This window comes from Mesocricetus auratus, unplaced genomic scaffold, assembly GCF_017639785.1.
Source record: "Mesocricetus auratus isolate SY011 unplaced genomic scaffold, BCM_Maur_2.0 Super-Scaffold_100007, whole genome shotgun sequence".
Taxonomy (NCBI): domain Eukaryota; kingdom Metazoa; phylum Chordata; class Mammalia; order Rodentia; family Cricetidae; genus Mesocricetus; species Mesocricetus auratus.
In genome coordinates, this window is record NW_024429191.1 from 79914845 (window position 1) to 79986191 (window position 71347).

Here is a 71347-nt window from a genome sequence, read left to right on the forward strand (position 1 = left end):
AAAAAACGTGGGTTCTATTACAGGGTAATATAAGGGTAGTTTTTAAAATTAAAATTAAAAGAGAAAAAACGGCCACCACCCGTTTCCCCAGCTTTCTGACGCCGGCCGAGCTCTTTCGGCTCGCTCGCTCGCTGGCTGGGGAGTGGGAGCGGGGAGGGGCGGGACGCTGCGGAGGGGAGGGAGGGGGCCGGGGGCGCCTCTGTCAACGGACCTGCGATTTGTAGCAGTCATAGAAGGACGTGGAGCCGGTCAGCATCATGCTGTTGAACACGTCGGATAACCTACTGCTGGTGTCCACACTCAGGTTCCAGCAACGATTCGCGCTTCCCCGGAACGCCACCTTCGGCTGCTCGGGACAAGGAGACGCGGGGTGACCGTGGAGCGCGGCCCCGGGGGGGGCCACCACCTCGGGGTCCCCGCTTCCCTCCGCCCCGCCGCGCTCCGGCTCCGAGGGGCGGCCGCTCGACGCCCGCGCGCTCCACGGCCCCGACAGACGCCACAGCGGCCGCGCCGCCGCGCCTCGACAGGCCGACGACGGCGGCGGCGGCGGCGCCATCAGGCAGCCCTCGGTCGGCCCGGCCCGTCAGGCCTCGCCCCCACCCGCCGCTCGGCCCCGCGACCTGTCGGGGCTCCCCCCCCCACCCCCGCGCCGCCCTGCCGCCTCCAGGAAGCGTGCGGCCCGACGCGCCCGCTCCGCAGCGCCTCTCCCGGGCCGCCATCCTCGCAGCCCCGCCGGTTACCTCAGGTCCCTCCCTCAGGCTTTGGGGGTGACGGGGCCGGCAGGTGTCTCCGCCGCTCACCTCCATGGGGGCCCCCCCAGCTCCTCCTGGACTAGCTACAGCTGCCGGGGTACGGGGGTGAGGGAGGACGTCGAGGCCCAGCTCCCTCAGCCCGCACCCCACCGCTGCCGCAGCCGCCCTCGGCGCTGCCTGGAGCCCGTCTGCGGGTGGGGGGCCGAGCCGAGAGGGTGCGACACCGGAGAAGCCGTTACATTGCTACCCGTGGCTCGCGACTAGGCACCGGCCGCCGGCGCCCCGCCCAGCCCACGCCTAGGAGACCCGTCACCCCTCATCTCGCACCCCTCATTGGCCCGCCGCCCAGCCAATGGGCGACCGCGCCGGGGCCTGTTACCCCCCTGCGACAAGGCCACGAAGGAGCAGTTGGCCCACTTCGCTCTAGGCTGGCTCAGGCCACCTCGGAGATTTTTCCCGCCCAAAGTAAGCTCGTTCGGGATTGGTCGGAGTGGACGAGCGCCGGCGCGCTGATTGGCTGAGAGGAGGCGCGAGCCTACTGGCTTCGTAGCTGTGGCGCTTGGAAGATTAGGGAAATTGCACAGCAACCGGCCGAAGACCCTGGAGCCCTCGCCCAGCGCCCTGCGCCTACATCTTCATTTTGTATCGTGCTTTCCCCCACCCCTCCCCGAGTTCCCAGAATTCTGCGGAGCTGCCAGCCCGATAGACTGCTGTAACCTTTTTCAGAGGCCAAAGAAACAAAACCCAAGTAGAGTTAGATGGTTGAAAGAAACCTGCCTGCTGTCCTAGGTCCAGGTTTCCTTAGGGCGAAGGTATTTTTAGTGTTAAAATGTGAGTGTGATTTTTGGAGAAACTTCACCCTGTATTTTTTTCTTTTGTGTTTTATTATTATTTTATTATTATTTTGATGTTGCTGTTGTTTTAAAGCTATTCCGGGAATAAATAGGCAGTCTGATTAGGGGTATCATTGTCATGGAAAATGCAAGATCTGTCCCAAGGCAAGTCTCAAAATGTGTGTACGTGAGCATGGGCACACACTAAAATATTAAAGAAGTAAATACAGGCGATTTAGGGTGTTTTTGCTTAAAATCAAAATTTGAAACGCGAGCCGAGCGTTGGTGGTGCACGCCTTTCAACCCAGCACTCGGGAGGCAGAAGCAGGCGGATCTCTGTGAATTTGAGGCCAGCATGGTCTACAGAGCGAGTTCCAGGACAGCCTCCAAAACAATACAGAGAAACCCTGTCTCGAGAAAAAAAAAAAAAAAGTGACAACCTGAGTTCCATCCCCAGAGTCTATGTCAAAAAAGCAGGATGATAACTCAAATTTGTAATCCCAGCACTGGGGAGGTACATACAGGTGGATTATTAGACAGCCAACCAGCCAGCCTACCTGCTTCACAAATTCCAGTGAAGTAAGGCCTTATCTCAAAACGCAAGATGGAGGCCAGTGTGAAGGTTCAATAGGTAAAAGTACTTGTCACCAAGACTCATGGCCTGAGTTTCATCCATTATGGAAGGGGAGAATCAACTCTGTTAAATTGTCCTCTGGCCTTCACATGTGTTTTGTCATACATGCATATCCATACACATACATGCACACACAATAAAATAAATTTTTTTTGACGCCGAGTCATTCTGCATAACCCTGGATATCCTGGAACTCACTATATAGAGCAGGCTGGTCTTGAACTCACAGAGATCTGCCTGCCTCTGCCTCCCCAGTGCTAGAATTTTAGACGTGCACCTCCATGCCTGAATGATTTAATTTTTAATTTATTTTATTTTATGTGTATTGGCGTTTCACCTGAATGTATGTGTGTTGGTGTTGGGTCCCCTGGAACTGGAGTTACAGGCAGTTGTGAGCTGGTCTGTGGGTACTGGGAATTGAACCCTGGTTCTCTGGAAGAGCAGTCAATGATCTTAACTGCTGAGCCATCTCTCCAGTCCCCTGATTTAATTTTTTAATTTAAAAAATGTTACATGGGCAAGGACGGTTCTCTGAGTTCAAGGCCAGACTGCCCTATAGAACAAGTCCCAGGACAGCCAGGGCTACATAGAGAAGCTGAGTCTCAAAAACAACAACAACAAAAATCTTTTAAGAAGGTGGATGGCACCTGCATTTTGATACCTGACATGGGTGTCAGGCCTCCACATGCCTGCTGTTATGTATCAGTTTCCTCAGAGGTTGAAACAGTCTCTGCAGTGAGGCTCCTTAAGCAGGAAGGCAAGCAATACAGAAGAGCTTTGAGAAGTTCGGGAAACTAGGCCACTCCCAGCAGAGTAAGCAATGAAAGTCGAGCATCCCTCTCGAAAGAACAGCCAAAGCTGCCAAAAACAACCAAAACCAAAACCAAAAGAAAACACCAAAACATAACAAAACCCTCTCATATCAGACTGGCTGTCTGGAGGAGCAGAAACCAGCCAAGCTGCCTGGAATTAATTGGTTTAGACCAACTGAAGTACCTGAAGGGACACTCTCCAACCAATAGAGCTGCCTGCAGGCTGTGCAGTGTGCCCCAGATTCCCAGCTTTGTGAGCTGTCATCCATGCTGTCATGGTGATACAGCTAGCTGTAAGTCATTTCTCTCCTCTAGGTAATCCCTTACCCACATTCCTGTAAGTAACCCCAATAAAACCCATTGGTTCACCAGGTTGGACTTTGGTCTGCCATGAGTTTCCTATCTGGGTGTTGTGTCTGGGGGGGTGGGCATTTTATCACACAACATATGCACACATACGTGCATGTACACCTGTAAAGGGAAGCCTTCCCGCCAGCCTGATTCCAGAGCTGCATGAGTCCCAAATAAACACATAGGAAACTATATTAATTATGAAGCTGTTGGCCTTGCTTGTTTCTAACTGGCTAGCTCTGACTTAAGTAATTACCCCATAATTGTTAATCTAAGTATGTCTCTTACCGGAGAAGTTTCCGGGCTTCCTACTCCATGGCGTTACATCTTGACTCCCTGTGTTTCTCCTACCCAGAGTCCTCCTGGACTCCTAGTCCCACCTATCTTGGTTCCCTATTGGCCAACAGTGCTTTATTGACATATACACAGGACTTCCCCAACATACACCTACATACAAACATGCACACACATTATATTTAGTGTTGTAAGACACTACCAAAGTGATACCTTTTTACTTTCTCTCCATCATTTAGCAAGAATCGCAGCTGTTCTAGAGCCTCGCCAAGATTTGGTATTGCCAGTACTGTGGTTTTTAGTCATTCAATTAAACAAATAGCAGCAGCTCATGATTGTTCAATGGTCTTTTACCGTGTTGGGACTCAGGGCCTCACACATGTTAAGCAAGGGTAAAAGAACACTAGTCTTGAAACCCAGCGACCTGAGTTTGATCCCTGGGGCCCACATAGCATAAGGAGAGAGCAAGCTCCCGCTAGCTGCCTCTGGTGCTCATCTTGTACCGTGGCACACATCCGCGCCCTCACCCCACATACGTAATACGTAATAATCTTTTTAAACACAGGCACTCCAGCACTGAGCTCCACACCCAGCCACCATGCTCATTTTAAAGACAGTTGTGAGCTGCCATGTGAACGCTAGGATTTGAACTGGGGTCCTCTTGAAGAGCAGCCAGTGCTCTTAACCACTGAGTCACCCCTCCAGCACCCTGAAACAAGAAACAAGAAACAGCCTTCCTGTTGGTGCAAACTGAAGTTTGGAAGCAGTTTTTCTGGGCCAGCATTGTTGCTATGGAAGCTGCCAACCATCTGTAGCTACTGTAATCTTGTAATATGGCTAAAATAAATAGACATTATACTGTAAATGTTAAGTATACTCTGGGATACCAAAGACTTATCTGAAGAAGGTGAAATATCTCATTTATGCTGTTTTGTTTTGTTTGAGACAGGTTTCACTCAAACAGATCCACCTACCTCTGCCTCCCAAGTGCTGGGATTAAATGACTGCTCTATCACCATCTGGTAAATAATCTCATTAATACTTTTTGAATTGAAAAAATAATATTTTCTCTATATGGAATTAAATAAAGCAATGTCGAAGGTAATTTTACCTGTTTCTTTCCAGTTTTCTTTTTCAAAACACAGAGTAGAAGCTGGGTGTTGGCAGTACACACCTTTAATCCCAACACTTGGGAGGCAGAGTCAGGTAGATCTCTGAGTTCAAAGCCAGTCTGGTTTACAGAGTTCCAGGACAGCCAGAGCTACAGAGAAGCCCTGTGCCTTAGAGTTTGGATTGCTGTGAAGAGACACCATGACCACAGCAACTCTTATAAAGGAATTAATTGGGGCTGACTTACATTTCAAAAGTTCAGTCCATTATCCTCATGGTGGGACATGGTGACATGCAGGCAGACATGGTGTTGGAGAAGGAGCTGAGAGTTCATACATCTTGTGCAGGCAACAGGAAGTGAACTGTCTCACTGGGTGTGGCTTGAGCATATAAGAAGCCTCAAAGCCCACCCCGACAGTGACACACTTACTACATCAAGGCCATCACTATTGCAACAAAGCTCCACTTCTAATAGTACCACTTCCTTTGAGCTTATGGGGGCCAATCACATTCAAACTACCACAGCCTGTCTTGAAAAGCCAAAAAAATTAAAAATTAAAAGATAAAACATGGAGTAGGGTCTGAAGAGAGGCTTCAGCAGTTGAGATCTTACAGGGTTCTGCAGCTGGCTTGATTCTGGAGTGTTAGCGCCTGGCTTTGATCTGTCTTTTGTGACTGCTGCCTTTTGTGTCTGGTACCTTCTGTTTGAAGTATGTAAATCTTACCTGAGAGTTTCCTAAAGGTTCAAATCCTATACAAAACCTGGTTACAGGAGGACTCAGTAAACTGAGATGTCCTGTGGCTTTGGAATTGCTCTGGCATTTGTCTCTTTGGGGAGATGGGTAAGAGGTTTTAGTACACAAAAGTGACATGTTAAAAGATGTAAATTGAGCCAACCCTTTAATCCCAGCACTCAGGAGGCAGAGGCAGGCTGATCTTTGTGAGTTCGAGGCCAACCTGGTTTACAGAACTAGGTCCAGGACAGCCTGTCTCAAAAGAAAGCAAAACAAAACAAGATGAAAATTGAATAACAATAAGGTAGCCCTTGGCTGAGCTACAGGCAGTCAGTTCACCAGAGGCTGACTCCCCTGCAGCCGCAGAAGGCTAAATTCATCCTAGAGTGCCTCTGTTTCTTCTTTTCAACACCTGACACAACAGAGAGCAGTTATTCCTCTTCCAGATTGTAACAGGACCCAGACCTTAGCAGTTACTCAAAACCATAGCACAACTGACTCCATGATGGAAGTACCAGTTAGGCTGTAAAACTCAGTGCATAGACAGCACCACATGCCAAAAATGAAAACAAAGACCTAATCCATCATAGTTCATAGATTTGGGAAAGTCTCTAAATGTATTAACCTTGATTTTGGCTTCTGTAGTTCTGCTTTTGGATAACTGTTCTTGTTAACTAAAATATGTCAACCCAGGACATGGTTTGGTGCTTAAAAGCTCACACTGAGAAAGGTTCAGGGTTATACTAGTATCTTGAACACGCAATGTGGTCGCTGACCAACTAATAAAGTCTTTCTACTGCCCGAGCAATCTTCTCTGGCAAATGCCTCACAACATCAAGGATCCATGTTCAGTTCCCATCACCCACATGGCAGCTCCCAACTAATTCCAGTTTCAGGGGATGGCACACCCTCTTCTGGCATTCTTGGACACCAGGTATTTAGTACACTGACATACAGACAGGCAAACCAACCAAATATGAAATAAGGCAATTTAAACAAACCAAAATAAAGTAAATAAAAATAAAACATGGAGAAGCTGCAGAGTTGACTCAGGGGGTAAAGCGCTTGCTACCTGAGCACGAGCATCTGTGTTGGGTCCTTAGCACCCATATGAAAGCCAAGCATGCTTACCCCTTTCTCAAGAAATAACACAATGTGATTAAAGAAGACATCGACTATCCCTCACACAGGCACATAGGCTTGCACATGCACTCCCAAAGAACAATCTTTTATAAATAATACAGTTTCCAGAAGGTTTCTCTTTTTCTTTTTTGCTGGTGCTAGAACTCAGGTCAACATGAATGAAATGATAGGAAAGTACTCTATTGCTGAGCTATACCCTCAGTCCTAGAAAACTTGAATTAGGTAACCCAGGCTTGCCTGGAGCACCTGCCTCTGCCTACCAAATTCTGGAATTAAAGGCATCGTATTCAGCGTTCTCGTGTTTCTAAATTCATTATCATTATTAGAAGGAGGGGAGAGAGGGGAGAGAGAGAGCAGACACATGTGTGGAGGTCAGAGGACAGCTTTCAAGGTCAAATCTCGCCTAACCCCAGCACTTAAAGGGGGCAACATGCAGAGGTAGACAGATCTCTGTGATGTCCAGGCCAGTCTTGTCTAAACAGCAAGTTACAGGATGTCCAGGGCTATATCATAGTGAGACATCTATCTCAAAAAGAGTTGGGAGAGAAGACAAAGAGGAACTTGTCTTACAAGGAATAAACTTTTTCACACACACACACACAGAGAGAGAGAGAGACAGAGACAGAGAGAGAGAGACAGAGAGAGACAGAGAGAGAGAGAGAGAGAGAGAGAGAGAGAGAGAGAGAGAGAGAGAGAGAGAGAGAACATGGACGCAAACAGGCCCAGGAGGTTAAGCCATCCCCCAAGGGTCTTCCGCCAACAAACGGCAGTCTTGACTTTCTCTTTGGTGTACAGCCTGGCACACAGGAGCTCAGTACATCCTTGGACTGTTCATCCTCCGGTACCACATTGCCTTCTCTAAGCAACACATGTTTTTACGCAGAGGATGGGTAATCACCTCCTAAGATCTCATCTGAAAACCCCCATCCTTAAGCCTCTCATCTATTTCTCCCAGAGCTCACAAACCCTGCTTCTCACTCCGTTTCCTATCAGCAGCATACAGACCCTGCTGCGGGTTGCCCTGGGTTCTCCTGGGTTGGATGCCCTGGTTTCTCCTGGGTTGGATGCCCTGGTTTCTCCTGGGTTGGATGCCCTGGGTTCTCCTGGCTTCTCCTGGGTTCTCCTGGCTTCTCCTGGGTTCTCTGCCCCTCTGGATTGTCTCCCACCGAAGTCATGCCTCCAGGTCTGCATCTTCTGTCGATCCCTGCTTCAATTTGTGCTGTGGCAATTAAGAAACGTATTAATGGCAGCACTTTGAGGCAGAGGCAGGTGGATCTCTGTGAGTACAAAGGCAGCCTGGTCTACAGAGTGAGGACAGCCAAGGCTACACCCTGAAACCCTGTCTTGAAAAACAAAACCAAAAAAAGGAAAGAAATATATTTTCAGGGGCTCAGCAGGTAACAGGTAATTGCTGCCACACTTGAGTTTAATCCCTGGAACCCACATACTAGGAGGAGAGAACCAAATCCACAAAGTTGTCCTCTGTCCTTCATATGTGTGCTATGGCATGTGCACACTCAAAGGAAGGAAGGGAATGAGGAAAGGTGGGAAGGAGGGAGGGAGGGAGGGGAGAGGGGGGAGGGGGAGGGGAGGGAGGGGAAGAGGGGGAGGGGGAGGGAGGGAGGGAGGGTGGGAGGCAGACCGTAGAGATGCTCTGCTTTAAAAGCATGTGTGTCTTTTACAGAGGCCCTGAATTCGGCTCACAGGAACCGTATCAGGTGACTCACAACGCTCTGTAAGTGCAGCTTCTAAGGCATCCAACACCTGGCCTCCATGGGCACCTGCACTCACATGTACACCCCTCACACTCATACACACACCTTTAATTAAAACAATAAAAAATAAATCCTTTAGAACGAAAGGAATGAAGGAAGACACATCTTGAGGACTCTCCGTTCTAGAGCACTTAGACTAGAACCTCAGGAAGGTTCTTCAGAAAGAAAAGATAATTATTCCTTTTGTTTTCTTCAGGTTTTTTTTTTTTTGAGACAGGGCCTCAGGTCGCCAAGACTGGCCTTAAACATCCCATCCTCCTGCCTGTGCCTCCTCAGTGCTGGGGTTGCCGGTCTGCACCCCACTCAGGGCTTAGAAGAGTTATTACTACTCACTGGTCGGCTGATTTGGGCCAAACCATGTCTTTTCTCCAGGTTTCAGTTTCTTTACCCGTGAGATGATCGTGTATGCTAGCACCTAGCCAACACCTATATACAAAGTACGTGGTCACTGCGTGTTGAGAACGCAGCAATGAGACACGCTTACATAGCATGCAGTGAGGGTCAGCTTCAGTGCAGGTGTTTTACACGCTTACATAGCATGCAGTGAGGGTCAGCTTCAGTGCAGGTGTTTTACACGCTTACATAGCATGCAGTGAGGGTCAGCTTCAGTGCAGGTGTTTTACACGCTTGCATATCATGTAGTGAGGGTCAGCTTCAGTGCAGGTGTTTTACACGTTTGCATATCATGCAGTGTGGGCTCATACAGGTGTTTTATTCGCTTATATAGCGTGCAGCGTGGACCAGCTTCATACAGGTGTTTTATAGATCCCTGTTCACTTAATCCCCACCGAAGTCCTATTAAAATGTTATTATTGTCAGCCCTAGTTTCACATATGTAAAATAGGAGTCACCAAATTAAGTAATCTACCTGGATCCCTCCAGATGGTGGGTGGTGGAGCTGACCCCTGAGTCCTCACTTTATAGCCGCCCTGTACTACCTCTTATTAGCTCATAAAATGAGAAGGGATAGTTAAAAATAATCCATTAGCATTTTAATGGCATTTTTCTCATTCTGAAGCACTGTTCGTGTTCATGTCTTATTTGATCTTCACAGTAACCCTAAGGGTAGGTATTAGTAACCCAATTTATGGGGCAAGAACAGAGACTTATTAAGAGGGCCACGTGTCCCAAGGCATGCAGCTGGCGAAGGAATCCGCTCTCTCCCCAGGATGCCACGTTCCCAGTGTGTCCTGTGTGTCCCATCCATCCGTTCCTGGCTAAGTCTCCTCTAGCTCCAGCATAGGCCACTGTTCTTTTCTCTACGTCTTCCTTTAAGGGGCCCTGGGATCCCCTCCGCACTCCTTGCTCTGTCTGCCGTGAACCCGGCTCTGCACAGCGTATGTTCAGGAGCAGCCGCGCTCCACAAGCAGGGGGCGCTGTGGACTAACGCACTAGCCAGTGTCCTCCCCACATTGCCCTTTCTGTTTTATTACGTTTTAATGTTTGTAAGTATTACTTGTGCATCCTGTGCGTTCTTAAAGGCATAAATGAGCACACACCGTGCCTGCTCCCCAGCACCCCAGTTCCTTTACCATTGTATTCCAGAAGTAGTGTAAACTCATAGAAGCTCATTTTTCCCACCCAGATGGTAACACACAAGCACCCACACGTTATCTTTTATTTTTCATACAAATCATATTATGCAATAACCATTATTCTTACTCCAGACACTTCAAGATCGTTTATCTTTTATGCTTTTATTCTTGTTAGTGAGACAGCATCTCATGTAGCCCGGGTTGTCCTCAAATTCACTATGTAGCTGAGGATGACCTAGAAATTCTAGCCAGGAGGTGGTTGCACACACCTTTGATCCCAGGACTCGGGAGGCAGAAGAAGCGGGTTTCTGAGTTCGAGTCCAGCCTGTTCTGAAGAGTGAGTTTCAGGACAGCCAGGGCTACACTAAGAAACCTTGTCTCAGGAAAAAAAAAAAAAAGGAAAATAAATCCTAACCCTTTCACCCAGTTTCTGTGATCCTGGGCATCACAGAGTGCTAGGCAAGCACTCTTCCAAACGAGCTACACCTCCAGCCCAAGGTAACTTATCATGCAGACCAGCCCACATCACAATTCACAATACCCAATCAAATGGGCCAGCCTGAAGCCTTGACCAGCTCCTCTTGTGCAGATACAGCTGGAGCTGCAATAAATGCATGGATGTCTCATTGTGTGTGTTTCTGAAGGGTGGCTTCTCAGAAGTGAGGTTGTCTCCCTGCAATTTGTAAGTACTGTACACTGCTAAGTACTATACACAAATGGTACTCGCAGCTGTATCCGTAGCCACTTGGGGATGCTTCTTACACCCTCACAGAACCAGGGATTTATCACAGTGGTTTCTGACCTTTCTTTATCCCACAGGTGGGAAGATGGCTTCTCACTGTGATTATGTTTGTTTGTTTTGTTGTTTTTCGAGACAGGCTGTCCTGGAGGCTGGCCTTGAACTCACAGAGATCTCCCTACCTCTGTCTCCCAAATCCTGTGGTTTTTCATCGAACGGCTGATAATGAGTGAGTGCTCTCTGACCTCTGAAATTCATACACACATAATAGTCAGCAAGTGCCTCTGCATGCTAGGTTATGTGTGGCTTCTCCTCCCCAGGTATCCCTAGACCAACTTCCTTCCTTCCTTCCTTTCTTTCTTTCATTCAGTACATCTATCTATCTATCTGGGTTGAGGGGAGGTACATGTGTGGAGGTCAAAGGTCAGTTCTCACTCTCTACCACGTGGGTCCCAGGGATTGAACTGAGGTCCTCGAGCTTGGCTGCAAACACCTTCACCCACTTTCCCATCTCGCTGACCCCTTCATAGCCCAACATTCATTTCGTATCTTGCCAATGCCCATCCTCCTACTTTATTGTGCCAGCTAAGAAGCCATTTTCATGGCCTGACCACCCTCACTAGGTCAAGCAGGGGTGACCATGCCTTTAGAGGGTGAAATGGGAGGGTAGTGTGGTGGGTTTTGTATGCTTGTTGTCTTTTCCCTGTTTCTCAAGGTTAATTCCTATAACCCAATGAAGCAGAGCTCAGAGGCGTTGGATGGTTAGGGTTGGCCCTGAGTCCTTATGTTTCCAAGACCACAGTCCAAGCAGTCTCCGCACCACAGTCTGCGTGGAATATTTGGAAGGTAGACATGTTGCAGATACTGTTACCTCATCTATGGTCAAGAGACTCTGTTTCCTTCATGACTGGCTATTTGGAACTCCATCCCTAAAAATTTAGGAGCCAGGTAAACATAAAATATACCTGGGGCTTATATCACAAGCCCAGGACCCCGGTATTTTGACAGCTAAGATAAACAGATCATAAATTCAAGGATAGCCTGTGAACTTAGACCCTGTCCTCAAAATAAAAAAAAATTTAAAAGAGGACAGGCTCCCACTCAATAGGAGAGTACTTTCCTAGTGTGCATAGGACCCTAGGTTCTGTTCCTTGTACTGCCTAAAACAGACAAGGGCCATGAAACATAAAATGTATTTACCTGCAATACTATTTTGATCGGTTGGTAGGCTAGGGTATTTAGTTTTCTTTGGTTTGAAGCAAGATCGCAATATACGGCTCTGACTTTCATGGAATTTACTATGTACTTAATATGTATACCAGGTGAGTATTGAACTCACAGAGTTCTGCCTGCTTCTGCATCCTGAGCACTAGGATTAAAAGTACATCCAACCATGACCTATTCTTCTTCTTTTTTTTTAACATGGGTAAACATGTCCACATGTATGCAGGTGCCCGTGTGTGAGCATGCACGTGGAGAGCATGAGGGTTGTCCTTCTGCATATTTGTCTCTCTTACTGGTTGATGACTAAAACGCTATTTGGCTAATAGAAGCAGGAAGATAGGCAGGACTAGGAGACAAAAATTCTGGGAAAGGTAGGCAGAGAGAGAGCCTGAGGGACGCCATGTAACAGAGGAAGAAGTAATAGGTCTGGACCCTTCTCCAGTGACCCCAGACTACGTGGAAATACATGGATTTATAGAAATGGGTTAATAATTAAGGCAGAGATAGGCAATAAGAAGCCCTAGCCATTGGTCAGCAGTTTTATAATTAATATAAGTCTTTGTGTGTTTATTTGGAGCTAAATGGCTGTGGGACCTGGCAGGGAAAGAAACCACCAGCAACAGAGACCAGAGGTTGAGCGTATTCCTTGATCACACCCCACCTAATACATTGGTTAGTCTAGTTAGTCATCCTGCCCCTGCTCCATCTCTTGAGCCCTCTGGGGTTACAGGCAGGCCATCTGCCAGCATCACTTTCAGGGGACCTGAGTTTAGGTCCCAGCATCCGCATGTAACTCCACTTCCAGAGGATCTGACACCATCTTCTGGCCTTTGGGGGCACCAGGCACACATGACACACACACACACACACACACACACAAACACACACATATATGACATCAAAATACTCATACACAGGAAGTAAAATAAACCTAAGAGAAACATATTCTAAATATTTACCTATTTTTATTTGCATTGGTGTTTTGCCTGCATGTGTGTCTGTATGAGGGTGCCAGACCCCCTGGAACTGGCATTATAGACAGTTGTGAGCTGCCGTGTAAGTGCTGGGAATTGAACCCTGATCCTCTGGAAGAGCAGCCAGTGTTCTTAACTGTTGAGCCATCTCTCAAACCCCTAAAAGAAAAAAGAATTAAGTAGAGCTTATTTAAAGAACAGGTTAGGAATGGTGGTGGTGCACTCCTTTACTCCCAGCACTCAGAAGGCAGAGGCAGGGGGATCTCTGTGAGTTTGAGACCAGCCTGATCTACAAGAGCAAGTTCCAAGACAGCCTCCAAAGCCACAGAGAAACCTTGTCTCAAAAGCACCAAAAAAAAGCTAAACAAAAAAAAACAGAGAGAGAGAGAGAGAGAGAGAGAGAGAGAGAGAGAGAGAAAGGGGGGAAGAGTTGGGATTCCAATGCCCTTCTCCATGTGAAAGCTCTGAGCCATTTCTCAAATCTCTTTCTTTGTGGCCCCAGAACACTTCACCCCACAAGTGAGGCCTGACCTACTGTTGCAGACTGATGCTCCTCCATTCACTTGTGATGCACCCAAAGGCTTGCCTTTTGTCCCTGTCTCCTCAGACCAAAGTAGGAATCATCATACAGACGTTTGTCTTTGTTTTATTACTTATTTAGATAACACCTTCTGTAGCCCAGGTTACCCAAACTCACTGAGTAACTGAGGATTACCTTGTGCTTGTCATGCTCCTGCCTCCACCTCCTGAATGCTGGGGTGACAGGCATGTACCACCATGCCTGGTCCTTGAGTCCTGAGAGTTGAAATTGAGGTTTCGTAAAAGCCAGGCAAGCATCTACCGACCGAGACACATCACTGGTCCCACACGGGACTTTCAAGTGGGTTTCCCTCTGCCTTCCAGGTACTGAGAACCCATCCTTTAGGAAGCCCATCTCCTCCTGAGGTCGCTTGACTAACCAGGCCTCCTAGTCACACCGCTGATGCTGCCCTGCCGTGTTCTAAAGCACGCATCTAATCCAGTCATCTGGGGAGGTTCCCCAAGGTCCACTAAATGAAGTGAAAATTCTTCAGTCTGGAATTTTAGGGGCTTGTGATAGGGCTCCGCTTTCTGCTACCTCGTAGTCGAACCACACCGACTTACCCACAGGTCTCTTGTACCCACACCCGTGCTTTGCTGGCACTGGGTCGCCTCATCCGCTATGCTCAAGCTCTAGCTTGCTTTTCCCGTCAGGCCCTCGTTTGGAAAGGACAGGTGATGGGGGATGTCCTTTTGTGTATATGTTTCTCTTATTGGTTGATGCATGAAACACTGTTTGGCCAGTAGCCAGAGGAGGAGAATTCTGGAGAGAGGAGGCAGAGAGGAACGGTGGATAGACACCATGAAGAGACTGGGAAGATAGGACACACCAGGCATTCTCTGGTAAAGTAAGGCCATACAGAAATACATAGATTAGTAGTTATGGGTTAATAATTAGGAGAGAGCTAGCCAGTAAGAAGCCCTAGACATCGGCCAATAGTTTATAAATTAATATAAGTTTGTGTGTGTTTATTTGGGCAAATTGGCTGCAGGAGCAGGCTGGAAAGAAACTCCAGCTATAGAGAGATAACACTTTGTCTTAGGGTTTCCTGTGACTTTGATGGAACACCCTCACTTAAGGATCATAGTCCATCATTGGAGAAAGTCGGGACAGGAACTCAAGCAGGACAGGATCCTGGAGGCAGGAGCTGATGCGGAGACCGTGGAGGGGAGCTGCTCACTGGTTTGCTTCCCTTGGCTTGCTCAGCCTGCTTCCTTATAGGACCCAGGACCACCGGTTCAGGGATGGCACCCACCACATGGGCTGGACCCTCCCCTGTTGATCACCAACTGAGAAAATGCCTTACAGTTGGATCTCATGGAGGCATTTCCTCAATTGAGGCTCTTTCCTCTCTGATGACTCTAGCTTATGTCAAATTGACACACAGAACCAGCCAGTACACACAATTTATTTTGTTTTTGGGGGGGGTTAATGAGATGGAATCTTATGTAGCCCAGGCTGGTCTCAGACTAGCTATGTAGCAGAAGATGACCTTGAATTCCTGAACTCCTTCACCCTCCAGGTGCTGGGATTGCAGGTAATATGCGCAAAGGACAGAGACATCAGATTCCCCCTGGAGCCGTAAACTTACTACCCGATGTGGGTTCTGGAGGCAGAACTCCTGGCGTCTGGGAGAATAGCAAGTAAAAGCATTCAGATGCTGAGACATTTCTCCAGACCTTCCGATTTTTTTTATAAAGATTTTATTTTATGTTTTTATTTGTATGTGTCTCCGTATTTTCTCCTGCACGTACGTAGCACATGCATGCAATGCCTGAAGAAGCCAGAAGAGGGCACCAGATCGCCGAAACTGGAATGACAGGAGCTTGTGAGCCGCCAAGTGGCTGCTGGGTCTGGAAGAGCCAGAGCGGCCAGCTCTCTTAACTAGCACTAGTGAGCCACCTCTCCAGTCCCTGTTTTGATTTTTTAATTATGTACATTCTTGTGTGTTCAGGTGGGGCAATGTGCAGAGCAGGCTGGGATCACAGACACACGACACGGCACCTGACCCTTACAAAGGTACGAGGATTCTGAAGTCAGGTTCTCATACCTGCCTGGCAAGCACTTCACTGGCCACACTCTTCCCAGGCTCTGCCCTTTGGGCTTTGTTTGTTGTTTGAGACAGGGTCTCATTGTGTATCCTGGCCTGCCTAGAACTCTATGTAAGTAGGGCTGGCTTTGAATTCAAAGAGCTCTGCCTGCCTCTGTCTCCCAAGTGCTGGAACTAAAGGCTTGTGCCGCCATACCTGGCTCTTTTTAATATTCTTAATTAGGTGTATGTGTCTGTTATCCTCGAGAGGTGAGAGGTGTCAGATGCCCCCCGGAGCTGGAAGCACATGCAGTTTCTAGCTGAGTTGCCTGAAGTGGGTGCTGGGAACCAAATTCTGGGCCTTTGGAAGAATAGTTCCTGATCTTAACCCTTGAACCATACCTCCAGTCCAGGTCAGTCTGGTCTACATAGGTAGTTCCAGGACGGCCAGGGCTACACAGTGAGACCCTGTCTCAAAAAAGGAAAAAAAAAAAAGACTATTTTACTTTATTGCTGAGGCGGGCCTTGAACTTCCTATCCTCCCATCTCAACCTCCCAAATAGTAGCTGGGAGTATAGGCCTGTGCCACCAAGCGCGGTGCTGAGGACGGAACTGAAGGCTGCATCCTCGGTCTGGAGACCACGGCCCCACGTGTGAGCGAAGGCACCGCGCCTGTGTGCCTCACTGGCTAGGAGGAAGAGCACTTGTTTGCTTGCGGGGTTGGAGATGCAGGCAGCTGCAAAAAGAAACAGAGAGCTATCGGCCGTCCCCCGAGGCCCCAGGATCCCTCGAGTGAACAGATGGGCACAGACACTTCTCTGCCACAGACCTGGGTGGAGATCTGTGTGCTGGCAAAGCTGGAGGATGCAGAAGTCCTGGCGCTTTTCCGCGCTTCCTCCCAGCACATCTGCAGAGGGGAGAGTGAGATCCCGGAGTTAGGAGACTGACTTCTCCCGCCCACAGCCAGGTGATCTTGATCAGGCTCCTTAGTCTCCCTTACCTAAAAATAGGCATAGCTGCCCTCTTCACCCTCTGTGTGAATGTCAAAAGAGAAAATGTACACACGAGTGCCTTGAGAACCATATTTTAAAGATATTTATATCTTGCCTTGCTGTGGGATGGGTTTCCAGAGAGTTAAAAGGTATGTGAGATGCAAAAATAGCATAAATTAAAAACGGGCATTTAAAGAGAAGGAAGGAACAAGAACTTAATGAGCCAGGAACGAAGGCAGATGCCCCCACCGTGTGTGTGCATTTCTGGAGCGATGCTGTGCTGGAAAGTGTATTCTGAACCAGTGAGAGAGGTCACTTGAGGCGATGGTGTTTCAGGGTATCTGGAACGGAGATGGAGGACTCTCAGCAAAGCTGAAGAATTTGTAATAGGCTGTGGATCTGAGAGCAGGAACTGGTTCCGATCCCACCCTCGGCCCACATGTTACTTCTTGAGTCCCAATCCAGATGTATTCAAGCTTGGGGGCAGCCTGGTCCTTCTAACCATTATCCCCTACTCAGCCTATTCAGCAATATGACCTCCCTTTGGGGACCAGCTTGCTCCCTTCTACTCAGGCACCCCAAGAAACAACAGCACACAGCTCTAGGACCTGGGTTGTGGCACAGTTGGCGGAGCAGTGGCCCAGCATGCTCAAAGGCCTGGGATGGGCCCTCAACACAGTAATCTCAGCATTTGGGAGGTGGAGGCAGGAGGATCAGAAGTTCAAGGTCATCCTCAGCTACACAGTGAGCTTGAGGACCACCTAGGCTATGTGAGACCCTGTTTCAAAACAACAAAGAGCTTTATACTCATACACTTGCATGTATGCATGTCTATATGTATGTATGTATGTGTAATAAATGTCATAAAGTTAATTCTTTTGAGATGGGTCTCTATATTAACAAAGGTGGCCTGGAACTCTTGGTCTCCGGTTATATTCTACACACACACACACACACACACACACACACACACACACACACACACACACCAGAAAGGGTTTCTCTGTGTAACAGTCCTGGATGTCCTGGAGCTCACTCTGTAGACCAGACTGGCCTTGAATTCACAGAGATCCTCCTGCCTCTGCCTCCCGAGTGCTGGGATTAAAGGCTCGCACCACCAATGCCCACCTTCAGATTATATTCTTGCCTGAGTCTCCTTAGTAACTGGGACTATAGGAAGACAGCTTCACCCTTAGGAAAAGTGAAGTCTGTTTTAGTTGTGTGTACATGCGCGTGCTTGGGTGAGTTATGTGCGCCACGCTTGTCCAGCCGCCCTCAGAGGCCAGAGAGCATCAGATGCCCCTGGAACTAGAGTCCAGGCAGCTGTGAGCCTCCTATGTGGGTATTGGGAGCTGACCGTGAGTCCTCTGCAAGGGCAGTAAGCACTCTTAGCTGCTGGGCCGCCTCTCCAGCCCCAATTCATGTTTTTGAAATGTCTGCGTCACTGTTTCGTTTTGTAAGTATATAAACATACTTAGCATCTGTGTCAACATCGCCTCAGACTCATCTCTTTGCCCTTAGCTTTCCTCCTGCCCTCATTCTTAATCCTCCAGGAATTTTGGACCTAAATTTTGGAACAATTGCCTCACATTTGAGCATTTTCTGCCTCTGCTCCCTCTCTTTGGCAGGATTCCCCCTTAGATCAACCATACTGAAAGTAATGATGATCTAGGACCATGAGGTCTCCACGGACGGTAAGGTCAAGGGGTGCTATGAGAATCCAGGCTGCATGAGGCTGTGGGCAAAACCAGCCTGGGGAGCGGGAGCTGCAGCCCTTGATAGATAACATCGTTAGACTGTGACTCACTCCTGTGGCAGTCTGGGAGCTCAAGCCTCAGCTCTCAAAGCCTTCAAAGGACGGCACATGACCCTCTGAGGCCCCATAGGCAAGCAGAAGTGCAGCCAGCCTCATTCCTGAGGCAGATGCCTCTTATCCCTTTACTCCATACTGAGAGCCCCACGTGTTAACAGTTTTTATGTTGGAGCTGGGTGTGGTGGTGGTCATCCTATAATCTCAGCACTCAGGAGGCTGGTGCAGGAGAATCGGGGCTTCAGAGACAGCCTAGACCACAAAGTCTTTAGATAGATAGATGGATGGATGGATGGATGGATGGATGGATGGATGGATGGATAGATAGATAGATAGATAGATAGATAGATAGATAGATAGATAGATAGATAGATGTGTGTAACTGTGTGTGTTGGGAGACTGAAGGGAGAAGAAGCCTGTCCTCCTGGTGGGAGAAAAGGGCACCATTCTCATCTAATCAGAGATTTGGCACCTGAGACTTGATTGACCGTCGGAACCCTAACCCTGAGACTTGATTGGCCGTCGGAACCCTAACCCTGGGCATAAAGTTGGATTCAAGCAAGAGTCCCTAAGGGTCACACAGGACCTGACTGGAGCTGTTGACAAGGCAGCCTAGAACTCCCTCTGAGGGGAAGCAGAACTCCCTCTGTGAGGGGAGACAGAATTTAGCCTCTCAGAACTCCCCATCTGGTAGAGCAGTTTAAGCTAAAACAATAAGGAAGTCTGACAAAGCACTATTGTTTCCAGTTGCGAATCCTACAAGGGCTGAAGTTACAAGAGTGATTGGCATTGTGGCGGGACTCTCCAGAAGCATGTGTCGAGCTAAGCTGACTCACAGAGGGTCCTCACAATGCCTCAAAGATTCCTTTCTAGGGCTGGGGTATAACTCAGTAATAGAACAAACACTTGCCTAGCAATCTGAAGCCCTGAATTCCACTTCTGTCCCCGGGGAAAATCTTCCACATAGCCTTTTTGAGAACCACCTCAGGCATATGGCTCACACACAAAGCCCAGAGTCAATGCAGGACTGGATGAGGAAACACTGTCTCCACATTAGATGTCCCTAGCAATAAGAAAGGCCCCCAAACCCAGTGTCCCACTGCCTCCAGCTACCGCACTGACTAAGATGCCATGAGGATCATTGAGTGTTCCTGGGGTGGAGGTGACACCTTGGGTGCGGGACATAAGGATGGACCTAGGTGCACCAAATGGAGCAGGGGAAAAGCCAGGGGAGATCAAACACTCACTTGCCAACCATGGCATTAGCATGACCATCCACTTTTCAAACTCTCCAGGCATCCGTCCCAAACGCAACCACCCTGCAAGGTATTGCCACCATCACCCACATTTTCTTTTCTTTCGTCTTCTTCCCTTCCTCGAGCTCACTGTGTAGATGGCCTACCTGGGGTACTATCCCTTGCATGTAGAGGTACTTTGTCTTACTTTGTGTATGTGTTTTTTGCCTACCTGTATGTCTGAGCATCACTTAATGTCTGGTGCCCGTAGAGGTCGGAGGAGGTGCCAGATCCCCTGGAACCGAAGCTGCAGATGGTTGTGAGCCACCATGTGGGTGCTGAGAACTGAACCCAGGTCCTCTGGAAGAGCAGCTCTGAGTCATCTCTCCAGCCCCTTCCTTCTTTTTTTCTTATAGCACTGAGAATTGAACCTAAGCCTCATTCTTTGCTAGACAAGCACTCTAGCACTGAGCCATGCACCCAGTCATTTTAAAGACTTTAAAAATTGTTTGTTTGTTTGTTTTTGCTTTGTTGTTTTTTTTTTTTTTTTTCTGAGGCAGGGTTTCTCTGTGTAGCTCTGACTATCCGGGAACTCTCTTTGTAAATCAGGCTGGCCTCAAACTCACAGAGATCCGCCTGCCTCTGCCTCCCAAGTACTGGGATTAAAGGCGTGCGCCACCCCCACAAGCCTTTTCAAATTTTAAAAGAAAAAAGTGTGAGTCAGGTTTGGTGGTGCACACCTTTTTTAATTTATTAGTGATGGTAGAACATATCTTTAATCCCAGCACTGTGGAGGCAGAGGCAGGTGGATCTGTATAAATTTGTGGCCAGCCTGGTCTACATGGTGAGTTCCAGGACAGTCAAAGCTACATAGTGAAACCTTGTCTTGAGAGAGAGAGAGAGGAAAAAGGAGGTGGGGCCAGAGCATTGTCGCCTCCTCCAGAAGTCCTGGGTTCGAGTCCCAGTGCCCACATGGCAGTTAACAGCTGTGTAACTCCAGCCCTAGAGAATCAATCACATGTCCTCTCTGTCCTCCCTGAACACAGACACACAGGCAAACAAAACACCCAAACAAGTAACAATAAATAATAAATTAAACAAATGGAGGACAGAGTTGGCTCCACAGTTAAGAGCACTGGCTGCAGAGGACCCAGGTTTGATTCCCAGGACCCATGTGGCAGCTCACTACTCCGGTTCCAAGGGATCAGACACACTCTTCCGGCCTTCATAGGCACCAGGCACCCTTGTGACACACAGATATAACAGTGTTTGCAGGCAAAACACCCAAACACACAAAATAATTTTTAAAATTCTACTTTATTATTTTAGTTTTTTGTTTTTGTTTTGTTCTTTTTTTTTTCAAACAGGGTTTCTCTGTGTAGTTCTGGCTGTCCTGGAGCTTATTCTGTACACCAGACTGGCCTCAAACTCAGGGACCTGCCTGCTTCTGACTCCAGAGTACTGGGATCAAAGGCGTGCGCTACCATACTGGGCAATAAATGTTGTTTAAAGTTTAGGGACAGGGCCTTTCATAGTTTCCCAGGTTGACCTTGACCTTTCACTCACTTTCTCAGCCTCCCACAGTGCACCCCTCTTATTTTCAAAGTGAGGTTCCAAGGACTGAAACTACTGACACCCAGCTCACTGTAGACTTGGGGTTCAATCCTATGTTTTTCTGCTGTTAGGCCCAGGAACCACTCCACTATGCCACTTTGACACTCCATCAGGCTAGTGTCCCTGTCATTATTGAGCCTCTGGTCCCCACTCTGTGCCCCTGTCTGTTGCCCAAGCAGTTTTTGCTGCCCAGTGTTTGGGGAAAGTGGAAGGGCCCACCCACGGGGCTTCTGGAACTGCTCTCTGGCTGCACTGGGTGCTGCTCCCTGGGCTTCTGGAACTGCTCTCCGGCTGCACTGGGTGCTGCTCCCTGGGCTTCTGGAACTGCTCTCCGGCTGCACTGGGTGCTGCTCCCTGGACTTCTGGAACTGCTCTCCGGCTGCACTGGGTGCTGCTCCCTGGGCTTCTGGAACTGCTCTCCGGCTGCACTGGGTGCTGCTCCCTGGGCTTCTGGAACTGCTCTCCGGCTGCACTGGGTGCTGCTCCCTGGGCTTCTGGAACTGCTCTCCGGCTGCACTGGGTGCTGCTCCCTGGGCTTCTGGAACTGCTCTCCGGCTGCACTGGGTGCTGCTCCCTGGGCTTCTGGAACTGCTCTCCGGCTGCACTGGGTGCTGCTCCCTGGGCTTCTGGAACTGCTCTCCGGCTGCACTGGGTGCTGCTCCCTGGGCTTCTGGAACTGCTCTCCGGCTGCACTGGGTGCTGCTCCCTGGTGCCAGCTTCCCTCCCAGGCTACCTCTGATGCTTAGCCCCAGCTCACTCACAGGCGAGGAGAGTGAGACAGGGCCACAGGGCTTTCTTTCCTAGAGAGAAGAAAGGGCTAAAGCCCTGCCATCTCCCATAGAGGACAGAGACACTTCTGGGTTTCCTGTTGCTCCCAACATGGGCCAGATAATTGGAGACAGATTTTGGGGGCTTGGATTGGAAGGTGAGGCTTGAAACACAGTCATTAAGCCTCTTGTGAGCCAGTGTGTGTTTGCACATGCATGGCTTTGTGTGTGTGTGTGTGTGTGTGTGTGTGTAGAGAGAGAGAGAGAGAGAGAGAGAGAGAGAGAGAGAGAGAGAGAGAGAGAGAGAGAGAGAGAGAGAACGTGATGTGTATCTACTGTGCATATGAGAAACATGCCTATGGTCCTTGTACTGGACTCTGTGGTGTGTGTGTGTGTGTGTGTGTGTCTGAGCCTCTAGGAGAAGCTTCTTGGTTTGACTGTTTTCCTTTGTGAGATTTGGTCCAGCTTGGCAAGACCTCATCAATCCTTTTAGGATCCTATTACCTAAGACTTGATGATTAAATGTAAAACAATAATTAAGATATAAAAAAAAGCAGGAAGGCAGATGGCCTTCAGGGAGAGGATGTGAAGGAGACATCCAAGCAGTAAGAATGATGGTGAAGGGCGATCTTGGTACAGGGCTAGGGAGCTCCTTTATATGCGAACAAAGCACCAGTTCCCTTCCCTCACTGCCGAAGGACATCGCTAACTTCCAGAGTGGTTCAGCAATGTTGAAACGTCTAAGGCCACATGGAAGAGGGACCCAATTGCATTCCTACCTGAACCTCAGACCCAGAAGGAGGATCCAGCCGTTCCCCACAGCCCCTCTGTACACATTCATGATTGTAAATGTTAGAAACTGGAGACAGACCAGAAGCGGTGCGCCTGCTATGTGTGAGACCCTAGACTGATTGCCCTACAGTGGGCTTCTGCTTTTGTTTCTGAGGCACTGGGGAATCCCAGTCAGGGCCTGTTGAGCGTTAGGCAAATGCTGTACCAATGAGCTATATCCTCAGCCCGACTTTATATACAGTTTTTCGGGTGTGTGTGTGTGTGTGTGTGTGTAAAACAGCTATGAATAAGCTAGATACTGCTTTTCTGCAAAGGAAATTGGGTCTTATGATAGAGCAAGGATCTTAACGTCCTGTAGTTCCCTCAAGTGATTATGTGTCTGTTCATCCCACAAGCGTGCATGGGGCTGGGGCTGTAGGTCATCTGGTAGAGTACTTGCCTAGAATGCATGAAACTCTGGGTTAGAACCCTAGCATCACATAAACCAGGCTTCGTGACACATACCTGTAATCCCAGCTCTTAGGAGGAAGAGGCAGGAGGAGGATCCAAACTTCAAAGTTACTCTCAGCTACATAGTGAGCTAGGGGCCAGCATGGGACGCACATGAGACACTATCTTAAAACAAACCAAAAATCGTTATCTGCCTTGGGCTTGATGTGGGTACAGAGATGGGTACGAGGCAGGCCCTGCCCTCCCGGAATCACTCCACGGGGGAGGGCATCAATGATGCTCCAAGGGCAAACTTCCCTTCTTTAGCAGGGTTTGACTGTTCTCAAGACAGACGCTGTGGTGCCTGGACTGAAAACTTAAAGTGATGTTACTCCCCAAATCAATGGTTCCTTAGAAAGACCTTTGCTGGAAAGACTGGGTATGGAGAAGGCTGCATGGTGGGAAATAGAGGTGGTGCCCTCTGGGGCTCGCGGGCGAACAAGACACAGCACAGCGGTGCCCTGACTGTCCACCCCGACTTCTTCGTAGCTTGGCGTTTGTCAGGTGGCTTTAGATGGAAGGAGGAAGCAGGAAAGACACATACATTTGGTCTCTCTGGGCTGGTCTCTGACGTTCTTAAGTGACTGTCTGGGTGGGGATGGGGGTGAGAATCCCCTCCTCATTTGTAACAGCCTGACTCAATTCCCCAGAGGAGCCGCCAGCCTTCCCCAGCTAAATAGCTTCCAGTTTGTTTAGTCAAACCCTTGGCCCCAACATCAAAGCTCCTCTGCAGTTTCTGGGGTTGTTGTTCTTGCGTGGTGTTTATTTCAGAGATGGGCTGGCTGTCACTGGCTGTGTGGAGTGGAGCAGGAGAGACTGCTGGAGACTTCAGATTTCAGAAACACCAGGTTGGGAAGATGGAATGACAGTTTTCATGACAGCTACCCTAAGGACACTATTTCCTCCATGCCTGCCTCTCGCTGGGGCAGAGGTACAAGAGATGGAAGGCTGGCCTCCACCTGTCCAGGGCCCTGCACTGCCCAGTGGGCTAGCCCCAGCCCCTCCCACACCTGTATGCCCTGTCTGCCAAGGGCCCTAGTACCTTTCTCTTTGCCCAATTAACTGAACATGGGCTTGGCTCCTGGGACTTTCGTTTGGCCTCTTTTGGCTCTGGGCTCTCGCACCTTTTTCCCTGGGAGCTGCTGCAGGTTCCAGCAGATCTTGTCTTTCCCGTAACCACCCCAGGTGCCTCGCTCAGGATGAACACTCAGAGACAGGGCCTCTGTCTATTACCATGGGTGGGGCAGGATGCTGTTGATGGTCCAGGTGGAGGCTGGGTTCCTAGGACTCTCTCCAGGAAACAAAAAAACAAAAAAACCGCCCTGGGTGAAGTGGAGACAATTCTTGGCCCGAACTGTTCTTTAGAATGAGAACAAAGGAGAGAATGAGACAGACATGGGGAATGTGTATGTGCAAAGAGCCAGGGCTTCATTAACCAACTGAACATACAAGGTTCCAACCACGAGTTGCAGCAATAGCACGGTCCTGGGCCAACTGCTGGTGCTTTACATGGGGTCCATAGAAACTGGAGGGGTCTCCAGACTCCCCTCACTCTTTTCTCTCCTACTGCCTCATCTGCTTCTATTTATTCCTCATAGTGTGTCTCTTCCTAGGCCACACATTTCATGGAGCTTATCTCTCTCCACTGCTGTCTTAGTGTCCCAGAGCACCCACGGCCACCTTGTAGCATCCCCTATCTGATAATCCTTTAGAGGTGCTTACTAAAAAATGGGAAGCAGGGTCTGGAGGGGTGGCTGAGCAATTAAGTGCACTGACTGTCCTTCCAGAGGATCCGGGTTCAAGTCTCAGCACCTACATGGCCCCTCACTTCACATGACAACTCTCAACTGTCTTTAATTCTAGTTCCAGGGGCTCCAACACCCTCTTCTGGCCTCCATGGGCACCAGGCATGCATGTGGTGTACAGACAAACATACAGACAAAACACCCATGTGCATAATAAAATAATAAAAAAATTAAAACAAAACAGAAACAAAAAACAAGAGACCAGCTGGGAGAGATGCAATTGAAGATTGGCTATGAATTTAGCTATTGTCCCTGACGCAAGACAATGGATAAGGCTCTGAGCACTCATTCATGACCCAAGACAATGGAACAGGCTCTGAGCACTCATTCATGAGGCAAGAAGTCGGTCTTTACTAGGAGCTGCTGTCTAGGCACTTAGCTAGGCTAAGGTGGGCTTCCTGCTCTGTGTTAGGGTGAGTCTAACTTGAACATTCTCCCACATGATATAGATACTCAGAAGACCTGAACACAGACTCTCCATCTTCAGACCACCCTCCTCCTCTTCCTCGTCCATGCCAGCCATCGAACTCAGAACCTCAAGAATGCTGGGCAGATACTGTACCACTGAGCTACACCCTCAGCCCCAAGCCAAGTCTAATGCCTTAAGGAGCTGGTCCTGATTAGAGAGAGATGCCCCTTTGATTGAAACAGGTGCTGCTGTCAGCACCCAAGCCCTCCTTCAATGTCCATCTTACCTTTGCTGACCAGTTGTTTGCCAGCTGCATTAAAGTGTCTGCAGCTAAGTGCTGATTAAAACCACTGGTCTGACGGAGGGTAGTCGGCCCGCATCCCTGGCATAGTTGCTAATCCCTTAAAAGTATGTTTTTAATAATCGTGGGAGAGGAGGTCAGGGTGGGTGGTCCTGTGATCCAGCCATCTCTGTCCCCCACGCCCGTTCCCATGGTTTCTCCTGGGCAGACACTCTGGGGTGTGTTGGGAAGACTGGCCAACTCTACAACAGATGGACATGGTGCCTGGTACACAGCTGCTGCTAGCTTCCAGGGGCAGGACTGTGCCAAGGGCGTGTCTAACTGAAATGCCCAGGGGTCAAGAGGCATTTGCCACGTGGAAGGATTAAGCATGAGCCCTGCATTGCTCTCTCTCCTGAGCCAAACCCAAGGAGGAAGTGTGCACTCCAAGAGTGCCCTTACCAAGGCAACCCCATTGCAGGTTTCTTCAGTCTCTTTTCTTGGAAGAGCTTCAAGTTAGAGGAGTCCACTCCCACTCACTTGCTTCTTTGAGTCTCCTAATTGTCCCAAAACATTTGATTAATAGTATAGTGGCAGGTACATAGTAAATATAAGCAATGTATTAATATAATGTGCATAATATAATTATTGTGGGATATATTTTATTGATTGCTTTGGAAGACCCATCCAGGTGTTGCAGCAGTCGTTTCTAATCTTAGCACCCAGGAGGCCAAGGCAGGGGTGGTAACTGTAAGTTTGAGGCCAGCCTGGTCTATGTAACAAGTTTTAAGCCAGCCAAGGCTACATAGCAAGACTCTGTCTCAAAAATAAAAGCAAACAACAATTATAACTGTTAAGTTTTAAATTTTTTTCACAACAAGCAGTCAAAAAGCCTTTATTATCCTGTTATCTTCAAATCTGGGGATGAAAACCAGGAACTCATGCTAAACAAGCACTCTACTACAGAGCTCTATTTATAGCCCTGTTATCCTGTTTTACATATGAGAAATCTGAGACTCCAAAATGCTAACTTACTCAAAGACACATAACTGGTAAGACACAGGGTCAGCTTCAACCCTAGGTCTCTGGCCAACTTCAAAGTTAGACTTTTCTAACTTTGATGTTATACCAGAGAGAAGATGAGGAATAAAAATAATATAAAACCATCACTTCCAAATATAATTGGGCATAGTGGCACATGCCTTTAATCCCAGCACTCTGGAGGTAGAGGCAGGTGGATCTCTGTGAGTCAGAGGCCAGCCTGGTCTATATAATGGGTCTCTAACAAAACAAAACCCAAAACAAACAAACAAGCAAACAGAAAAGCAGATGACCTAGCTCCCCAGACAGGCTCCATATACACCGCTAGGGCACACTGTTATTGACTCCATCCCATCTTGACTTAAGGTCAAATCAAACCTATTCTTGCTCCTCAAGACCAAATAATAGGATGTTTGACTTAGGGCGTGGTTACTAGATGTTTTGAGAATTAGGAGGTAATTGTGCTTGTTTGTTCCTTCTATCTTGGCAAGGAAGTCTTTTGCCCTCCCTTTTTGCTTGGGGTATATACAACGGCCAAGAATAATAAACTTCAGATGTCTGCAGTATTCACTGAGAGCCCTCACGACTCTATCTTCTGTCTCTTTCTTTCTCAATCCTCACTCCCCTTTTCAGGAACATTTGAACAGGTGGCTGGTCCTGACAATACACATACTGAAGTATCTTTCAAGGACATTGTAGTTGGGAGCCTTGAGAGCAGCACATCACAGGTCTAGAGGATGGAGAGGCCCTTAAGGATGACAGAAGTCACTGAAGACAAAGAGGTTGATGTAATGGTAAATCTGAAACACCCCTTCTACACTCCTGCTTTGGACACTTGCTCACCAGCTAATAGCACTGTTATGAGAGGCTCTGGAATCTCCAGGAGGCAAGCCCTAGCCGGAAGAAGGTCACTAGAGTGATAGCCTGGCCTTGCTTCCTGCTGTACACTCCACTTCCTGTCCACTGTGATGTGAGCAACCTCCACCACATACTGCCACTGCCGTGGACTGAGCTGCTCTGCCAATGCTTTCCCACCATATGGACTGAAATGAGAATAGGTCAAAATAAATGGACCATAATGAAACTCTCGTCTCCTTGCAGCTGCTTCCGTCAGAGAGATGAGAAAGTAGCCCTGATAGACTGGACTTCAGTGGCGCACCGTGGAGCAGGCTGGCTTACTGCAGCCTCCTCACTTTTGTCTTCCAACATCTTGTAAGCAGGCCTCTTTTTTTTTTACTTTTTTTTTAACGTGTATGGCATTTTGCCTATATGTGTGTCTGTGTACCACGTTTGTGCCTGGTGCCCAAATAGGCGAGAAGAGGGCATCAGAGGCCCTGGTACTGAAGTTACAAATGGTTGTGAGCTGCCATGTGGGTCCTGGGGACTTAACAAGTCCCATGGAAGAAAAGCCAGTGAGTGCTCTCAGCAGCCAAACCATCTCTTCAAGCCCTGGCCTAGTTGTAACATTTGCAAGGACCCAAATAAAAGGTCATAGACAAAAATGTATAAATATTTAAAGATTATAAGTCAAGAAAATCGTCCAATAGAACATGCACCTGGAAATGTGCCGCCCTGGTGACTTGGGGACTTGAACGGGAGCATGGCAGTACTATCCCATCTTTCGGCACCCCTACCTTCTCTTCACACGAGCAACTCCCTTTGCCTCCATTCCCATGAGGATTCTTCTCCAGTCGATCTGTGCACATTTGTCAACTTCCAGACATCTATCAACAGCCATTACTGTTGGGGCAGTGACTCTGCAGGCCTTGGAAACAGGCTCAGGTCTCGTGGATAGAGAATTCGGGGGACTGTGAAAGAATCAGATCTAAATCAGATGAGTTCTTACTTCGGATATCTAATTTAAGGCATGCCAAAAACTCAGTCACTAGCCTCCAAAACAATACAGAGAAATCCTGTCTCGTAAAACCAAAAAAAAAAAAAAAACACTCAGTCAATACACACACACACACACACACACACAAGATTTGAAAAAACCAGAATTAGGGGCTGGAGGTGGAGGCAGGAAGAGGGTAAGGAACTCATGGTCATCTTTGGTTAAAAACTGCACTCTGCCAGGCTGGGCATGGTAATCCTTGGCTACACACTCCACCAGGCTGGTCTGCCTCAGAAAAAGAAAGTAAAAATAAAATTAATAGAAAATGCCATATTAAAAAAAAAACTTTGGAGGTTGGAGAGAGAGTTAGTTCAGCAGCTAAGAGTTCATACTGCTCCTAAAAAGGACTCCAGTTCAGTTCCCAGCACCTATGTCGGAAGGCTCAAAACCTCCTGTAACTGTAGCTGTGGGGTAATCCAAAACCTTTAACCTCCACAGGTACTTGCATTCCTGTGTACAAACCCACACACAGACTCACACCTGTATACATAATTAAGAATTATACAAATCTTTAAGAAGCAAAGAAAGAAAAGGAGAGAAAGAAAGAAAGAAAGAAAGAAAGAAAGAAAGAAAGAAAGAAAGAAAGAAGCCCAGCAACACAGGAGGCAGAGGCAGGAGGATCTCTGTGAGTTCAAGTCCAGCCTGGTCTACAGAGCAAGTTCCCAGACAGGTTCCAAAACTACTCAGAGAAACCCTGTCTCGAAAAACAAAAAAACAACAGCAACCAAATAATGATAAAAAATAAAAAAGAAATCAATTTTTAAAATGGCAAGACCAATATATTACTTTTATTTTACTTTTGTTGATGATTTGTTTAGCCACAGACTCCATGGGATTTCTTACACCTGTGGTACAGGACCCCCGAGCACAGTGTGAAAGGGAGAATACTGAGGACACAGTTGGAGCAGGATGACAAAGAGTGGACAGTACCTGAGGCTCCTAGGACAAGCTCTCCACAGGAATCCTCTTGTCTGCACCCTCAGAGTGCAGGAAAACGGAACGAGCACAAGAGCTTCGGCACCCAGCAGCGCATCTGATGTTTCCTAGGTCCCCAGCGAACGGCTCTTGGATAAATAAATGGATAAAACTAACTTTCCAAGGGCTACAAGGATGGGCACTCTCAGCATAACCCCAGCATCTTGGTGCTGGCTGGACCAGGGATGGGAGCAGAGGCTTGGGGAGGCAGGAGCAGCCTTCCTGGGATGGACTTGGAGGTCAGGATCTCTGAGACTCAGCCAGAGCAGGGTTAAGGAGGCAGATGGGGCTCAGTATACAGCACCCGGCTGACTTGTGGAAGGCGCTGGGCTCCCTCTGAATAACACAAAGGAAGAAAGAGGAAGGGAGAGGATGCGTGGTTGTGGTGGGAGGTGGAGGAGGAGGGAAGAGCTGAGGGACAAACCAGGGGACCAGAGAGAGCTTGCGAACACTGGCAGGGAGAGCAGAGGGGGCTGGAGGAGTGCTTGGGTTGTTTCTACATAGTAAATCAGCAGGGGCCTAGAGAAGGCTCAGAGTGGGCCTCCCAGAAGCCCAGGACAGAACTGGCCGGTTACTCAAGGAAGGGTCTCACAGTTCCCGCCCAGCTAACTCTGGGTACACACTGACATTTCCTACCTCAGGCCTAAACCCTCATCCATTACCCAGCCTCTCTTTGTCTCTCCCTCTTTCCGTCCCCATCTCCCCAGGGAAGGACACACACACTTGATTATGAAGTCTTTCTACTTAAATGCCTGGGGAATCCCACAATGGGTTGGTGTGTGATGGTCCCTTCCTCCCATCTCCTTCCTCCTCCTGTGTGGATGTCTGGAAATGCCTACCTTTCTGGATGCCATAGAGAAGGACATGCGGTGCCTGAGGATGTCCCATGGGCCCTGAGTATGCTTTAGGGCTCAGGTGGAGATCTCTGGAGTGTGGACCAGTTTCTTCTTTACTGCCCAAGTCCCTCCCATTGGTCAGAGAGAGGTTTGAACATCCCCCCAAAGATGTGAACCCGAAGGGAAAAATTTGAATTTTCAATTTTAAAATGTTCCCTCTGTGCCAGGCACTGGGAGAGGCTGTTATAAAAATAAACTCAATTCCCTGGGAAGTTTTTTGTTGTTTGTTTCCCTCCAGTAAAGTGGTTTACTGTTATTGTTGGGGATAGGGAGCAGTGAACAGGCACGCAAGAGTATGGAGGCCAGAAGTCAACGCTGGGCATCTTCCTCAACCAGGCTTCACTTTAACTTTGTGAGACGGGGTTCCTTGATGAATCTGCACTGGCTGGCCTGAGGTCACAGGGCATAGTCTTGTGTGGGTTTGGGGGATTAAACTCCAATCCTCTCTTTTTGTTTGTTTGTTTGTTTTGTTTGTTGGCTTTATTTGTCAAGACAGGGTTTCTCTTGGAGCCCATCCTGGAACTCACTTGTAGACCAGGCTGGCCTCGAACACGCAGAGATCCGCCTGCCTCTGCTGGGATTAAATGTCTGCCGCACCACCTTCCAGCTCAGCCCTCTTGTTCACTGCGCCTGCTGAGCCATCTCCTGGGATTTTTTTAAAAGATTTATTTATTTATTATGAATACAACATCCTGCCTCCACGTATGTCTGCACATACTACAAGAGGGCGCCAGATCTCATTACAGATGGTTGTGAGCCACCATATGGTTGCTGGGAATTGAACTCAGGACCTCTGGAAGAGCAGTCAGTGCTCTTAACCTCTGAGCCATCTCTCCAGCCCTCTCCTGGGATTTTTTGAGATTAGATATTGTCAGAGCTGAAGGTATAATGAGGCAAAAGCAGGTTGGAGGTCACATGGCTCATGTTCGAGACTTGGGCTGCAGCAAACAGACCAGGGAGCAAGTCCCAACCCTTGGCTACCTCACCTCTGTGAGTGGAACAAGTTTCTGCACTCGTCCCGCTAAGCCTCAGTTCCCCCACCCACTGAGGAGGGGTGGCAGGCTCTTCACTCAGTAGTTAGATCAGTTAGAGAAACAGAATATCGTACTTGACACATCCGGCAGATGGCACAGGGTAGGTGCTGAATTTTATTGTTGCCAGTCTTGGTGAGGTCTGGGCACTCCCCAGAACCTTGTCTTGCAGGAAGGACCCTGGGCTTCGGCTCAATAGTTATGTGAGCCAGAGGAAGTGTATGTGTGCAGGGGAGCGCTCCACTCCGATTTCCCAGGAGCCCGGTATAGAAGTACAGATGGTGCAAGCTTAACTATGAAAGCGCCGGAAGTCAGGGGTCCTGAGGACACAGACATCCCTCCCACCGGGGTGGGGGTCGACAATCCACTCCACCACAGTGGGTGGTCTCTCTGGCCCAGGAGCTTTTTCTGTGGCTCAAGGAGAAGTTGCTGTTGGCCCTGGGCTGCGGCAGGGACCCACACTTCCACTCACACCCCATGTCCATCACTGGCTCTTTTTGCCTCCAATAGCCTCGCTTAGAGGTTCGAAACAATGTTTCCTGTGTGCAGGGGGAGGTGACACTCTGAACATAAGAGTGTGGGCACCTGGCACCATCTGTGTGTGTGTACATCTTGTACATGTGTCTGTGCTCACATCACCCCAGGGTCCCTGGGTGCATGTGTGTGCCATGTGCTGGGAAATCTGCTTGTGTCCACGTGCGTGACTGCTTGTCAAACAAACTCCCTGGAGCTGGGCTCTGCAGGAAGGGTCAGACAGCAGTCTGAGACACTTTTCATGTGTCAGGAAAGCTAGGCTCCCCTTTCAGGAAGCCCTCCCAGGGAAAATAAACCAGCAGAGCTCCTGGGGGCAGAGCAGAGGGGGCTGAGGGGGTAAGAGGGAGAGGGGCACTGAGCAGAGGAGATGATACCCTCTGACCCTTTGACCCTTTGACCTCCCCATAAATGCATTTCCCCTTTCATTCTTTTCCCTCTGCTGCATCCTAAGAGGCCTTTGTCCTCTTTCCCTCTTCAGATTCTTTGCTTTGTGTTAGGTTTTTTTGAGACTGGGACTATGTAGCCCAGGTTGGCCTCTGACTCACAGACCTCCTGCTTCAACTCCCTGGGTGGTGAGTTTACAGGCATGCACCACTGTGCTCGTGCCTTTACTTGTTTTATTTAGTTAGTTCGTGGCTTTTGTCCTTTGGTGCCAAGTGGGTCACAAGCCCCTGGCTGTTGACTCCAACTTGCTGTTCTTTCACCTGGTGATTGGCCGACGGATAAATTATATCATATGCTTATTAAGGCCCCGGTGAGTGCCAGCCTCGGTGCTTGTCTCTTGAACTTCAGCAGCTCAAGGGCAACCATCAGAAGAAGCATCTGCCTCTTGAAGTTTATGAGTCTGAAAGGGGAGTCAGAAACCAGTCAAAACGACACAGGGAGATGTAAAGTTGAAACAACAGGTTGATGACACGGCTCAGTGGGTAAGGACTCTCGTCACCAAACCTGACAACCTGAGCTCAATCCCCAGGACTCACACGGTAGAAAGAGAGAACAGACTCTCAAGTTGTCCTCTGACCTGTACAGCACACACACACACACACACACACAAGTAAATATAAATTTTTTTATGTAGGGGTTGGAGAGATGGCTCAGCAGGTAAGAGCTATCTTGTAGCCCTTGCAGAGAACCTGGGGTTGATTCCTAGCACCCACATTAGGCACTCACAGCTGATTGAATGTCTAGGTCAGGGTATCTGACACCCTCTCCTGACCTTCGTGAGAACCTGCACATACATATACTCAAGTGCACACACGCACACCTAAAATAGTATTTTTAAGACAGGGAGAAGTGGGGGCTGGAGAAATGGCTCAGAGGTTAAGAGTACTGACTGTTCTTCCAGAGGTCCTGAGTTCAATTCCCAGCAACCACATGGTGGCTCACAACCATCTGTAATGAGATCTGGTGCCCTCTGCTGGCATGCAGGCAGAAGACTGTATACACAATAAATAAATAAAATATTAAAAAAAAGAACACCGACTGCTCTTCCAGAGGTCCTGAGTTCAATTCCCAGCACCCCACATCCAGCACCCCACATGGTGGCTCACAACCACCTATAATGAGATCTGGTGCCCTCTTCTGGCCTGTAGGTGTATATGCAGAACATTGTATACATAAGAAAGAAAGAAAGAAAGGAAGAAAGAAAGAAAGAAAGAAAGAAAGAAAGAAAGAAAGAAAGAAAGTCAAGTTTTCACTATGTAACCCTGGCTGACCTCTTCCTCCCAAGTGTTTGTCTTAAAGGCATGCAGCACCATACCTAGCAATTGCCAGGGTTTCACTCTGTTACTGCTTAGGATGCACGGAGTTCCTGGGTTGAAGACCTTTTGCTTCAACCTCCCATGTAGCTGGAATACAGATGCACAAAGCCATAGCCAGCAGAGCCATTTATTTTTGACAAAAAGAAAAAAGTTGTTGGCTAGGCCCCAGCAGTTGTCGCTGTCATTGTTGTTTTGGCAGTGCTGGGGATTGAACCTAGGGTGTTGATCATGCCCGAGCAAGCACTCTGCCCCTGAGCTATGCGTTCAGCTTCCAGTGTGATTTTGATGCACTTCATATATATATGTGAGCTTTATTACTGCTTTGGTTTGGACTTTTTGGTTTGGTTTGGTTTTGATTTTTTTGATACAGGGTTTCTCTGTATAACAGCCCTGGCTGTCCTGGAACTTGCTTTGTAGACCAGGCTGGCCTCGCAGAGATCCACCTGCCTCTGCCTCCCGAATACTGGGATTATAGGTATGTGGCGGCCACCCAGCTTTATAGTTTTGCTTTGAAACAGAGATTACCTGTAGCCTTGGCTGTGCTGGTATTCAATATGTAGAATAGGTGGCCATGAACTTTCAGCAGTCCCCCTGCCTCTAATTTCTGAGTACTGGAATTACAAGTATGAGCCACAACGCCTGACTGACAATGTCTATAAAGTTAAGCAAATATACACTTAAAATTTTTTCCAGTGCTTCGTTTTTTGTTTTCTTACAATAATTTCCCCCATACGTTCAGAAAGCACAACAGGACTCAGACCTGGGAAATACTGGAAAGTTGAATGTCCTCGGATGACATTCAGTCCATTTATAAATCCCCAGAACCCACCCAGTGGCAGTGGCGCACGCCTTTAATCCCAGCAGTGAGGAGGCAGAGGCAGGTGGATATCTGTGAGTTCCAGACCAGCCTGGTCTACAGAGCGAGTTCCAGGACAGCCTCCAAAGTTACATAGAGAAACCCTGTCTCAACAAACAAGCAAACAAACAAACAAAGTAAAAAAAATCCCTAGAACTCTCAGGGACTGAGGGTCACTGTCCTGGGGAGGAGGGAAAGCAGAGTCATAATGGCTCCACTGTTACAGGGGCCTGGGTCCCACAGGAGCAGTCCAGTTGAGCCCAACTCCATGCTGTCCCTGCTTGGGCTCCTGTGGGGCACTGACCCTGGCCCTCTGCCACTCCAACCATGTGATAGCCTCTAGCAGCTGGTACAGCTTGTGGAGGGGAGGGAGGGAGAAGGGGTGAGACAGCTGAGCAGGGAGGCTGGGGGAGAGAGGATGAGTGTGGCCTGTAGACCCTGAGTAGCAGCTGAGAACCTGCTGGAAATTCAAATTGTCAGGATCCAGGTCCGATGTAATCAAATTCCTACAGTGAAGCAATGGATGAGCAGGTGGGCCAGAGGCCACCCAGGATGGGCGTGGTACACACCTGTAACCCCTGGACTTGAGAGGTGGAGGCAAGGGGGTCAGGAATTCAAGGTCATCCTTAGCTATGTAGTAAGTTTAAAGCTAGTCTAGGTTACAGGAGACTCGATATCTCAAAAAAATAAAATAAAAATAAACAAGCCACCCAGGCAATTCCTCAACATGGCAGAGTATGAAATCCACGGCCATAAGTATAAAGACTAGTGGGAAATATTCCAAGCTAAACCCATAAATGGGAGTTAGGCTCTTCATTCAAGCCATCTCAAGGCCCTGTTGTCACTCCATCTCTGCCACCAGAGTTCTTTTTGGGGAGGTTGTCTCCACCTCTCTCTTTTTATTGTTTGAAAGAGTGTCTGCCTCATGGACGCTGCCAGCAGACTTGCAAAATAGATAAGGCTGGCCGTGAACCCCTGACCCTCCTGCTTCCAGTTTCCAAATGCTGGAATTAAAGGTGTTCACTACCACACACCGCAAGTCTTCTGGATGGAACCATGTTGGCCCTGCTTCTGACCTGCTCTTTGTCTAACCTCTTGCTGGGACGGGTGAAGAGCCCCTTCGTCGTGCCTTGGGGGCAGGGAGCCGCGCAGGACTGGTGTCAGGCCCTGTTTCCTGGACGACCCAGCTGTCCCTTCGGATCCACACACCACCCTCAGCTCCTCAGCAGCATGTACACCCACCAGCAGCTGCAGGAACCACCCAGGCTGGCCCAGCTCACCCCACTGGCCCCAATCTTAAGGGAAGTGGAGTTCAACCTTAGCTTTCAGGTCCGCCCTCGCACACCTCCTCAAGGGAGACAGACCCACCGCAGCCTGAACCGTGACATTTCCCGAGTCCTCTTCTTCTTCCTGGTATAGTTGCCAATTACAGGGTACCGAAGAGGATAGGCTAAGGTCTCCTCAAGCCCCCAGTCTGTACCCCCAAATCCCAGCTGGTGCCCCCCAGCCAGCAGCTCCTCGTTGGGCTACAACCCATTCCCACTGCGTTCCACCACTGTGTACCACCCACGCCGTGGGTGGAACCTCATCACTACACAGGCCAAACAGCTGGCTGGACCACCTGCCTCAAGAGAGACCAAATGGAGGCAAAAGGAAGGTCAGCCATGGGGGAGGCTCTGAGGGAGAGAAAGCAGGGATGAGAGGGCTGGCCAGGAGGTCTAGGACATTCCGGCTTGAAACGATTTCAGGACTCAAATGGTGCCATCTTTCCATTTCCCGAGCTGAGAGATGCTGTGTTTTTCTCAGCATCACAGAGCAAACTGAGCGCCAGCATAATCCCTCAATCCAATGCCCTTTCCACTGCCCTCCCTAGCAACAGACACCAGGGTGTCTACAAAAAGGTCCTTTTTCTGTGCCACTCCAACGTAAAGGAGTCTCTAGCGTGTATCCTCCCAATAATTCCCCATTTCTTCTCCGCTGTCTCTCATTCTGGTCCTCCTCGATGCCCCTAACTGAGAGTGTCATTCCCCGCGTACTCCCTGCACTCAGGCAGCCCAGTGAGGGCTGCCCAACTCAAGGTGGTGATACTAGAAAAGTTCATGGGTGGTGCTGGAGAGATGGCTCAGCGGTTAAGAGCCCTGGCTGCTCTTCCAGAGGATACAGGTTCAACTCCCAGCAACCACATGGCAGCTCATAACTGTCTGTGATTCTAGTTCCAGGGGATCTTATATCTTCACACCAATGCATATATAATAAAGTTCAATAAATTATAAAAAAGAGAAATGTTCATGGATGAATTCTGCCAGGTCTTGGGTAGTTTGGAGGCTGCAACAAAACCCCCTGTGCCCTGTTTGGGGAGCAGAGAGGAAGGAGTTATCTGAGATAGGCTGGATTTACATAGTTGAAATCTTGATAACCCAACTGCTCATGGAGGTGAGGAGGACAGGGGCTGAAGCTCATGAGAGAGCTAGTAAGGGGTCCCGGGCAGCTCAGAGGAGGGCTCTGCCTCAGCCATCCCTAAAACTTTAGCCATGGCCCCTACAGACACTCTTCCTTGCTCTTGCTGTGGGACTTGGTAATGTAAAATGTCTCCAGCGTCAATAGGGTCCCTTCAAAATATCAGAGAATTCCCCAAGGAACAGGACCAAGATTGGCTGTTACTGTGACAAAAAGTATTGATCCTGGAGATGAGTGAGGAATGGGGCTTCTGTCTGAGATTCCCCCAGTTATGCCTCTAAAGGCCACCTGTCATCTCAGCCAAAGTCTTTCGGCTCAGTATGACTTGTTGAAGGGTCTCCCACACTTGTGTCCCAGATCATGTGGACAAGGGATTAATACCAGGACTGCTCGTTAAAGAAAATTGGGGTGGCCAGGCAGTGGTGACAAACTTTAATCTCAGCACCCAGGAGGCAGAGGCAGACAGATCTCTGAGTTTGAGATCAGCCTGGTCTACAGAGTGAGTTTCAGGACAGCCAGGGCTACACAGAGAAATGCTGTCTTGAAAAACAAATAAATAAATGGATGAAAACTGGGGTGGTAAGAACAAGGTCTACAAAATTCTGGAAGCTCCAGTCCTGCCTTATGTCAGGAAGGGAAATGACATCTTTTGGACATACCTAGTGTGAATATAGAGACATTGTAGCCTCTAACCCATGGACCACTATCCCCATCCCTGACTTCCCATGCACACACACACACACACACACACACACACACACACACACACACGCATAACCTCCTAAGTTGTAGAGTCAACTACATGGAATAAATCTGAACTGACTAACTAAGCACCTATAAGTTCCCCCTAGCTGGATATGTGACAGAGATGACCCAGTAACTACAAGGGAACCCCAGTTCCGTCCTATGAGATCTGCTGTGCTGCCTTTTCCACTGTGCTGGGACTTTTGGGTTTCAGGGAGCCTTCCCAAATGTCACCCTAGGAACCCTGATGTAACCCTGGAGAGTATGCCTCCCACCCCACAGCGTCAGGCCCAAGCGCTTTTCACACTTACACCGTGTCTGTGTGTGTAACTGACCCACCCCACACCAACAAGTACGAACTGCTTGATGGCCGGCAGCCTCAGTAACCACAGGGCATGTGGCATGCAGTCACCCTTGATGGATGGCTTGACGCATGGAGGCATGGATGGCAATGAACACGAATGAGGAGCTTAGTCTGGCTGGGGATGCGGCCAGGGGTGGAGGGCTCATCTACCGTGCCCTGGCAACTCAACAACACAGTGAGATGCATCGGGCAGACTGTTTTCCAGTTAGTACACAGGGAAGGAAGGCTCGGAGACACACGGTCTCATAGCCAACCTGTGGAGATGGAACCCATGCCTGGACTGTTTGTTTCACAGCTCTCAGCAGTGTCAATTTAGAATCAAACCGGGGGCCCCCAGAATCTCAGCCCATACCCAAGAGCAGTGTGTATGGCTGAGCAGGTCACACACTGCACAATCCTTGAGCATACTCCTTGAAGCCCCCAATAGATAGCAGTTCCTGGAGTTGTTGCAAGACGTCACCCTCATGGCTGTATGCAGAAATCCTGCCTCCAGTCTCCTCCCTGAGACACTGTGTGAGCACATTCAAATACTTGGGACATCAATCCTTCCCCCTTTCTCCACCACACAGGAGGCCAGCTAGAAAGAGCTCTTGGAAGGTAAGAATGGGTGCCCCAGGAATATGCGAAATCCATCTCAGGACCAGAAATGCCTCCTACCTCTCCCAGTTGTAAGACCTGGTCTCGTCTACAAGAGGCCCTCACATAGTCCCACACCCGGTTCTATGATTGTCTCCCTGTAGACGTGAGATGGGAGGTGCAGATGTCCAGGCTCCTATCTGAGACACAACCAAGCAGGGGCCTGAGGGCTGGGGCCCACCTCTCCCAACAAAGCCCCCTCCCCCTCCACTCGTGTGCGGGGACCCTGGCCCCACCCGGGGAACAAGGCTGGGATTAATAAGCGGCCCGGCTCCCTCCCCTAATGGGCTCCAGCTGCACAAACATTCCCAGAATTCAGAGCCGGCTCTGTCTGGGGCGGCCCAGGCCTCAGCCCCAGCATTCCTGACCCCCTCCCCCCCAGGCTTGGGACAGCTGCTCCGGAACTCAGCAACTGGCTGGGGATCGAATCCCAATTCAGCTTTTCCAGAGGTGGGGGGGGCGCCACTGGGATGGCTGGAGCTGCGGGACAGGGGTGGGAGCCAGGAGAAGGGAAGAGGGAAGGAACTTTAAGGGACTTCTCTGATCTTGCTCACAGCCCCTCTCCCAGAGCCTCGCCCCTCCCCCGGTGCGGAGCGCTCTCTCAGCAGTAGGCACTAGGGGTCTGCTCAGTGTTACCTAATTTGTCTCACCAGGCTGTGCCCTTGGCTGGCACGGCCCCAAAGGAGGTAATAGCCTGTTCTGAAAGGAAAGATAAGCATCTGCCCTTGTGTTTAATAAAGAGATCCGGCTGTGTCTTCTCAGACCCTGTGGCCAGGCGGGAGCTTGTACAAACAGGTTCTTATCAAGCATGAGAAAGAGGCTGGGGGACTGCAACTCAGTAAAGAGCTAGCCTAACTGTGCAGAGGACCCGGGTTTGACAACCCCACCCGGAGAGGGGGTGGAAAGGTGGCACCCGGAGCGTTGGGTACATTTGGGGACCCAATGACTGGAGTGCCAAGGGGACACAGGCATACTGTATGATAACTCTAGACATGTCTTCACATTCCCACCTCTGGGTCCAGAGCCAGAAGGGATCATGCATCTGCCATCTATAGACAACAGTGAAGGCCCATCAGGGAATGGGGGACTAATGGAAGTATAGGTATTAGTGTGTGTGTGTGTGTGTGTGTGTGTGTGTGTGTGTGTGTGTGCAGCAGTGTGTGAGTGTTGTGTGTTCCTCACACACTCCTTAGGTGCCTCAAGTACACACTCACTAGGGAAGGTTGCCCACCATTACCCCCAGTTATGAGTTCCTACCACCAAGCCTATGTTAGAGAGAAGCTGAGGAAGAAGGGATGGGAAGAGAAGGGGCTATTGGGGTAGGGAAGGGGTTGCAAGGGGTTGTGGGATGAGGAGGTTGCCACTGCCTGGGAGGTCAGAAACGAACCTGGCCTCAAGATCCACAATTTTTCTGACCTGTCCTCAGTCTCCTCACCTTAAATATGGGAAAGTTGGACAGGAGTCTTTCATAAGGCCCTCCTTTGACTCTAGAAGAGTTGGGTTGGAGACAAAAGAAAGATCCTCTGTCTCCTCAGATCTGCAAGAAATAGAACTATGAAAGATCTTTATAGAGGGTCCCAGATGTCCCCAGTCCTGGGAGGGAATTCAGAGAAAGGAGTGAGGTCCCTGTACAGGGGAGCCCCAGACTGTATGGAAGCCATGTGTCCTATAACACGGGGACAGAAAATGCTGGTTCCTCCGTCTGGCTGAGTTGGGGCAAGAGTCCTGGGTTAGGGGCGGGGGAGGCAATTGGGTCAAAGAGCCTAAGGTCATCACTCTTTCCTTCAGGCGATTACCACAAACGCACTCACTCCTCTTCAGGCCTCTGCTGGAGGATGGAAAAGAGGAGGAAGAGGAGGAAGAGGAAGAGGAGGAAGAGGAAGAGGAGGAGAAGGGACCAAACCTCTTCCAATCTTTGTTCCTATCAGTCAACACTACCCTTGCCTGTCACTTCATAGGCTGAGCCATTAATTCATGACGACACAGGAGGATGGCTCTGTCAAGACCTTAACTCAGCATTGTTACGTATCTCCAGCCCGCTCCACCTCCAGCCTTGGACCAGTTCCTGAGTTGGAGGGAGAGGAGAGATGTGACCTTCTTCTCATAAATGGAGAAACCAGGGGACTTTGATGGGAATAGGAACTCAGGAATTGGAGCCCACTTAGCACTCTATCAACCATCCTCAGTTAACCATACATCTCCGGCATTTGGTGAACAGCTACTTGGTGTGTAACCCTGCACTAGAAATAGCAATCTTCCAGGCATGGCGGCCCACATCTTTTTCCCTCCCACATAGTGGTTTTTATTATTTGAGAATTTCAGGTAACACACCCCCATTACACTCACTTCCCCGTCCTCCCAGGTCCGTGGCCCCACCCTGGTGACCTCCCCCCCCCCACAAAAAAGAAGAAGAAAAAGAAAAAAATACCAAGTTCAATTTGCATTGTTTTTACAGTCACTGGAACTTAGTCAAACTCCCAGTGGCCAGCCCCTTAAAGAAAACTGTCCTTCCCCACCCCCACCCCTGCCAGAAACCCTCAGCTGTGAAGAGCTACACTTCAGCATCTCTATTGAGATTTTTAAGAGTACTCTTCAACAGCTTCCTGTCTAGACTGTTTCTTTTTTGGGGATGGGGGTGAAGGGGAGAAGTTGTCACAGAAGCTTTCTATGTCTCTCATTTTCAACTGCCAGTCTCCCATCCCAGACACCGCTGCAAAAGTCACTTCCTTGTCCTTTACAGCCATCGGTAGCACAGATCATGGGCTTCCACATGGTTCTTGGTGACAACAGGGACCATGGACCTCAGTGTGGTCTCTGGTGGCAATACAAACCACAGACATCAACGAGGCCATAGGCCACAGCACAGACCACAGACATTAACACGGCCTTCGGTGGTAAAATGGATCATGAACACCATCATGACCCTTGGTGGCAGAACAAGCCAGGAATATCAACATGGCCTCCTATGGCAACACAGACCACAGGTATCCACACAGCCTTTGGTGGTAACATGGGACCATGGACATCAACATGGCCTCCAGCAGGAACACTGGCCATGAACATCAACATGGGTGGCCCACATCTTTAATCCTAGCCCTGGGGAGACAGAGGCAGGCAGATCTCTGTGAGATAAGAGGCCAGCCTGACCTACAGATGGAGTTTCAGGGTAACCAAGGCTACACAGTAAGACCTCGTCTCAAAAAGAAGAAGAAGAAGAAGAAGAAGAAGAAGAAGAAGAAGAAGAAGAAGAAGAAGAAGAAGAAGAAGAAGAAGAAGAAGGGAAGGAAAGAAAGAGAGAGAGAGAGAGAGAGAGAGAGAGAGAGAGAGAGAGAGAGAGAGAGAGAGAGAGAGAGAGAGAGAGAGAGAAGAGAAAGCACATTATTCCCAGGACTGTGAAGTCAGGAGAAAGAAAATTATTTCCCCTAAACTGAAGGTAGATTGGAAGCAAGTGGAGGCTGACTCAAGGCAGCCATAACCCACATGCAATTTGACTGCAGAGCTGTTTTTGGGACATAAGAGAAACAACAGACCAAGACCCCTGGGCCTCCTTCGCGGAGCGGAAGCTCTGGATTACAGAGCTGCTGCAGCTCGCAGGACACTGGGAACAGTGGGCCTCTCACTCCCCTCCTCTCTCTTCTTTCTGTTACCCGTGGAGTGACAGTCTACCCCAAAACTGAGAGGCTTAAAACATTAGTGACTTTTAAAAATTTGGCTACAGTTTTGCAGTATAAGCCTAGTACACAGTGGACAGCTCTTAGTATCATGTGGTGTGGCTGGATTGGCTCCCATGGCTCTGAGGCATCCAAGATGGCAGCACTGAGGTGTGGGGGTCAGTTATTGGGGTGGCCGGAAGAGACAGAGCCACATGGATGTGTCTTTCCCTAGGCAGTCGGACCCTCCAGGGTGTCTTTCTCCCCGTGTCTTTTGCTGCAGTTGGTTTTGCAGGGTTGGGGATGGAACTCCAGGTCTTCTGCATGTTGGTGCGCACTCTGCCACTGAGCCATGTCCTCAGGCCCCTCCCTCTCTTTCTATGTAGCCTTTCCTTCCTGAAGAGCACTTAGGTTTCTCTGCCAGCACTGGCTCCCAAGAGGGCAGAGTACTTAAACACCAGCACTCAGGAGGTAGAGGACAGCAGATCTCTGTGAGCTCAAGACCAGTTTGGTATACAGAGCGAGTTCCAGGACAGTCAGGGCTGTAAAGAAGAGACCATTTGTTTGTTTGTCTGTTTGTTTTGTTTTTTGATACAGGGTTTCTCTGTGTAGCTTTGTAGACCAGGCTGGCTCCAACTCACAGAGATCTGCCTGCCTCTGCCTCCCCAGTGTTGGTATTAAAGGTGTGTGCTACCATGGCCTGGCCCGAGAAAGTGACCTGTAATCAAATTTAATTTATAAATAAAATATTCCAGCCAAGCAGTGGTGGCACACTTCTTTAATCACAGCATTCAGGAAGTAGATGCAGGCAGATCTCTGTGAGTTCAAAGCCAGCCTGGTCTACAAAGAGAGTTCTGGGACAGCCAGGGCCATCACAAAGAAAAACCCTGTCTTGAAAAAAAGCCAAACCAAATCAAATAAATACCCCAAATTCTCATTATTTCCTCCTTGGTCATGGCTCCTTGAATGAAGGCCAGAGTGTAGCTTGACTCTTGCATATTCCCCACAGGCTGATGGGTTTGAGGCTTGGTCCTCAGCCTGGAGTTATGGGAGGTGGTGGGTTTCTGAAAAGGTGGAGCCCAGTGGGATGTCTTCCAGTTATGGAATGTCTTTCATATCTGGTCATGAGGAGAGAGCTGTTTTCCTCCACCAAGTTCTCCTTGCTGCGATGGAGTGCTTCACCATAGGCCCCAAAACAACAACAGGGCTGACTGATATGTTGGACCACAACTTTAATACTAAGGAGGCAGAGGCAGGCAGAGCTCTGAATTCAAGAACAACTTGGTCTATATAGCAAGTTCCAGGAACACACAGTAAGACCGTCTCAAAAAAAATAAATAAATAAACAAAACAGGAGCTGGGCAGTGGTGGCACACACCTTTAATCCCAGCACTCCTGAGGCAGAGGCAGGCAGATCTCTGTGAGTTTGAGACCAGCCTAGTCTACAAGAGCTAGTTCCAGGACAGCCTCCAAAGCCACACAGGAAACCCTGTCTGGAAAAAACAAAATAAATAAATAAATAAATAAAATAATATTTTTAAATAAAATAAACGGGTTGGAGAGACTGCAGCAGTTAAAAGCACTTATTGCTCCCTCAGAGGACTCAGGGTGGATTCCCAACACCCAAGCAGTGGTTCTCAATCAGCCATAACTAGTCCCAGGGGATCATACACCCTTTTCTCACCTCCACGGGCACTAGGCACCCAGTGGTGCAAACACATGCATAACACTCATATGCATAAAATAAAATAAATCCTAAAAACCACATACACACAAGAACAATAGCCTGAACACTATGTTTTCTCTTTCTTTCTCTCTCTCTCTCTCTCTCTCTCTCTCTCTCTCTCTCTCTCTCTCTCTCTCTCTCTCTCTGTATTAGAGATTGAACCTAGGTCTTTGTACATGGCAGTTAGGTAAGTTCTCTGCCATCCTATGTTACACCTCCAGTCCTTTGCTTTTTATTTTGAGAAAGGGATTGACTGTGTTTTACCAGGCTTGGCCTTGAACTCTACTCTGTGGCCCAGTCAGGCTCCGCACTTGTGATCCTTCCGCCTTATCCTCTGAGTTGCTAGGATAACTGCATGCACCACCAGGCCCAGCTCATCTTTTCTCTTCATTAATTGATTTATAGTAACCAAAAGCTGACTGATACAAACACCTTCTTAGAACTTACAAGATCCTTAGAAATCTGCCCACCTGGCCCTGCAGGCATTTCCCCAACGCTGACCTCTGTGCTCAGTCAGACGGAACTGCTTGCACCATTTCTCTGCTGCCTTGCAGTTTTGGCACAGGCGATTGCCCACAGCAGTCTTCATCCTTTACGTCTCTGTTTAGACGTTATTTCTTCCAGGAAGTCTTCCATGGTCCATAAAGTTGGGATTTGACTCATCTACACATTCCCACGGCACTTTGGACATCCCTGGGAGGGAGGGTCCCTGTGTGCACATAAATCCTGAGTGGGGGCTACCCAGTTTTTTACATCTACAGGGAATGGCAGTGATTGAAGCCAAGGCTTTTTGTATGGTGACCTCGGGACATGGAAAGTCAAGAATCCAAAAGGAAGGAGGTGATAACATTGGATGGTCCATTCTGTTTCCACCATAAGATGAAAGGGTTACAAGGAAATGGGGCTGGGGTTTATTGGCCTTCCCAACCCTGACCCATGTGTCATAATGGCATCCAGTCTACCGGGTTCAGTTGCTCAACAGAGTCCAGATACAAAGCAAGGAGACACAGACCTTCTATATTTTTGTTAAAACTTTATTTTGATTGTGGCAGAGGTAGGGGGTGGCATAAGGATGCCACCGCATACCTTGAGGGTCAGAGGACACTTCAGGGGTTGGCTTTCTCTTTCACCTGTTTGTGAGTCCTGGGGATTAAACTTAGGTCACCAGGCTTGGTGGCAAGTGCCTTACCCACTGAGCCATCTTGTCAGCCCTCTCAGCTTTTTGGCACAGGATCTCATGTGTCCCAGGCTGGCCTTAACTCAGTATGTAGGTGAGGATGACCTTCAACTCCTAGTCCTGTTTCTACCGCCCAAATTCTGGATTACAGGCATGGGCCACCAGCCTAGTAAACCTAGCTCTTTTTTTTTTTAACCTCTAAAATAAGTTTTCTGTATGAATTCTAGAAGGCTGCCAATAAGAAACCATGTCCTTCTTTCTTTGGGAGGAGAATAAGATCCTCCTAAGCCTTAGAGATAAGCAATGACCTGCCTTCCTAGAGTAAGTGCACACACTTACCCAAACATTCACAACTATGCTCACCAGGAACACACACACAGTCATGTGGTGAGATCTGCTTCATACGTGCAACTGAGTCTGCCCCCAGCTCTAGCATATCTCAGGTAAGCAAACTCCAAAGTCCTCGCCTAGAGTTCTTTCTCAGGAAGCTAATTTGTTGAGCATTCCTGTTTCTCCTGGTGTTAGTAGTGTTGGTGGGGTTGGAATCCAGTCACCCATCTACTGGGAGGGAGGGATCCCAAACTTGCTCATGTTTGCCTTTGACATGTAGACACGTATGCAAATTTCTCCTGACCTGTTTTTATACGCTTGGTTTCTTGAGACAGGGTTTCTCTGTCTCTGCCTGCCTCTGCCTCCCAAGTGCTGGGATTAAAGGCTTGTGCCACTACCCCCAGCTACGATTTTTATTTTAATTCAACATGTGTATGTGGAGGGGGCCCTCAGAGGCCAAAGGCTGCAGATCCCCTAGAGCTGGAGTTACAGGGAGTTGTAAGCTGCCTGCCTACCATGAGTGTTGGGAATTGACTCTTAACTGCAGTCATCTTACGGCTTTTCTTTTTTTTTTTTTTTTTTTGCTTTTTAATTTCTGAGTCTAGTTGGACTCAAGTCAGTATAGAAATGAGATCTGGAGCTCAGAGCAGGCAGAGGCAGAGAGAGGGCTCAGACTTCTGCTGCAGAGCCCAGGAAGGCAGCGTGAGATTTGGATTTTGCTGGGGATCAGCTCAAATCCTCATTCTACTCAGCCCCACCACATCCACTCTACCCCACATCCATCCTGTGTCAAGCACGTCCTCCTCATGCTCCTGCAACAGACACAGCCCTCCTTTCTTCAAGGCCACGGTGGGCTGGTCCCTCTGCATGGAGGGTTCTCAGTTCTCTTTTTGCTGAACAACTCCCATGTCTGCCTTTGGTAGCACATGAGTTTAGATGCGATCTGTTTATATGTCTGCTTTCCCAAAGCACAGGGGCAGAGCCTGGGGATGTAGCTCAGTGGTAGAGTATTTGCCTAGTGTGCACAAGGCCCTGAGTTCAAGACCCAGATGCCAGTTTAAGGACAGCCTGGTCCACAAAGTGAGTGACAGGTCAGTCAGGGCTACACAGAGAAACCTGTAGCACAAATTCTTTCAGAGTCAGCTATGGGAGGGGATGTGTGTGAAAGCTGAAGGATCAGGGAAGCAGCGTAGCCATCCACTAGAGTTCTCACCTCTACCAATGCTCAGACCAAAGGGGCAATCCTGTCCTCAAATTGCCTCCGAATGGCTGGCACACACCTTTAATCCCAGCACTAAGGAGATAGAGGCAGGCAAATTTCTGTGAGTTCGAGACCAGTTTGGTCTACAGAGTGAGTTCCAGGACAGGCTCCAAAGCTACATAGAGAAACCCTGTCTTGAAAATAAATAAATAAAATAAACTTGTGTGTTACCACTGCCTAACCTCTATGGCTAACTAGTGTGACTTAGCTCTGCACTCTGATTTTCAGGCAAGCCTTATTTGTGAGATCATAAACAAAATAACATCATAGAAATCCTCTCTTAAAACACAAAGGTGAAACCAAAAAGCAGCCATCAAACTCTATCCATTACCACATCTCCAGACCCCAGCACAGAGGCAAACTGAACTCTATAGCTCAGATTCACAGTGTTCCTACTTCCTGCCCCACCCCACCTCCAAGGTGCCCCTGGGAAGGGACAGAGGCCTTCAAGGTTATGTGGGAAGTTTAGGCAGGACTCTAGAGGCCCCCAGAGCAATTCTGTAGAGTCTCCCAAATAGGAAAGAGGCCCAATGTTGTGCAGAGGAGGTGTGGTCAAAAGATCCACAGTCAGATCCTCACACCCGATGAGAACAGGCCAAGGAATTCCTCAAGACTTCTCCAACGTGGGGACAAAATGGTTTCAAATCCTCATGCCTCGGTTGAAATAGCCCGTGAACACACCTGTTTCTGCTGGGGTGAGAGTCAAGAGTCTGCCAGGAAAACTTAGACCTGAGCTTCAGCCAGCGCCTTCCCGGAAGATGACCAGCTGCTGAACTGAGGCGAGGCAGGGTTGGCTGAGAATGAGGTGCCCTGGACCAGCGTTCTTCACACTTGGATGTGTCATCAAGTCCCTCAGAAGATGCAGCTTCTGATTCTGTGGGTTGAGGTCAGACCAAAGAGTCTGCTTTTCTTTTCTTTTTATTTTTTTTAAGGTTAACTATTTTTTATTATGTATACAGTCTTCTGCCTACATGCCAGCAGAGGGCACCAGATATCATTCAAGGTGGTTGTGAGCCACCATGTGGTTGCTGGGAATTGAACTCAGGACCTCTGGAAGAACAGTCCATGCTCTTAACTGCTGAGCCATCTCTCCAGCCCCCCAGTCTGCTTTTCTTACAGGGGATGTCTCCATCAGAAAGTGAAGGACACAGTAGTTGAGCTCACAGAGATGTCTCCATCAGAAAGCAGAGGATGGGGTAGTTGGACTTACGGGATGTCTCCATTGGAAAGTGGAGGACATAGTGGTTGAACTTAGAATTTGAGGAATGAAAACCTAAAAGCCGATGATGATCCTGGCCCTGGGTTTCTTAAACTTTAAAGAAAGGGCTGTAGCTAGACATGGCTGCACACGTCTTTGATCCCAGCATTTGAGATACAGAGGCAGGTGATCTCTTTGAGCTTAAGGCTAAACTGGTTTTCATGGGGTGTCAGGCGCAGCTGGGGCTACATAGTAAGACCCTGTCACAGAGAGAAGGCCATAAACAATGTTTAAAATTGGTCAGGAGGTGATACAGGGCAGTGTGCGGTAAAAACCAGCCTGACAAATACCCAACAGGCAAGAAAACTACTAGAATCTATGATTCTGTAGCCCAGTTTAATATCATTATTAATGTTATTAATGCTATAGAAGTATAATGCTTGGTATATATGCAGTAAGTGGTGACTACTATGAAGAAGAAAAAATGTGTCGGCTTCACAGTCCAGAGGGAAATGAATGGTGCTGTGGGAGAAAGGAAGACAAGAAAGACGAGGCAGGACCTGGAGTGATGGCTCAGATGTCAAGCACACTGGCTGCTCTCCCAGAGGCCCCATGATGGACCCAGAATCCACAGGACAGCTCACAACCGTTTGTTAAGTCCCGTTCCAGGGAACCTGAAGCACTCTTCTGGCCTCCAAGACACCAGGCATGTACATGGTGCACAGACACATATGCAGGCAAAACACAAAGATAAAACAGAGCCGGGCGGTGGTGGCGCATGCCTTTAATCCCAGCACTCAGGAGGCAGAGGCAGGCGGATCTCTGTGAGTTCGAGGCCAGGCTGGACCAACAGCCTCCAAAACAATATAGAGAAACCCTGTCTCGTAAAACCAAAAAAAAAATCTAGATGTAACCAGACATGAACTGTAACCTGACAACAATTCCTGCATCATCTAAACTGAGACTCATCTGTGAAACGGGGATAATAACATTCTTTTACCTCACTATTGCTGGAAGACTTAAACTTAACAAAGGTGGTACTAACACATAAGAAGGGTCCAATTAGCCGGGTGGTGGTGGCGCACGCCTTTAATCCCAGCACTCGGGAGGCAGAGGCAGGCAGATCTCTGTGAGTTCGAGGCCAGGCTGGACCAACAGCCTCCAAAACAATACAGAGAAACCCTGTCTCGAAAAACCAAAAAAAAAAAAAATAAGATAAAACAGAAATTAAAGGAAGGAAGGAAGGAAGGCAGGCAGGAAGGAAGGCAGGAAGGAAGGAAGGAAGGAAGGAAGGAAGGAAGGAAGGAAGGAAGGAAGGAGAGACAGAAACCAGAGATCTGGAGTGAAGAAGGATAAGGTCAAAGGCTTTGCCAGCCTGGGAGTGGGGGAAGGTTTATCAGCTCTGTCTGAATGGCTCTGAGCTCCCAACTGAAACTAATAGGAACAAGTGACACCTGTCCTGTTTATATATCCTATCCGTGCTCAGGCCTTCTAACTGAGGGAAACTGTGAAAGACTTAGCAATGGGCAAAAAGGTAGTGCGTGTCCTTGCATGCTTTATTGACCGTGATTTTACAACTCAGGCAGCTGATGATAATGGAAGTGATTCTTCTCCACAGAAACACGGATACTCTGCTGGAGATGTAGTTGATTACGGCCCATGGATATTATTACCCAGTTTGGCATCCACTGACTACTCATCTCTGCATTCTAGATAGCCCAGACACGTCTCTGCTTTGGGTTTTCCTCTTATAGGTTCCTTCATCAATTAATGAGTTAATTGGACATTCTGACATGTTGATTGCATATTTGAATAATTACTCTGGCTGATAGGAAAGCTATTTTTTTTTAAACACTCTCATTAGCAGTGAAGATTGCGTAGGTTTCCAGAATTCTCTGTCCTGGTTAAGCTTTGCCAACATGGTTTCAGGTGTGTGTGTGTGTGTGTGTGTGTGTGTTACAATGTGAGTGGGTGTGTGTGCATACTCAAGAGGCTAGAGGAGGACACTGGATGTCCTTCGCCATTGCTCCACCTTATTCCCTTGAGACAGAGGCTGTCCTTGAATCTGATGCTGCTTTTTTTTTTTTTTTTTGGTTTTTACGAGACAGGGTTTCTCTGTATTGTTTTGGAGGCTATCGGTCCAGCCCGGCCTCGAACTCACAGAGATCCGCCTGCCTCTGCCTCCCGAGTGCTGGGATTAAAGGCGTGCACCACCAACGCCCGGCCTGATGCTGCTTCTTAATTAAACGGTTGGATCCTCCTGTCTCCCACTGCCCAGGCAGCCAAGCTCAGCTTCTACCCTGATGCTGGGGACCCAAACTCAGGTTATCATGCTTGTACAGCACTCTTACCCACTGAGCCATGGCCCTGCGCTCTGCCACTTGGTCTTTTTTTTTTTTTTTTTTGAGACAGGGTTTCTCTGTGGCTTTGGAGGCTGTCCTGGAACTCGCTCTGTAGACCAGGCTGGCCTCAAACTCACAGAGATCCACCTGCCTCTGCCTCCCGAGTGCTGGGATTAAAGGCGTGTACTACCAACGTCCGGCCTGCCACTTGTTCTTAATGCATGTGTTACTCCAGGTCACTGCTTGGGTGGTGATTCTATAGAACAAAACAGTGGCTCCCCTCCACCATTCTGAGTATCTTGGCTGCTATGAATTAAACCAACATCATATGGAGTAGCAGAATAAAATGTAATTAGACATGTCCACAAGGAAGGCCCTCTAAGTCAGGTGATAGACGATTACACACTGCCCTGGGCCAGGAAGGAGTATATGGCTCAGGACTGCCGGGGAGTAGGGCACAGAGAGGTTAATAAGAGGATCAGAGGAGGGCCAGCGATAGAACTCAGTTAGCAGAGTGCTTGCCTATTAGATACAAAACCCATATTCAACCTTGAGCACCCGCACCTGTAATCCCAGCATTTGGAAAGGGATGGGTGGGAAGAAGACAGGAAGATTGGGAATTTGGGACTAGCCTAGTCTACTTGAGACCCTACCTAAAAAAACAAAAAGGTTTCAAGAGAGAAATTGTATGAGTAAAGTTGATTCTGTTATGCAGACAAAGTCTTTCATGGAATAAGAGTCCTCTCCGTCACACCACACACACACACACACATACTCTCTCTCTCTCTCTCTCTCTCTCTCTCTCTCTCTCTCTCTCTCTCTCTCTCCCTCTCATACACACACACAAACACCACACAGAACATACACACCAGATACTTGCATACTCCCCTACACTCTCTCTCTCTCTCTCTCTCACACACACGTACACACACCACACAGAACATACACACCAGATACTTGCATACCCCCTACACACACACACACACACACACACACACACACACACACACACACACACACACCACTTAATAGACAGGCTCCAGAGCCTGAGGTCTTGGGCCTCTTGCTAGCCTCTGGCATATAGAAACAAAGACACAGGGAGGATGGTTATCAAGAATACTGGGTGGGTTATGACTGTCTGCCAGCATAAGGCAGTTTTGAGGACCTTGAGGGCTACAGGGAAGGGACCGGCAGGGCATCAAGTCACAGGGATTGTAAATTGCAAAGTCACGAGGCAGGTTGGTCTGAGACCATAAAATCCAGCTAATGCACCATATGCTCTGGGAATGAAGGACTTCAGACACTCCTTGGGAATCTGGTAGGTTTTTTTCTTTTTCTTTTTTCAGTGCTATGGATTGAATTTAGGACCTCCCCCACTATGGTAGGCGTGTATTTTTCTGAGTCACACTCTCAGTCTATCCTGACCTGGAAGAATCTAAGTAAAAGAATTGTGAGCTCTGCCTCCACACTGCCTACAGCTCTCCCAGATCCTTTGGCATAAAACACTAAGTCCTGAAGGTAAAATTTCCTACAAGCTACCTCTACCGGAGAGGGCTTTTTGATGCTTAGGCAGTGGGGACATCCCCCATGCCACCTGGAAGTAGTAGCTTGGAATCCTCTCTCTCTCTCTCTCTCTCTCTCTCTCTCTCTCTCTCTCTCTCTCTCTCTCTCTCTCTCTCTCTCTCTCTCTCTCTCTCTCTCTCTCTGTCTGTCTCTCTGTCTCTCTGTCTCTGTCTCTGTCTCTCTCTGTCTCTCTCTCTCTCCTTTCCACCCACAGTTCCTGCCGTCCCCTCAAGCCCCAGCTTTCCTATCTTAACCCACACTCTTCTATCACCCAGGAGGCCAGAGATAAGAATAAGCTGCCTCCTTTCCCACATCCCTTCCCTGACCACACTCTGCCTCCAGCAGCTGCAGAGCCTGGCTTCCCCAGGCCCTTAGGGAGAGGAGGAAGGATGGGAGCCAGAGCTTCCTGGGGGAGCCAGGCTCTGGCCTGCACCCTTCCCTCCTGCTGGGCTGAGAGGTGATTACTTGTGTTAATTATATCCAAGCTATTTCCGACTGGCATAAGCCCACCCACCCACAGAGCCTGCCCTGAGTCAGGATGCTGAGGGTCAGCTATCCTGGGAAGGTGTCCTGACCCCTGCCATGGCCAAAGAGGGGGTGTATGTTCCCCCAGAGCTCTTTTATCCCTCCCTCTTCTGGGGCTTCTTGTCACCACCTTCCACATCCCCCTCTTTTTTGCTGGCCCCCACACAACTCCCTTTCCCTACCCTCCACCTCTCCCCAGGTTTTAAATGAAATCAAGGGGCTCTGAGTTCCGCACTAGGCCCCAGCATAAACACTCTGATTGGGGCTAATTATAAGGGCCAGATCGGGAAGCTGGAACCTTCAGAAAGCTTTGGCTTTCAAACAAAGGACTCAGAGCTCAGCCCCCAGCCCAGGTTGACCCTTCACTAGGTCTCACTGGGAATGAAGAGACATCCCAGGCAACTGGTAGCCAACACTTGCGGAAACTGTCCGAACCCCGCCTTCTTCATCTTATTTACTTTTGCCTTCGCCCTTCCAGGTTGCAAAATCTGGTACCTTTGCTGAGGGCTTGGAGGACTAGTCTGCAGGGGAGGGCAGGAGGGCTGGGGAAGGCTCTCAGGTGGGGAACCTGGGGCAAGGAGGTTCGGGAGGAGTAGGGGAGGCACAGGGCAAGCCAGCTGTGACAGCCCTAGCCCTAATTAGCTGGCTTCAAAGCCTATGGGGGGGGCAGTCCCGCCCTGGTGTGTGGCCTGCTCACTCAGGCAAGTAAGACATTTGTGTCCTAATCAGGGAATGAGACAAACGTTGCTCACCACCACTCTGAGGAGCCTCTAGACACTAGGCTGGCATTCAGAAGCAGAAATCAAACCTAGGATCATGGGGGATCATTCTAATCTGTGAAAAGTGCTAATAACAATAGGTTATAAGGCTCTCAAGAAATGAGTGTCCTCTGAGCCAGTAATTCTACTTTCAGGAATTTATCCTACGTAGTTGGGAAAGTGCTAGGGTTTATCTGACATGTGCTCCTGGGTGACTCTGTCTGGATCACCTAGCTTATGCGCATGGCAGTCTTGCTTGATGGGAGCCTTGGCCTTTGTGCCCATGGAACACCAGGCAGAAGTGAGAAAAACTGCAGAAGTGCACACAGTTGGCATGCCTCACTTAAGTATCTCTCCCCAGGCAGATGCAGAGACCTACCTGTCCTTTGTCTCTGCAAACATGCTGTATTGCACTATGCTGTGGCTGTTGGTTTGTTACCTGAGAGGCAGAAGAATCCCATCATCCTAGAAACCATCTACTTTGGGGGGTTTCGGTTTTTGTAGGTTCAGTTAGTCGTGTCCCTCACCCTACCTGTATGTTACGTGTATATGTGTAGTTACTGTTATTCTGGCTTAGAATTCACTTTGGGACCCAAAGCCATCCTCGCTCTCAGCCTCCCTAGTGCTGGGATTACAGGTATGAGCTACCATGTCCATCACACTTATTTCTGTCCCACAGCAGAGATGAGTGCGACTGATTGGGGCAGGGGAATTGGTCAAATGGTCTGGAGCTCTCCTAAACTTAAGATGCAAAATTGTGAGTTCATATGAGCTGGTCTCTCCCACCCCCAAAGACCTAAAGATTGTCCCTATGTGGCCTCAGTGCACTCTTCCGTCAGAAGTTTAACTATAGGAGTTTGAGGTGACCCAGCGAGCAGCAGGGACCTGGAGTGGCAAGAGTGTGACTCCTTGAGCTCACATGCGGGCCCTACAGCCCCCGTGCAGTATCCAGAATCCAACCGGAAGCAAGAGTCCCAACACCTCTCGGAGAGCCCTCCCCTTTTAATAATTCAGGAGTTGGCAGCCACATGTTCACTAAAAAGAACACAAAGCTCAAATCTTTGGGATATAGAAGAATTTGCCCAGAAAACTTAAGCGGCCTCGGAGTCTAGCTTTTTAACAGTCTCTTAAAGGACTAATAGTTTGTAACAATGGAAATGTCTTTGAGGTAAGGCCTGGATTGGGCCTGGGGACAACAGTCTGAGCAGTAAGGAGGAAGTCTCAAGGAGAGCTCTAGCCACAGCAGAGCTGCCAAGTCCCTCTAGGACTTGAGACAACAGACAGACATTACCTGTGGCCTGCGACCTACCAGGTTTTCCTTCCTTCCTTCCTTCCTTCCTCCCTCCCTCCCTTCCTTCCTTCCTTTTCCTAGGCAGGGTTTCTCTGTGTAACTTTGAAGCCTGTCCTGGAACTCACTCTGTAGACCAAGCTGACCTGGGTACTCACAAAGATCTGCCTGCCTCTACCTCCAGAGTGCCCAGGTTTTTCTTTTCAATCCTTCCCTCCATTAAAAGCAAGGTTTTCTTCCAGAGGGAAGGAAGAACCCATTAACAAAATGGAAAGTGGTTCCTAAGTATAGGACCTAGCAATGGCAAAAGTGGACCCTGAGTCCATGTGTTTTTCTGGGTTCTGCAAACGGTGGAAACTCCTGTTCTGGGTGCATCTCAAGCTCAGACAACTTGCAGCAGTTTGCCATTGGGTTCCCTTTAAAGCCTTTCCTAACCTACAGTCCCTTTCAGATGTCTCATTAAAGTGGGGGTGGGATGCAGGGAGGGTTCCCCCACTGCTTTCTCCCAGGCACTTCAGCTCCTTGGCCACTTCTTAAAGGAGGGGGCTGCATCTTTAGGGTCTGGGGCTCCCCCGCCCTGTCACAAAGCCACTTTGTCTCTTGTTGCAGGCCCTGTATCTCTGTGTTGGCAGGAGACCTTGAGGTAAGGGGAGGGAGTTGGGAAGAAAAGGCAATTGTCACCAGTTCACATCTCTTTTGAGGCACAGAAGGGGATGTCACAGAAGCAGAGAACCAAGACCATGGTAATCTTAGGGGTGGGGGGCTGTCCCTAAATCTTCAGCAGAAACCAGTACCCCTTTTCCTGTTTTGTACTTCATCCCAGGCACTGGGGAACCCCACTTGATTCCTGGGGTCTCATCTTTATTGCCAGGAGAGGCAGTCACAATTGTGTGGAATTTAACTCTTTCCTATAGCCTTCATGGGGTTTTTTTAGACTTGAAAGAAATGGAGCCCTGGAGGGGGGTGAGACTGCTTCTCCTACCACCCCAACCACACCACCACTTTTATAGTTAAGGCAAATTTATATTGAAGACTTAGTGAACTTAGCACAAATTCTTTGGAGAAAGAGTATATTATATGTTTGGGAAGGGGGTCTCTACTGAAATGCCCAGGCTTCAATGCAATTGCAAACAAAGCCCCACATATGACTCCAATTACCACCATCTCCCTTCCCCCAACATAAACTAACAAACACTTGGAAGCCAGGGTTCCAACTTACTTTCTCCCTTGTCCCCAAGTCTGCCAACAAGAGATGATAAGAAATCACTTTTCCCATAACTATTTAATCAAACAATTGAGGCCTTGGGCAAGGAGCCCGCTCTGCCCAACCCCCAACCAAATAGGTGAAGGGGAGAAGGAAGGAGGGGGTGTGGTTTGGTTAAGGGGGGAGTTACAACCCTGTTAAATACAATTAAAGGGCTAGATCTTAAGATAATTAAATGCACTTTATTATGATGATTATTAGGTTTTAATTTGCACTATTATCAAGAAACAGGAGACATGGTGACAGCAGAATTCTGGCACACTAGTCTTCGGCTCTTTAGCCTCCAAATTCTACAATACTCCAAAGAGTAGAGAAAACTGATGTTTGTTAGAAACTGAAATTCTCATACCGGCAAAGATACGTAATATATCATCTCTCAGGCAGCTAACTTAAGGAAAAATCTTTTACTTTATTTGTGTACAGGGGGAAGAAACATGTTAGAAACATTCTATCAATCTTATGATATAGAATGTCATGTAAACACTCAACCCCACCCCTACAGCCACAAAGAGCCTGCCCAGAGAAGCCTTCTAAAGCAAACTTAACCCAGTATATTTTTATTGTTTTCCTGGGCAACTTTTTATTTTTATTTTTTAAAGGCCAGTCTTTTGTCAAAAGAAAACTAAAATTCCCACCAGCCCATCCATTCCCCTCCCTCCGACCCAACCATTTTTTACTGCTTTTGGAAAACAAAACAAAAAACCCAAACAAACCCACACGTAACACATAACCCAACCCTAAAAATTGCTAACCTGGATGCCACAGCGGGGAGCAGACTACCGGGAGGGAAAGGAATGGACGAGCCAAGGGGCCCAGGGTTTGCAAATAACGCATTTCAGAGGCTAGGGGCGTGTATCCCTAAAATTCAGGAAAGGAGAGTAGTTCTTAAAATGGTGTGTATACTGGGAGGGAGGGAGTCAAAACACACTTCACAAAGCGTTTTGTTGCCCATCCTCTGCGTGGAACGGAGCTGAAACCACAGAAGGATCTGGGTGCCCGCGAGGGAGCGGGCTGGGGGGATGGAGGCCTTCCTCACATCTCCACCCTCTCCCTAAAAGCGGTATGTTTTTCCACGTCTGCATCTGGATTGGGAGGTTTCCAGATTTCGAGTGAGGGAGACAGAACAAATGAGGAGAGTGAAAGGGGGTGGGGGTGGGGAGAACGGGAAATAAAATAGAACAAAACGAATCCAACTCTTGTTAAAAAAAAAATATCCAACAGCTTCCATAGGCCCCGCGTTGGCGAGGAGGCTCGCAAATTCGACTTTTATAGAAGTTGAGTGGAACTAACTCCCAACTCCTTGAAGCCAACAAAAACAGCGCGCAAGCTAGGTGCCTCTCCCAGCAGGCCCAGCCCTGCCAAATCACCAAAAAATTCGAACCAGAGCACAGGGCGGCTTTTTAAAAGGGCACTCAGAAAAGGCGAGACCTCCTCCCCCACCCCCACCCCATTCTTCAGCCCTGGCGCCCTCGCTGGGCCCCCTTTTTTTTTTCTTTTTCCTTTTAAATAGAAAATATATAATTAAATTTACAAAGACTATTTACAGTTTTAATTACAAACCTGGGAGGGGGCGTTGGACAGAGTTCTTTTTAAAAAGCGACCTAAAATAAAATGTTTTTTTTTACTGTTCTTTATTTAAAAAAATAAAATAGGCGTCCATAGGGCGCACCCCTTCCCGAGTGAAGGAAGGCACCGTGCGGTGCGGCCCTGGGGGGAGGGGTGCCCGTCAGGCGAGGCCGCCTCACACGGTGGTCTCGCCGTGCCGGCTGTTGGTGAGACGCGTGTAAAACTTCCTCCACGAGTGCAGCGTCTTGCCGGACCAGATCCAGAAGCCCGACGTGATGCCCACGATGAGCGTCATGAGGTATTTGATCATGTAGACCGTGAAGTCGGGCGACATGCGCGGCGTGTAGTGGGCCGGGCACGGGATGGCCAGGCTCTTGCAGTGCTGGCTCACCCACGAGCGCTCCCAGTGCTCGCGGAAGGCCTGCTCGTAGAAGTAGCAGGCGATGACGATGGTGGCCGGCACGGTGTAGAGCACCGAGAAGACGCCGATGCGCACCATGAGCCTCTCCAGCTTCTCCGTCTTGGTGCCGTCGTGCTTCATGATGGTGCGGATGCGGAAGAGCGACACGAAGCCGGCCAGCAGGAAGGATGTGCCGATGAACAGGTACACGAAGAGCGGCGCCAGCACGAAGCCCCGCAGCGGGTCCAGGCTGTTGAGGCCCACGAAGCACACGCCGCTCAGCAGGTCGCCGTCGATCTGGCCCATGGCCAGGATGGTGATGGTTTTGACGGCCGGCACGGCCCAGGCGGCCAGGTGGAAGTACTGCGAATTGGCCTCGATGGCCTCGTGGCCCCACTTCATCCCGGCGGCCAGGAACCAGGTGAGGGACAGAATCACCCACCAGATGGAGCTGGCCATGCTGAAGAAGTACAGCATCATGAAGAGGATCGTGCAGCCCTCTTTCTTAGTGCCCTGCACCACCGTGCGGTAGCCGTCTTCCGAGAAGCGCTCGTTGCACACCACGCGCTCCTGGAGCACGAAGCCGGCGATGTAGGCCACCGACACCATGGTGTAGCAGCCCGACAGAAAGATGATGGGCCGCTCTGGGTACCGAAAGCGCTGCATGTCCACTAAGTAGGTGGTGACCGTGAAGAACGTGGAAGCGCAGCACAGCACCGACCAGGTGAGGATCCAGAGACGGGCAAAACGCGTCTCCTCCTGCGAGAAGAACATGGAGCCGTCGGGCCGCGCGGGCTCGCAAGGCGCTGCACAATCGCGCTCGCCCAGAAACTTATAGCTGAGATAGGACGGCACCTTGAGGACGCGGGGACAGTGGAAAGGGTGCTCCAGAGTGGCATAGCGCGGAGGCGCGCCACCGCCGCCGGGGCCGCCCGGGGTGCCACCCGCGCCGGGCTGCAGCCCGGAGGGCGGCGCGGTGGTGAGCAGCGCAGGAGTTCCGTCCTCGGAGTGGTTCTGGCCCACGCAGATCTGTTCCGCGCCGTGACGCGGGAAATGCTCACAGCGGAGGCGCTCGGGCCACTGGAAGCCGAACTTGTTCATGAGCGCCTCGCAGCCTTGGCGCGCGCGCTCGCAGATGGAGCGGCACGGCGGGATGGCCTGCTCCAGCACCGTACACACCGGGGCGTACATGGAGCACAGGAAGAAACGCAGCTCGGGCGAGCACTGCACCTTCACCAGCGGGTAGAACTGGTGCACCTCCAGGCCCGCGTCCTCCTGGTTCGTGTGGCCAAGAAGGTTGGGCATGATGGTCTGGTTGTAGGCGATGTCCGTGCACAGCGGGATGGAGATGGGCTGGCAGAAGCCGTGGTCCGGGATGGAGATGCCCTTCTCCCCGTGAAACTGGGCCGGCCCGGCGGCCGGCAGCAGCAGCAGTGGCAGCAGCAAGCGGGGCAGGGCGCTGCGGGGCAGGGCGCCGCGGGCCCGCATGCTGGCCGCCGCCCCCCCACTCGGCTCCTGGGCGCCCCCCAGCCCCCGCCCCCAACCCCGAGACCGCGCGCCTTTCCCGCTGCCGCCTAGCTGCCCGGCCGCCTCCCGCGCCTCTTTGCAAACTTTGCTCGCGGTCGCAGAGTTGGGGAGGCCGGGCGGGGGAGGGGGCGGCGCGCCCGCTTGCTGGCTCGCCGCGGTCGGACTGAGCGGTCGGAGACACCGCGCACCGCTGCCCTCGCTCCTCTTCCTCCTCCTCTAGCCTCTGGGCTTCCCCTCTCCCCACCCTCCTCTACCCAGCGACTCCTTTGTGCCTCCTTCAGCCCTCACCTCGGCCTCTCCGATCCCAATTAGTCGGTTTCAAGGGGGCCCCCGCTGGCGGCCCCGCCCTCTCCTCAGCCCCCCCCTTCAAAGGGATCCTTGAAACCGCCCCGTCGAGCTTTGCTCCGTCCCAAAATGTGCTCTCAGCCAATCAGATTTAAACTCGAGGACCGGCCCCGAGGGCTGGATTGGTCGACCACAACATAATGAGATCAGAAACCAGATGCCAAGAAAACTCTACCCCCCCTCCTTTTGCTTTTTTAAAGAGACAAGCTATTATTATATTAGGGGCTGTTTGCTCAATCCGCGATTTCTTCGGAGTCGCCGAGGCGAGGTCCCGAGACACGTTTTCCCAGGGTGGCGTCCGAACCGGGCAACTCAAGCCTGATCTGGGGTCCTGGAGCCCAGGCGCTCTGAGGTACACGAGCTCTTTGCTCCCGCCCCCAGGCTCCTTAACTGCCGCCCCCTTTGCCCGGTACCATTTATAAAATCTAGTGAAAAAAATCCCAGGTTAAAAATATATAAATATGAATCTCTGTGTGTTTTAAAAGCTTGTAAGAAAACAGTTTGCAAAGACTTCTCTCGACCCCTTCTCATACAGTCGAGGTAAAAGTGTCAACCTCTCCATAAACAAGGACCCCAAGAAGTTTGCCTCGCCCCTCCCCCTTCACACACCCTTAAGTAACCCTCTGAAAAATGAGAGCCTGTCTCTTTAAGGGGCTCTTAAAGGGGCCGGGACTCCGGGGTGTAATTGCCCCATAGCGAGCACAAAGGAGCCCATTATGGTTCTTTGTGTTCGGTGGCACCTCAAAGTGAGAAAATTCAGGAACTCAGAGGCCAGGCTGCAGGGCTGGGGCAGGGGTGGGGGGTGAGATGAAGTAGAAAGACCCGGAGCTGAGGTTTCAATCCACCCCCCTTCCGAGGAAAATCTTAATTATGCAAAGTAAAGTTTAGTTGCCATAAGGAGGAGGTCTTAATGGAAAGTTAATGGCGGGGGTGATGGGCAGTTTTGAGTGAAGAAACCACTCTCTTAGGTCTGACGAATGTTTTGGGGAATTTGTCTTCTCCCTCCCCATCCCTGCTCCGCCTAAAAGCTTCCAGATTGGATCTCCTGGGAGAAAAGGGAGTTTTTACCCAAACTTTAAGTGATTCCACACCCGAAAGATGGTGTGTGTGGCGAGGGAGGAGGCTGGGGTTGTGGTCAAGAATTTCTCCTCTCCGTCTCTCACCTGGCTGAGGGGTGGGGTGGCCCGCAGAAAGGCTCCCTGCCCCCAACACGCTAGGCTTGCAAATTAGAGGTGGTGGGGGGCGTTGCATGGGAATCTGTGTCTAGTACTGGATGATGGATCAATTATTTCTGTTGTCTCTCTGGAGAGAAAGAGGAGGAGAACTTAAAAAGAAGAAAGACGATTGAGTTTACAAAGCCGCTTTTGCCTCTGAGTGTGGGCCAAATCCTCCTAGCTGGGGAAGTTGTTTCCTGCTACAATCTAGGATTGGGCTGCGGACAGACACCGAAAAACAGCAAATTTAAAGGAGGGAAGAGTATATGATGAACCCGGCTTCACAGGGTTAAAAAGAGGTCCTCCCCCCACCCCACCCCGACTAGATGAATGATGGTAAATTTTCAGCCGCTCACACCTCTGATCCCAGAAGTTGAAGCTGAGGCAGGAGAATTACTAGAAGTTCCAGGTCTGGCTCAGCTGCTGTATGAGAATGAAAGAAAAGAAACACAAAAATCTTCAAGTTCTTTACAACCTGAAAATGCTCCTTCTTGTTGGTTTTTCTTTTCTTTCTTTCTTTCCTTTTCTTTTTCTTTCTTTTTTTTTTTTTAAGATAGGGCCACACAGAATAATCCTGGCTGACCTAAAACTCTCTATGGTCTTGAACTCAAAGATATCTGTCTTCTAAATGTGCTGGAATTAAAAGCATGTACCACCACCCTCAGCATCCTTATTGGAGTCTTGAATAGCTTCTCTTTCCCCTATTTTAAAGAAGATAGTGTTCTGGGGCTGGAGAGACGGGCTTAATGGATAAGGACACTGGCTGCTTTTCCAGAGGACCTGGGTTGGAGTCCCAGAACCCACTTAGTGGTTCACACCCATCTATAACTCCAGTTACAGGGCATCAGACGCCCTCTTCTGGCCTCCCTGGGTACTACATGAATGTGATACACATGAAGGCAAAATACCTGTATACATAAAATAAATAAACAAATCAATAAATCAATTTTAAAAAGACGGGTTCCTATACCCCATTCAGGAAGCGCGCTGTCTAATATAAATCGAGAGCAAATATCCGTTGTAAGTAATTTATCCCTCCCTCCCTGCTTCTTTCTCCCCCTCTCACCCTCCCTCCACCCCATCTCTCTTTCTCCCTCCTTCCCTCTCTGCTGAGGCTCAAACCCAGGACCAAATACAATATGGGAGTCCTGTCCTGTGTGGTGCTGTCCCATGTCCTGTGCCCACCCCCATCCCTCCCCACCCCCCCAGTCGTCCAGTCTTCCCACTTACTAAGGATTTCAAGACTAACGTAACTACTGCAGGAGCTGGGAGGAAAATGTGTCCTTGTTGTTCCTCGGGCTGGTTTCAGACACATTTTACGGTGTGAACCATGTACTGAATAACTCCAGGATGAGAAAACGTTCTGTAGGGCTAGGGAAACACTTGCTACCAAGCCCGATGATTGGAGATCAGTCCTAGAGACCCACAGAGAGGGAGAAGAAAACTGAACACCACAGTTGTGCTCAAACTCCCATACCATGCCTCTACATACAAAACTAATAGATACAACTTTTAAAAATTAAAAATGGGCCGGTGGTAGTGACACACGCCTTTAATCCCAGCACTCAGGAGTCAGAAGCAGGTGGATCTCTGTGAGTTTGAGACCAGCCTGGTTCCAGGACAGACAAGGCTACACAGAGATACCCTTCCTTGAAGAAAAAAAAAAACAAAATAATAAATATAAATACAAAAAAATTAATGTTCTGGAGAGGTTGCACAATGGTTAGAGCACTTAATCTTGCCAAGGACCCATCTCAATTCCCAGCACCCACATTCTGGCTCACAATCATCTGCAAGCCCAGTGCCAGGGAATGTCACACCCTCTTCTGGCCTTAGAAAACACCAGGCATGCAGGCAGGTGTTCACCCATACACATAAAATTGAAAAATCTAAAAAGAGAGCCAAGCATGGTGGCACATGTCTTTAATCCCAGCAGCTGAGAGGCAGAGGCAGCAAAACTGTGTGTGTGTTTTTTTTCTGTGTGTATGTAAGTGACTGTTTTCAGTCTTTTTTTAAAAGATTTATTTATTTATTATGTATACAGTGTTCTGCCGACATGTGTGCCTGCAGGCCCAAATGAGGGCACCAGATCTCGTCATAGATGGTTTTGAGCCGCCATGTGGTTGCTGGGAATTGAACTCAGGACTCCTAGAAGAGCAGCCAGTGCTCTTAACCTCTGAGTCATCTCTCCAGCCCCGTTAAGTGTGATTGTTAAAGATTTATTCCTTTATACTTTATGTGTATGAGTGTTCTTCCTGTGTGTGTGTGATTATTAATTCATTTATAACGCATGTGTATGAGTGTTTTTCCTGTGTGTGTGTGATTATTAATTCATTTATAACGTATGTGTATGAGTGTTCTTCCTGTGTGTGTGTGATTATTAATTCATTTATAACGTGTGTGTATGAGTGTTCTTCCTGTGTGTGTGTGATTATTAATTCATTTATAACGTGTGTGTATGAGTGTTCTTCCTGTGTGTGTGTGATTATTAATTCATTTATAACGTGTGTGTATGAGTGTTCTTCCTGTGTGTGTGTGATTATTAATTCATTTATAACGTGTGTGTATGAGTGTTCTTCCTGTGTGTGTGTGATTATTAATTCATTTATAACGTGTGTGTATGAGTGTTTTTCCTGTGTACTTCATGCGTGCCTGGAGCCCTCGGGGGCCAGAAGAGGACACTGGATGGTGCTGACTGTGGGTGAGGGGACCCGAGCTCTGGTCCTCTTATAAGAGCAGCGAGCATTCTTAGTGGCAGAGGCCTTGCTGCAGCTCTTTTGACTCTCTATTTTGGGACAGGACCTCATCAACTAGAGTGTCTTGGAACTCACTCTCAGGCCAAGGAACCCATGAACCTGTGATCTTGCCTCAGCCTCCCGAGCAGCATGGATTTCAGAGTTGTGTCACCTGTGCTTTTTCTTTTGTTTTGAGACAGAAGCTCATCCAGACCTCTGTGGCCTCAAACTCACTTGCCATGGAGTGGAGTGTGACATTGAACTCCCAATCCTCCTGCTTCCGCCTCCCAAACCCCAGTAATACAGGTGCGCTCCTACACCAGGCTCTGAAAGCTACACGGCCTCCTCCCCCATACGGTATGTAATGCCTTTAAAAAATGGTGTCTGTTTATTCACTTAGCCAATTTATAGGTTAACCACCAGAGCCAGCTGTGTTTCTGTGGAGCCTAGGTTCCAATGGAAGAGATTCACATTCATCCCACAGGGACCAGCATGGACAGTGAAAGCCCTGGGGCTCAGCTCTGTGCAGGAAGATCCCTAGCTGTGAAGGTATCATGGGGAGGGTATCTAGCTGAGTCAAGCCATGGGAGAGGATAAAGACCTGCAGAACCCTGGATGTAGAGATACAAATTCTTAGTCTAATGGGGAAGTAGTCTGGAGGTCCAGAGAGTGATCAGGTCATATATTTGGGCAGCTTTGAAGAACACAACAGAGATCCAGAGATACAGTTCAACCTGATCTCCAACTAGAGCTACATAAGACCCTATCTTTAAAAAACAAAAACAAAAACAAAAAACCCTCCATAGCTGAAGAGTATTTACCAACTATATAAGAGACACTGGATTCCTTCCCTAGCACTCTCTAGTGGGGGGGGTTGATTTTCATAGAAATAGAAAGTATAAACCTAGTTTAAAGATTCTCAACACAATGAAATGACCAGTGTTTAAAGAAACGGAGATGTCTGTTACCCTTTGATTACTACAGATTATATTCAAGTACCAAATGACCACCCTGAATCCAATAAATGCAACTGTACCAATCTTTTATTTTAAAGCTTCAGGCAAGAGAGGGCAAGGGTGGGAACTGAGCCGAGGGGGTGTGTAGATGTGGAGAGAGGCAGGAAGAAAGGAGACCCACCCCCAGGCTTCCGGATAGATCAGAACATCAAGGAAAAAGCAGACACTGAGCAAGGACCATCGTCACCAGCTGTCAGAAGGGTGTCCAGGCAGATGGATTTTGAAGCCCAGTGCCCAGTGGGAAGTCACTAGCCTAGGATGGGGAGCTCGGAGTGAGACTGAGTCCATCTAGAGAACACTGAACTGCAAGGCGGAGATGCCAACCTTTAAGAGCCAAGAAGGGAGACTGAGGAAGAATCAGGCCCGGCCAGATTCTAGACAACAGAATGCCACACGGCTTGTTTTTCCTGATCTCAGTTCAGAAGTCCTATTTACCTTGCTTCAGTTGTGAAACGGCATGCAGCCCTCCCTTGACCTAGTGCTAGGCTGAAAACTTGGCTAAGATGAGTTGTTATTTCTTAAATTACATTTACTTACTTGTTTTGTAGGTACATGTGCCACAGTGTGCATGCAGACATCAGAGGACAATGTCTGGGAGTTGTATCTCTGTTGTCACCGTGTGAGTCCCCAGGATCGACCTCAAGTCATTGAGCTTGATGGCAAGTGCCTTCAACTGCTGAGCCAGGAGCTGTTTCTGTTGTTGTTTTTAATCCCACAAATTATGGGGCACCTGCTTTATATAAGGCAGACAGTCTAAGTCAGAGTTGGGATGGTGCATAGTTGTAATCCTAGCACTGGGAAGTTGGAGGCAGGAGCATCAGGAGTTCAAACACAGCCTCAACTACATAGCAAGTTGAAGGCTAGCCTAGGTTACATGACCTTGTTTCAAAATTTAAAGAAAAAAATAAAAAGCCCAGGCATGTTGGCACATGCCTTTAATCCCTGCACATGTGAGGCAGAGGGTGGGAGATCTCTGAGACTGGAGGCTAGCCTGATCTACAAAGTGAGTTCCAGGCTTCATAACAAGTACAATTTTTAAAAAGAGAAAGAATTTGAAAAGCTCAGGTTGATGTGTGGGGGGGTGAGCTGTGAGAATACTGTGTTTGCATTTCTGGAACTTACTTCACTCAAAGCCTCCCAGACAAGCTTAAAGGCTTGTGTATCACACATAGCTGAGTGAATGACAGCCTGCCAGTGATGTCCTGCATACCACAAGCATGCTCAAACACCAGCAGAGAACACCCAGCTCAGGAAACCTGAGGGGCGCTGCCCAGGGCTCCCTCTTCCCCTCAGGTTCTCCATGTAGACCTCTTACCATAGGAATAGCTGTCAAAGTGCATGCCTCAGACACACACACACACACACACACACATACACACACACACGCACGCACACACACTGCAACCCCAGCTCCTTCTCAGAGAAGCCAGCTTCTCCCCATCTCTGCTGTGTCTACAGAACCTCTGCGGATCACTCCTAAGGGAACTGCCTCTTCTCCAGGAAGCCCTGGAGCAGGCTGAGGGTGATCCCCACCTTGTCCATATTGGATCAGTGTTCTTCCTTCCCAAGGGTTATTGCCCTTCTACCCTGAAGAGGGATTGCTGGCATCTGTCTGCGGAATATGAAAAGAGAAAAAAGTAAAAATGTAATTTCAGATACTTTCCAATCCTTAAAGTTTCATTCTTTATTCAAAAATACTCCATCCTTGGGCTGGGTGTGGTAGAGCATAGCTTTAATCCCAGCGTTTGGGAGACAGAGGCAGGCAGGGCTTTTGAGGCCAGTCTGGTCTACTTAAGGGTTCTAGTCTAGCCAGGGCTACATAGGGAGACTCTGTCTCAAACAAAACAAACAAAAAACAAAGCCCTGAGACCAAAATCAGACCAAACAAACAAAAACCCAACCCTTCTTGGGGCTAGAGAGTGGACTCAGAGGGGACATAGAGAGAGACAGCTCCATGGTCCCAGAGGTTCCAGGTTCAAAGTCTCCACAGGCTGGCAGAATAGCCATGGAGAAAAATAAAATTAATTCGTTAAAAGACCCTGTCCAAAAGAAGGGGGGATAATAAAGACAGAAACCTGTTATACATTAACCAAAAACCTAGGATCTGGGACTCTGCTTCCTGCCCTCCTGGGTCCTCGGTGCCTGTCGCCCCGCACTGCCAAGATCCCAGGCTGTTTAGTTAGCCCCTTCATCTCTCCAGCACCTACACCAATGTTTCTGGAAGGCAATATGGTCTTTAAAAGGATTAAACAGATATTACAGAGAATCTATTAATTAACGGCTTTAATTAGCCCGGGCCTTGGTTTGAGCAGAGACAAGCGTGGGTGGCTCAGGGCAGACTAGGGAAAAGGAGCCTCAGATCTGTGCTGAGTTTCATGAGCGACGTTCTCTGACAGACTACTTTTTACATGGAAGACTTTAGGGTGCTGTCCCCTAGAACCTAACACCAAGAAGACTGGCAAGGGAAACGCCGAATTCGAGGTTGTAGGAGTGGAGGAGCTGCGGGGGAAACGTGTGGATACCCGCTGTGAAGGTTGGCTTTTCACTCCAGGGCTCCCCTCGGTTCCGGTCACTAGCTTCCTTTCGGGAGGGGGCATCTCGTCATTCCGTCTGTTTCTTCTCCTCCTCTCCCTCCTCTCTCCCAGGATTTCTCAATTTTGCCTCAAGGCGAGGGGGTCACCTCGCCCCCTCCCCTCGCTGGCTCGCAGGCTCTTTCCTGTAACTTAAGCTGTTGTTGGGAATTGGAGGAGCTGGGCGGGTTTGAGAGGAGGCCCCACTGCTTTTCAGGGTGGAATTGAAACCCTGGATCTGGGCTTGTGGGGTAACACAGAGGGGAAGGGGAGGAAGAAATCAAAGCGGTGGCTGCAGCTCCATCTGGGAAACCAACTTTGATTTACTAGCAAGGACCTGGCTCTCACCACCCCCACCCTTCCCACTCCCCCAGTCCTTCCCCGGACTCTGCTTTGTGGGGATAACTGGGGGATGGGGAACTGGCCTCTTCTTCCAACTTGAAAACCAGCTCATGTGGTGGGAGGACCCTCCAGCAGGAACAAGCCGAGGGAATCCGGGATGTCTTGTCCAGCTGCAGACTCTTAAGGGGGCCCAGAGTCTCAGGAACTGGGTAGGATGTGCCCTTGGAGGGAGGGAAGGTCTTCAGCCCCGGCAGATTCATCCCAGCTCTGGCTGAGCCAACTCCCTCTCTGAGATCCGGGGCTGGAGACAGGAAAGTGGGGAACTGTGGATATTTTCTAGTTATTTATGTATGACCTATAATCCCTTAAAATTGATGGTAAGAACCAAGATAAGAGGTTTATCTGGGGGCTGGAGAGATGGCTCAACAGTTAAGAACACTGGCTGTTCTTCCAGAGGACTCGGGGTTCAATTCCCAGCACCCAGATGGCAGCTCACAACTGTCTGTAACTCTAGTTACATGCTTCCACATGCATGCAGGCACACGCACATGCGCTGTGTGCTGCAAAGACATTGATTAGAAGGCGGCTCACCGCCAAACACTTGCAAACACAATGCATGCATCACAAATATTCTAACAGATTCTTTGTGTTGAAGCTCCCCGTGAACTATGGAGGATGCAGGCTTCCAGGGGGGCTTCTGGCATCCTCACACAGACACACACACAGGCGAGACACCAACGGGCATAACATAAAAAATAAAACAACATATCTGCGAATGGACGTGAAAAATTTCAGGGAGCATAAGGGCCTGAGTTTGAATCCCCAACACACGTGTGAAAAGCCAGGTGCAGCCCGGGGGCTGAGGAGCAGCAGTAAGAGAAGGGTTCCTTGCTGGCCAGCAGTGCAGCTGAATTTGTGGACCCTTGGTTCAGTGAGAGATCCTCTTTCAAAAAAATAAGGTGGCTTGGTTTGGTACTTAGGACCGAATGTGGTGAAAGGAAAAAAAAAATGACTCCTGCAAGTACCCTCTGCTCCACTTGTGCTCATGCACACAAAACAAATTGTGTGTGTGTGTGTGTGTGTGTGTGTGTGTGTGTGTGTGTGTGTGTTATTTACTTATTTATTGTGAGACAGGGTCTCTCTACATGGCCCTGGCTATCCTGGAACTCACTCTGTAGACCAGACTGGCCTTGAACTCAGAGATCTGCCTGCCTCTGCCTCTGCCTCTCAAGCGGTGGGACTAAGGGCATGTGCCACCACACCCAGCTACAAAATAAAATTTCAATGTAAGTTTTGATGGTCTTTAAAATATTCATATTACATTTGTGGGGGAGGGCATACATTCCTGGGGGAATGTGAACAAATGTCTACTCACTCCAGATGGGGAGTTTACAAAAGACCAAAGTAAATACACCACCAAAGTCCAACTTGGTAAACCAACGTTTTATTGTGGTTACTTACAAGAGCGTGGGTGAAGGGCTAATTACCGGAGCGGAAATGACTTAAAGACAGCCACATCACCAAAAGCCGGTATGGGTGACAGTCACACAAACTGGGAACCTAGTGCTCATTGCTCAATTTTGAAGGCAACTTGGGAGGTTGAAGAATCTCCTCCAGGTAGCTCAGCTAGTCTCAGAGTGTCGCTCAGCAATTTGAATTGCTTATATAACCCCAGAGAAGGAAGGGCCTAGTGAATCTGGTCAGTTTCAGGGACTTCCTAAAACTTTTGAGTTGTCTCCTTCCTTAGTTTTGAAGGACTTCCCTGCAGGTTGGCTTGTTTTACCTAGGAGGAAATTGCTACACAACACCACAGCAGGCAGCAAGCCTGTGTAGGTCAGAGGACAACTTGCAGGAGTTGTCTCTCTCACGCCCTGTGGTCCTGGGGATGGAACTCAGGATATGAGGTTTGACAGCCGATACATTTGCCTGCTGAGCCCATAAAGCTTTGTAAATATGTAAGTAAGGAGGAGAGCTATTGAAGAAGGCATTGGACGTCCACCTCTGCCTTCCACATGCGTGCACAAACACGCACATGAACCGTGTGCCGCATAGACATTGATTAGAAGGCGGCTCACAGTCGAACGCTTACGAACATACCGCCACACGGTGCGTGCACCACAAATATTTTAACAGATCCTTTGTGTTGAAGTTCCCTGTGAACTGTAGAGGATGCTGACTTCCAGTGGGGACTCAAAGCCCTTTGCTGTGGAGCTGTTATCGCCTCTCCCTTCCCTTGTCACTTCGGACCCCACACCCGTCCTTTTCCCATCTCATCCTTAAGTCCCTCAAAGTTTAAGACACTTTCTAGCCAAGGCCCTCCAGTAGAAATCGGATTTGAAGGTGTCAGACCTCAGCATCCGAGTGGAGAGGGCAGGGAAGGAATGTGATGCTGCTGACTTGCTGCTCCAGCTGGGTCTTCTCAGTGGGACATAGGGGGTTTTCAGTCCCCAGACTCTTAGATTCTAGGCACAGCCCTCACCTCACCAGTATTTGTTTGTCTGTTTGTTTGTTTCAGCATCCAACTTGAGGACAAGTGAGGAGAAAGGATGAATTGAGCATGTACTCAACACAAATAGAACTATTCTTTTAGAGATAGGGTCTCATCTAGACTGGGCAGGCCTCAAACTCTCTATGTAGCCAAAGATGGCCTTGAATTTCTCATTCTTCTGCCTTTGCCTCCCGAGAGCTGTGGTTTGTAGGCATGGACCACCATGTGCAGGTCACAGAGAACCTTTTAAGAGCTCAACTGCTCCATTAGAATTAGAATCAGCCGGGTATGGTGTTGAACGCCTTTAATCCCACCACTTGAGAGGCAGATGAAGGAAGATCTCTGTGAGTTCGAGGCCAACCTGGTCTACAGAGTGAGTTCTAGGACAGCTACACAAAGAAACCCTGCCTCAAACAACAAAAACAAAACAAGACAAAACTCCTAGAGTCCACATGTATCAGAATCGTGGAAGGAGGAGATTGGGAGCCCATTTCTTGTCCTTGCCTGCTGCTCCAAATGTATAATCTCCAATGACCCTGATGCACACTCTGGACCTATCTACTTCCCAGTCTTGTCAGTCGGAGCCTCCACAGCCCTGGTTACTCTGGACAGAGGCCGGGTGTAGCTCTGCCCCATTCAAGGCCCTTCAGCATCTAGCCACCATGTGTCCTTTCCGTGTTCCTGTCAGCCACACTTTCACCTTGGGGAAAAGCGGCCTGGCCCCCAGCGCCCATCCCCATGCCATTGCTGTCCTGCAGAGGTGGGAAGACAAAAGCTCCACCTCCTTGTCTCTCTCATCGCGTGGATTCCGGACCCCAAATGCATTTGAGGAAGGAGACAGAATCTCGGCAGTCCCAAGCCAAACCCAGTAAGACGCCAAACGTCTGGAGACCACAATCGCCTAGTTAAACTTCGCGGCATCTTTTGCGGTTGCTCCACACATCAGTGGCCTTCTGTTTGACAATCTTTGGATAAACGCATTAGTTTATGATGAAATTCTGGCGCTGGAAAGAAATCAGTTACCTTGTGCACCAGGAGAAGACAAGCCAACTGTCAGCACATACTTCATTATTGTTTTCTTTCTTTTTCACAAAAAGATTTACTTTCCAGGTGATAGTGGTGCACACCTTTGATCCCAGCACTCGGGAGGCAGTGGCAAGCA

The 71347-nt window shown here is 49.1% G+C and overlaps 2 protein-coding genes across 4 annotated transcripts in view; both read right to left on the reverse strand.

Moving 5' to 3' along the window:
- Nucleotides 1–1012, reverse strand: part of Meioc (meiosis specific with coiled-coil domain) — a 19116-nt gene extending 18104 nt beyond the window's left edge. For all 3 annotated transcript variants that reach the window (XM_005070114.4, XM_040749817.1, XM_040749816.1), the window contains exons 1-2: nt 741–1012; nt 212–346 (exon numbers count right to left, since the gene is read on the reverse strand). In XM_005070114.4, coding sequence (XP_005070171.1) covers nt 212–346; nt 741–806 — 201 coding nt within the window. In that variant the 5' untranslated portion in view covers nt 807–1012. The remainder of the gene's footprint in view (nt 1–211; nt 347–740) is intronic.
- Nucleotides 1013–56144: 55132 nt separating this feature from the next.
- Fzd2 (frizzled class receptor 2) lies at nt 56145–59780 on the reverse strand. The gene has a single exon (XM_013113147.3). It carries the CDS (start codon nt 59434–59436, stop codon nt 57724–57726), a length of 1713 nt encoding a protein of 570 aa, XP_012968601.1. The 5' UTR covers nt 59437–59780; the 3' UTR covers nt 56145–57723.
- Between the last annotated feature and the right edge of the window lie 11567 nt (nt 59781–71347).

Coding starts and splice junctions, on each gene's coding strand:
- Fzd2 (XM_013113147.3), bottom strand. CDS start 59,436: ATGCGGGCCCGCGGCGCCCTGCCCCGCAGCGCCCTGCCCCGCTTGCTG.